At 36.7% G+C, this 72,089-nt stretch overlaps 4 protein-coding genes across 5 annotated transcripts in view; 1 reads left to right on the top strand and 3 right to left on the bottom strand.

The window, feature by feature from the left end:
* Positions 1-31,128: 31,128 nt before the first annotated feature.
* Positions 31,129-39,518, bottom strand: pmela (premelanosome protein a). Its single transcript, XM_026242293.1, has 12 exons — positions 39,389-39,518; positions 37,653-37,748; positions 36,196-36,342; positions 35,923-36,063; positions 35,103-35,264; positions 34,535-34,855; positions 33,878-34,417; positions 33,598-33,774; positions 32,172-32,274; positions 31,818-32,026; positions 31,624-31,711; positions 31,129-31,490 (listed from the first exon to the last, which is right to left on the bottom strand). Exons 1-12 carry the CDS (start codon positions 39,456-39,458, stop codon positions 31,340-31,342), a joined length of 2,205 nt encoding a protein of 734 aa, XP_026098078.1. The 5' UTR covers positions 39,459-39,518; the 3' UTR covers positions 31,129-31,339.
* An 8,983-nt stretch (positions 39,519-48,501) lies between these two features.
* On the bottom strand, positions 48,502-61,761 carry cdk2 (cyclin dependent kinase 2). Of its 2 annotated transcripts, XM_026242291.1 has the most exons (8): positions 61,550-61,761; positions 61,297-61,469; positions 58,874-58,951; positions 58,510-58,630; positions 54,214-54,384; positions 53,024-53,125; positions 52,702-52,905; positions 48,502-48,827 (listed from the first exon to the last, which is right to left on the bottom strand). In XM_026242291.1, exons 2-8 carry the CDS (start codon positions 61,410-61,412, stop codon positions 48,723-48,725), a joined length of 897 nt encoding a protein of 298 aa, XP_026098076.1. In that variant the 5' UTR covers positions 61,413-61,469; positions 61,550-61,761; the 3' UTR covers positions 48,502-48,722. The 2 variants fall into 2 exon arrangements, with proteins under 2 accessions (XP_026098076.1, XP_026098075.1); XM_026242290.1 differs by having other exon boundaries at positions 61,297-61,761.
* Positions 61,762-62,591: 830 nt separating this feature from the next.
* LOC113069260 (SAP domain-containing ribonucleoprotein) lies at positions 62,592-67,881 on the top strand. Its single transcript, XM_026242292.1, has 11 exons — positions 62,592-62,745; positions 63,515-63,614; positions 64,177-64,217; positions 65,176-65,234; positions 65,374-65,425; positions 65,624-65,697; positions 66,012-66,049; positions 66,823-66,842; positions 66,948-67,010; positions 67,099-67,185; positions 67,688-67,881. Exons 1-11 carry the CDS (start codon positions 62,713-62,715, stop codon positions 67,727-67,729), a joined length of 609 nt encoding a protein of 202 aa, XP_026098077.1. The 5' UTR covers positions 62,592-62,712; the 3' UTR covers positions 67,730-67,881.
* A 2,376-nt stretch (positions 67,882-70,257) lies between these two features.
* The window catches only part of prph (peripherin), an 8,039-nt gene continuing 6,207 nt past the window's right edge, over positions 70,258-72,089 (bottom strand). The window contains exons 6-9 of the mRNA XM_026242287.1: positions 71,787-72,007; positions 71,641-71,690; positions 70,842-70,915; positions 70,258-70,657 (exon numbers count right to left, since the gene is read on the bottom strand). Coding sequence (XP_026098072.1) covers positions 70,586-70,657; positions 70,842-70,915; positions 71,641-71,690; positions 71,787-72,007 — 417 coding nt within the window. The 3' untranslated portion in view covers positions 70,258-70,585. The remainder of the gene's footprint in view (positions 70,658-70,841; positions 70,916-71,640; positions 71,691-71,786; positions 72,008-72,089) is intronic.

Genomic DNA, 72,089 nt, shown 5'->3' with positions numbered 1-72,089 from the left:
CTCTGAGCTGAATGCCGCTGTCTGCTCCACATTGAGCGCCTGTTAGTAGCGGTGTTTGCTGCTGGCTGATCAGATCCATATTTAAATACATTTGGGGATTCGTCACCCACATTTATTAATGCTTGATATATTAATGCTGTTCTCCAGATGTATAGGGGGTGGTAGAATACCAGTATTTACAAGCCTTGTCATCCTAGTCGAATCTGGGGTAGAGGAAGCTATGGCAGCAATACGAGAAACTCGTGACAATCTGATGTCTCGTGTTCCTTTGGGTCTTGCTCCCTGTTTGTGCCATCGATTAGTGTGGTGATCAGTTTCGGCTTGTTCCTCTACACTTGGTATAAACTGTTGAGATTCAGAAGATTTGTGGGACTCACCGGCTGTATGCTGAGAGGGTCCATGACGACGGTCTGCTGAGTGTTCCGTCTGTTTTGGAAGTCCAGAAAGTAACTTTGTTTCAAGAATCACAATCCTTTGTAGAAGTTTGCAGCAGTTCATGCAACAAGTAGATCCAACAGCAGGCATTTTCTCTCTCTACTGTTTGGTAGGCAGTTGTTTTCCCGTCTCAGGAATGTAAGCTGTTCGCAGTGGGAGACGAAGTCTTCTTTTTGTAGTATTATTCCAGTCCCAGTGTTTTTAGTTTTACCGTTTGTGCCAAAAATCTGTTGTTTGAGCACTGTGCTGATCTGCTGAATTAAAAATCTTAGAAAAATCTGAGAAAAGTACAGAAATAAGAAGCAAAGCACAGAGCAGTAAGCTAGAACGTCCCAACGGTAGCAAAGCCGGAAGCACTGCGTATTTATAGCCAAAAGAAAACTGCAGTGTCCAACTGTTGAAATAATAGACGGGTCCGGGTCGGTTTGGTGTAGTACATTACGGGTCTCTTTCGGGTTCGAGCACGGATGTTTGGACCCGTGAAGACCTCTAGTTGGGAAATACATGTGAACGAACAATCGCAAAATGACTCGTAGAAAACGCTAAGATCAATCGTTATCGGGAAACCAGGTCCTTTGGCACACCTTTGTGCACTGCAGCGTGGGGAGAATGTATTAGACAAGCGCAGACCACTATTAATTTATGTGAACATAGGTAGTTTTACACAATAAGCTGAGTTTATTTAATTAAATATTGGGTGCTGTCCAGCTAACTCATAGCATAGAAAAAAAAAATTTTCTCTGCCAATTAAACCCACATCACATAACCGCTGTGACTGACTCACAGTAGGTGTGATTGGTGTATTGTTCCTTAAAAATAATCACACTCTTTGAAAGACCCATTATTATAGACAACAATTCAATGGCCAGTTATTATAGACAGCCTTTTGATTTTATTCCTGAATTAATGATTAATTATATAAATAACGATGAATAACTGAATAAAAGGCTCCTTTATTAACACAATAAAATACCGCCGCCTAGTGGTGATATTACTTTCATAATTCAAGTTTCATTTCATTTTGTTCATATTTCTATATTAAAAATGTTGTATAAAACATTCATCTTATTTCATTATACATTTGTAATTGCTATGGAAATGCACGTACAGCCCTCTGATTGTCAGACACAGACGAGGACACAGAGGATTCAGTGATAAGGTAGTTTAATGTGAATCAGAGGTTTCAGACACAGGTGAATCTTGACACGTGGATAGAACGGTGACAACACAACTTCCCTTATGGTGAACGGTGATCCAGATGGTGCTCAGATGAAGACGATGGGGACAGGAAGACTGACGAGGATGAAGAGGGTTCAAGAGTTCAGGTAGGTTTAATAATGGCGTTCAGGCAAGTGAGGAGATCGGTGCAAGACCAGACGATGAGTGATGGTGACTGATGGCTTTATATGTGGTTCTGGTGATGATGCACAGGAGTTCAGAATTCGGGTGATTGGGGACGAGTGGGTTTGGCGTAAGTGTCCGATTCCGGGAGTGTAGAAGGTGTGGCTGTGACAGTACCCCCTCCTCCACAGGCGGCTCCTGACGGCTGGGATCTTGTGCGACGACGGGGTCTACCTCGGCCACGGGGAACGGGGCGGTCTGGATGGTCTTGATGAAAGTCAGTGAGAAGGCTGGGGTCCAGGATGTCGTTACGATTAACCCAGCAACGCTCCTCCGGGCCGTAGTTTTCCCAGTCCACAAGGTACTCCAGTTGAGGACCCCGTCGTCGAGAGTCGAGGATAGCTCTCACCCGGAAGATGTTGTTGTCGTCTTCGATGGCCGGAGGAGGAGGTACGGCATCATCACCAGGTTCTGTGGATGGAGGAGACAAAGGTTCAGTGAAGGGTTTGAGGAGTGAGACATGGAATGAAGGTGAGATACGGTACTGTGCAGGGAGTTGGAGTCTATAGGTCACTTCATTCAGTTGCCGTTCAATAGTGAATGGTCCGATGTATCGGGGACTCAGCTTACGGCAGGGCAGTCGGAGGCGGATGTCCCTCGTCGAGAGCCAGACTTGTTGTCCAGGTTGGTATTGCAGCGTGGGTCCTCGACGAGCGTCCGCTTGCTCCTTATGGAACCAGACCCTCTCGCTCTGTCGGAACCAGTGATCTACCGCTGGGACCTGCGAGGGCTCACCTGACCATGGGAAGAGCGGAGGTTGGTATCCAAGGACACATTGGAAGGGGGTGAGCCCGGTGGTAGATTGCTGGAGGGAGTTCTGAGCGTATTCGGCCCAGGGTAGGTACTGGCTCCAACAGTCCTGGTTACGGTGGCAGTAAATCCTCAGGAACCTCCCCAGCTCCTGAATCTTACGCTCCGTCTGGCCGTTGGTCTGAGGATGGTATCCCGAGGAGAGACTGACGGACACCCCTAGAAGATGGAAGAAAGCTGACCAGACTCTAGAGATGAATTGGGGGCCTCTGTCGGAGATGATATCTTCTGGGATGCCAAAGTGACGGAAGACGTTGTGGAATAGTGCCTCTGCCGCTTCGAACGCAGTGGGGAGTCCTTTGAGAGGGATGAGTTTACATGATTTTGAAAACCTGTCGACCACTACCAGTACACAGGTGTAGCCTTGAGAGAGAGGGAGGTCAGTCATGAAATCAATGCCGATATGGGTCCATGGACGTTCAGGAATGGGCAGAGGCACCAGTTTACCTTCCGGGAGTCTTCTAGGGGTGTCTGCTATGGCGCAGACGGAGCATCCTTTGAGGTAGCGGACCGTATCCAGAGCCATCGATGGCCACCAGTAACGCTGTTGTAGGAGCGAGAGGGTCCGCCTCCTGCCTGGTTGTCCAGAGCCCGGAGAGGTGTGAGCTAAGTCCAGGAGGGTAATCCGATGTTGAGGGGGGACGAAGAGTTTCCCTTCTGGACCTCCCAGCGGAGCAGGGTGTTGAAGGTTTTCCTGTGCAATCAGATGATCAATACTCCACTGGATAGGACTAACTATCATGGCTGGAGGGAGGATTGGTTCTGGAGATTCGGGTTCGGGATCTGCTTGATGAAGACGGGAGAGGGCGTCGGCTCTATTGTTCTGGGAGCCAGGGCGATAGGTGACCTTGAAGTTGAATCTCGTGAAAAACAAGGCCCATCTAGCTTGGCGATTGATTCAGTCTTTTGGCTTCACGGAGGTATTCCAGGTTCCGGTGGTCGGTTACCACCTCGAAAGGGAACTGGGCTCCCTCCAGCCAGTGACGCCATTCTTCCAGAGCCAGCTTAATGGCCAGTAGTTCACGGTTACCGATGTCATAATTCTGCTCCGCCGGGGATAGCTTCTTCGAGAAGAAGGCACATGGATGGAGTCGTGGTGGATTCCCCTGCCGCTGGGAGAGGACTGCTCTGACCCCGGTGGATGAGGCGTCCACTTCCACGATGAACTGGTGGCTGGGATCAGGGTGGATGAGGATTGGAGCGGTCTTGAAGGCTTGTTTGAGCAGGTGGAAAGCTTCAGTGGCCTCGGGGTTCCAGGACAGAGACTTGGGCCGGTTCCGGAGGAGAGAAGTTAGAGGGGAGCTGAGTAAACTGTAGTCCTTGATGAATCTTCGATAAAAGTTGGCAAAGCCCAGGAAGCGTTGAAGTTCTTTTATGGAGCCGGGTTGAGGCCAGTGTGTGATGGCGTCCACCTTCCCCTGGTCCATCTTCACGCCACATGGGTCGATGATGTAACCTAGGAACTGGACTGAGGGCGTATGGAACTCACATTTTTCGGATTTGAGGTAAAGGTGGTGTTCCCGGAGTTTTCGGAGTACGAGGATGACATGATGGATATGTTCTTGCTTGGATGTGGAGTAGATGAGGATGTCGTCGATGTAGACAATTACGAACTTGTTAAGGTAATCTCTGAAGACTTCATTCATGTAGTTTTGGAAGACGGATGGACTGTTGGATAACCCATACGGCATGACCCGGTATTCATAGTGCCCGGAAGGAGTGATGAAAGCGGTCTTCCATTCGTCCCCCTTCCGGATGCGGATTAGGTTGTAGGCGCTCCTCAAGTCCAGTTTCGTGAAGATCCTGGCTCCGCGTAGTTGTTCCAACGCCGCTGGGACCAGGGGAAGAGGATAACTGAATTTGACGGTTTGTGAATTGAGGTGGCGATAATCGATGCACGGCCTCAAGCCTCCGTCCTTCTTGGCCACGAAGAAGAAGCTGGAAGCAGCAGGGGAAGTAGATGGTCGGATGAACTCCTGAGCGAGGGCTTCCTGTATATACTCCTCCATGGCCTTCTGCTCCGGGATGGACAGGGGATAGATTCGTCCTTTAGGAAGGGTTGCTCCAGGCAGGAGGTCAATGGCGCAGTCCCATGGCCTATGAGGTGGTAGCTTCGTTGCCAACCGCTTACTGAACACATCCTGGAACGCCCGATATTCAGGAGGGATGATATGATCCATCTTCGTGTCGGGGCTCTCCACTGATGTGGACTGGACCGGTAGGGAAGACTTCCTTAAGGGAGGACTGACCTTGGGGATTTTAGCTGGAGGAGTGATGCAGGTATGATGGCAGGACATTCCCCATTTCAGGATCTCGCCAGTGGGCCAATGGATGTGAGGTTGGTGGAGGTTAAGCCAGGGGCGTCCCAGGATGATGTCTGCGGTGGATTCCTCCAGCACCATGAACGTGATGTCTTCTTCGTGCAGGAGTCCCACACGGAGGATGATTGTGGGGGAGAAATAGTGGACACGACCCTTGCCCAGCGGCTTTCCCTGTATGGTGGTTACTTTGAGTTCGACAGGGCTTCGGTGATGTTTGGCGTTGAGACGAGTTAAGGTTTGCCGGTTGATGAAGTTCCCCGCCGAACCGGAGTCGATGAGGGCTTGTACTGAAACAGACGAGCAAAGGTGTCTCAGAGTAACCCAGGTCTTAGTTAGATGAGCAGTTTGAGGAGGTATATGGATGGTACTCACCGCTGGGCGTGGAGGTCGAACTGGACAGGATGGTAAGAGGTGTCCATCTCCCCCACAATAGAGACATAGCCCAGCGTTGATCCTCCGCTGACGTTCCGATGCGGACAGATGGTGAGAGTCCACTTGCATGGGTTCAGGTGCTGGAGGAGCGACAGATGGTATAGCGGGCTGAGGAAGTACAGCGGGAGTGAGCGGATGACAGGCAGTGAGTCTCTGGGCAACTCGAATGGATTTCTGAATGAGATTCTCTAGTCCTAGTGAGTCTTCGTACACAACTATCAAACTTTGTATCTTGTCATTCAATCCGTGGCGATATGCTGTAATTAAGGCAGTTTCATTCCAGCCGCTTATGTAAGCGAGAGTACGGAAGCGTATGGCATAATCACTCACAGATTCATCTCTTTGTTGGTGAATGGTAAATAATTGGTCATGGACAGACAATGCAGAAGTTTGATGGCCAAAGACGGATTTTAACTGGGAACAGAAGTTAGTGACGGATCCAAGAGCAGGGGAGTTCGAGTCCCAGAGAGATTCAGCCCATTGGAGGGCCTTACCTGAGAGTAGGTTGATGATGAAGGCTACTCGACTGCGTTCGGAGGTGAACAAATGAGAGTTGGATTCCATATAGAGGGAACACTGTAGCAGGAACCCGCTGCAATCCTCCGCCGTGCCGCTGTATGTCGCTGGTTTGGCCATGGGACTCGCAGGGGCAACTGAAGAAGTGACCGGAGTTGTAGCGGTGTTTGAGTTGTTGACAGCCGGTGAAGAAGGGGGAGTTTGTTGCATCAGTGAGGACCGTACAGCGTGAACCAGTTGCGTGAAGGGATCCGCGGTGCGGTCCTCGCCCGTGTCCGAAGAGCTCTGCATGAGATCTGGTCTTCTGTCAGACACAGACGAGGACACAGAGGATTCAGTGATAAGGTAGTTTAATGTGAATCAGAGGTTTCAGACACAGGTGAATCTTGACACGTGGATAGAACGGTGACAACACAACTTCCCTTATGGTGAACGGTGATCCAGATGGTGCTCAGATGAAGACGATGGGGACAGGAAGACTGACGAGGATGAAGAGGGTTCAAGAGTTCAGGTAGGTTTAATAATGGCGTTCAGGCAAGTGAGGAGATCGGTGCAAGACCAGACAATGAGTGATGGTGACTGATGGCTTTATATGTGGTTCTGGTGATGATGCACAGGAGTTCAGAATTTGGGTGATTGGGGACGAGTGGGTGTGGCGTAAGTGTCCGATTCCGGGAGTGTAGAAGGTGTGGCTGTGACACTGATCAACATTAAACTATAAATACATCTATAAAAGCATCTTCAGACACAGGTTCTATATCTCTGAATACTGATTTAATTGGTACCAGCATATTGTCATATTATTCTAATGTTTTTGATGTAAAAATTTAACATTAAAGATGACATACAAAAGTACGGAGCCCCGCACATGACATGCTAGAAAAAATAAATAAATTGTGCGCACGATTTACTAATCCATTCCCTCAATGTACTAAAACGTGTACATTAATATTGCGTTCCCTCGATTTATCTGTCTAACCAGTTATACAGCAACGCGAGTCAGACAAGTCTAAAGATCTGAGGTGAATTTGGTGAAACATAGTTGGTTCTAGTCGGTGTCAATTACTCTTATAATAAATAATAATAATAATGTTTACATATGTTGGCTTTCTCAAGCCCAACAAAGAAAACTGTAAAAGAGAAACATCATTCAATTTAGTATGTAATAAAACTAATATTACTTATGTATTTAATAGATTTAACTATACTAATTTTCACAATTATCTATTAATGTCACACACACATACCTAGTGCCTTTAGACTTAAAAGACGAAAGTCATAAATGTTACAGACATATTACCATGGAACTGTTCAGTCTATTACTGATTTTTATTTCCACTTCACGTTTATCCAAGGAGGCAGAACTATTTGCACTGTATTTACAGTGGGACAATAATGCCGAAAGAATGAAAAGATGTGCTGAAGGCGGATTTGTTTCGACCAATCAGATGAAAGCAGCGTTTCAGCACCGCCCACAAGTGTGCATGAAATATTGAAGCCATAAACCGATTTTTAAACCGATATAGAGCCAAAATCTAATTTTCCATTTGTTAAACTAAATGGAAAAATGAATAAACGAGCCATTTTTCCATTTCTCGTTATTGAATTCTAAAGAGGAAATGATGGGCTTCGGTTCTACTAGTGATTTGATTGGAGACCAACAGCCAAACACAATTGACCTTTAATTTTGCGATTGGTTAATTTTGTGGCACACTTGTAACGCTGCTGGAAGTTGAGCAAGCGTGTTTCAAGAGTTGAGCGCGTACAGAATTAAGAGAGAGAGAGAGGGACTTGACAGTAGCGCAGAGAATAAGTTTGTGAGAGAGCACCTGAGTAAACTGCGTGAGAGTGTTTATTACTGCATGTTAATATGGATAATGGCAAACAAGCAAATACATTTATTGAGCACAGAATCTTTTTTTTTTTTTGCGATTGTTAATTTCTGTTCAAAATATAATGTAATGTGCTTGCAAAATATAGTTCTCTGTGCTCAAAATGTACAATTACTCCCTCAGGATTGAAGCACAAAAATAACGCCATAGCAGGTTGAACTTCCTCAGCTGGCAAAGGAAATACAACCTCTGCAGGTCTGAATGACTCTACTGCAGCCACAGAGTTGTTCATCATGGTGAGTGGAGGGAGTGCTGGGATGCTTCTCGCAGATGGGAATTTTACTTACTCAAACATGTTCTGAGGGCAGAAAGGAAAATGATTGGTTTTACAGATTCAACCAATGAAACTGAAGCAGAGGCAGAGTCAGGAAATTTTAATGTTTGGAAGGAATACTTCAGACAGATATGTTACTGACGCTTCGTGGGAGGCATTTATTGCAAGTTCATTTAACATGTATTTTCATGAAAAAAATTAACATCTCTAACATTTAATAAAATAATTAACAAACAAAGATGCACAGAAAAAGTAATCATGGACTAAATATTTTATAGCATGCATTTTCACTTGACTGCTTCATCAGTTGATTACACCAAATCTGGTTATGAGCTAACTGGAGTAAAACAAACTTTTCCAATTCTTCCACGCTGTCTTTGAAATGGATATGAGTGAAAAAAGAACTCTCCTTGACATTACATCAGTCAGTTAGCGTTAGCATTAGCATTAGTACTGCTCTTAGGGCAGGAGTACTCAATATTGATATTACTGTTATTTTTAATGAACTGTGTGCTGCTTACAGGGCATGAGTATTCCTTTTTTAAATTTATGCTATTTTTAATAAACTGTGTGCTGCTCTCAGGGCAGATGTTCTCCATATTCATATTACTGTTATTTTACTAAACTATGTGCTACTCTCAGGGAAAAAGTACTCAATATTCATATTAAGTACTCTATATTCATATTACTGTTATTTTACTAAACTGTGTGCTGCCCTCAGGGCAGAAGTACTCAATATACATATTATTGTTATTGTACTAAACTATGTGCTGCTCTCAGGGAAGAAGTACTCAATTTTCATATTACTATTATTTTACTAAACTATGTGCTACTCTCAGGGTAGAATTACTCTGTATTCATATTACTGTTATTTTACTAAACTATGCGCTGCTCTCAGGGTAGGAATACTCAATATTCACATTACTGTTATTTTACTAAACTATGAGCTGCTCTCAGTGTCCTGATCCTGTCATGATCTTGTTTCCTTCTCTATCTCCCTCTGCTGGTAACTCTTCTCCTTTTTCCCTTCACTCTCCGTTTCTTTACTACAGCTGTCTCCACTTCCCATTAGGATAATTTCCCTCCACCTGTTTCTCATCCTGTCTCATTATCTTGGCTACTTCTACCCTCTCTTTTTCCTGTCTCTTTGTCAGATTTTTGTAACCTATGAGTATCGATCATTGGCATCTGCACGTTTGTTTGTCCTGTCCTGTCCTGTCCTGTCGGGGTTTGGTTAGTAGTTCACCACCACTGCAGGAATTACTCTGTGCTCACCATTTGCACCCACAGAACCTTACCTGCTGAAAGTTGCTTCGGCCTCCCCGCTCTGCGAGCACCGACCGCAGGCTCCTTCGTAAGTCTCGAGAGCCTCCACCTCACCAGTCTGCTGGTCACCCCCGCCACAGAGGTCGTCTAAGTTTATTTGAGCTACCCAGTCTACGGGTCATCTTCTGTTAGTCTATTTCTCCTACGCCTTTGTTGGAATACCTGTGGTCAGACTTTGTTTCATTAAAGGACAATTGTCATTACACTTGCATTTGAGTCCTCTATCTCAATTACTTCATCACACTCAGGGCAGGAGTATTCAATATTCACATTACTGTTATTATTGTATTATTTGCTGCTCTCAGGGCAGGAGTACTCCATATTCATATTACTATTATTTTACTAAACTATGTGCTGCTCTCAGAGCAGGAATACTCAATATTCATATTACTATTATTTGAATAATCTATGCCCTGCTCTCAGGGCAGGAGTACTCAATATTTAAATTACTATTATTTTAATAATCTATGCGCTGCTCTCAGGGCAGGAGTACTCAATATTCATATTACTTTTATTTTACTAAACTATTTGCTGCTTTCAGGGCAGGAATACTCAATATTCATATTACTATTATTTTAATTATCTATGCACTGCTCTCAGGGCAGGAGAACTCAATATTCACATTGTTTTTATTTGAATAATCTATGTCCTGCTCTCATGGCAGGAATACTCAATATTTATATTATTATTATTTTAATAATCTATGTGCAGCTCTCAGGGCAGAAGTACTCAATATTCCTTATTACTGTTATTTTTAGTGTATTATATGCTGCTCTCAGGGCTGGATTGTTTACTATTCATATTACTGTTATTTTACTAAACTATGTGCTGCTCTCAGTAGTTACTTAGTCATTTGTTTTTGTTTTTTTGTTTTTTTTACAGCTGTGACTGTTTCATGTAGTTTTTCTTCATGTAGAAATTTCTGGACTTTCTTTTTAAGCTCCTCTAGTTTGATTTTACTAGTAATTATGTTTGCTTACATTGCTAAATTTCAGATGCTGGGCAGTGAGCTGTTCATATATGTAATGTTCCTGGTTTGCAAGTTTGCTCCACAAAAGAAATTGATCCAGGAAATAGATGAAAATGAGGATGTTAATGATTCAATGTCCAAAACTAAAGACTTCAGGTTAAATAATGTTTTTGTTTTAATTTTTATGTTTTAACTTATTTTTTCATAATCATCAGTGTAAAATGAAACCAGACTCTCTATGCATTTCAAATGCAGGAAGATGTTGCAAACACTTCTGGAGACTTTGAGAAACTGGCTTTGGAAGATATCTTGCTATCTTGACATAGGGCCTTGTTTAAAGGGAGCACGTTCAAACTACAGCAGTTTAATGATGCACCTGTGTATTGTACATGCATTTAATTCACAGGATTTGTTTGTAATTGTTTAAAAAAGGAAAAAAGTCATAACACTAACAGTTTGGTTATTTTTAGAATTACAGGGCTTAATTTCTCTGCAACATCCTATGAGAACATTAAGTGGTTGCACATAGATTGACACCCAGAACTTTTGAAATCACATTTCACCAAGTCAACTCAGGACTTCTCTCACAATTCAAATGGCAATTGTTATTCATATGAACATATGTAAAGAATTATTTACATGAGACCTCAGTGATAACTAAAGGATTTGATTATTTATTCACAGAGGAGAAGATAGATATGTGAACCTAGGAACTCACTGCAGACATGGCCAGCTGCATGGTTGTCTGCTCTAAATTAAATGTCGTACTCTTGGAATAATAGATTGAAATGTAATAATTTAATATGTATTATTTAAATGTCTGGTTTAAAAGGAAAATAGACCCAATATAACTGAAATGGTTTTCTTAAATTTTATCTCTCAAAATGATGGTTGTTATAAAAAAATGTGGAGATTAGCATTAATAAGTAAATGCAACCTCTTATTTTCACGAGGCAAACAAAGGTACTTGGTTTGCATTTTTAAGTATGTGATTGTAGACCTATAAATATTTAAAGATTGTGTTGCATACCTGTTACTGCCATAATAGTGACCCATTTCAAATGTTTACGTGCTTTTCTGGTCCTTTTGTTCTTAATAAACATCCAATCACTGTGATGGAGCATTTCCGAAATAGTATTCTTGTAAACATTTTATTATTTCAACATATATATATATATATATATATATATATATATATATATATATATATATATTGTAATATGCATGCAAAGTACAACAGTTAGTATATGGTGTTAAACAGTGGTGAAAATAAAAGATTATTCAATAATGCAGAAATTGTCTATTGATTTACAAATGTAATGATTAAAAAAATCTGATTACTCTTAAAAATATGAATAGCACGTACTCCTGCCCTGAGAGCAGCTCATAGTTCGGTAAAAATAACAGTAACATGAATATTGAGTACTTCTGCCCAAGAGCAGCATGTAATACACTAAAAATAACAGTAGTGTGAATATAGAGTACTCCTGCCCTGAGAGCAGTGCATCGTTTATTAAAATAACAGTAATATGAATACTGAGTATTCCTGCCCTGAGAGCAGCACATAGATCAGTAAAAATAACAGTTATATGAATACTGAGTATTCCTGCTCTTAGAGCAGCACATAGATCATTAAAAATAACAGTAATATGAAAATTGATTACTCCTGCCCTGAGAGCAGCACATAGATCATTAAAAATAACAGTAATATGAATATTGAGTACTCGTGCCCTGAGAGCACCATATGTTTTAGTAAAATAATAGTAATATGAATATTGAGTACTTCTGCACTGAGAGCAGCACATAGTTTAAAAAAAAACAGTAATATGAATACTAAGTTATCCTGCCCTGAAAGCAGCACATAGATCAGTAAAAATGACATTAATGTGAATATCGATTACTCCTACCCTGAGAGCGGCATGTTACACTAAAAATAATAGTAATATGAATACTGAGTAGTTCTGCCCTGAGAGCAGCACATAGACCATTAAAAATAACAGTAATATGAATATTGTTTACTCGTGCCCTGAGAGCAGCACATATTTTAGTAAAATAATAGTAATATGAATATTGAGTACTTCTGCCCTGAGAGCAGCACATAGTTATATGACACACTGTTTTCCTAATAAATGTTGTTCAGTTGCTTTGACGCAATGTATTTTGTTTAAAGCGCTATATAAATAAAGGTGACTTGACTTGACACTAAAAATAACAGTAATATGAATATTGAGTACTCAAGCCCTGAGAGCAGCACATATTTTAGTAAAATAATAGTAATATGAATAATGAGTACTCCTGCCCTGAGAGCAGCAAATAGATCAGTAAAAATAACAGTAATATGAATATTGAGTATTCCTGCCCTTAAAGCAGCACATAGATCATTAAAAATAACAGTAATATGAAAATTGATTACTCCTGCCCTGAGAGCAGCACGTTACACTAAACATAACAGTAATATGAATATTGAGTACTCGTGCCATGAGAGCAGCACATATTTTAGTAAAATAATAGTAATATGAATATTGAGTACTTCTGCCCTGAGAGCAGCACATAGTATAGTAAATAACAGTAATATGAATATTGAGTAAACCTGCCCTGAGAGCAGCACATAGATCAGTCAAAATAAAAGTAATATGAATAGAGTATTCCTGCCCTGAGATCAGCACATACATCAGTAAAAATAAAAGTAATATGAATACTGAGTATTCCTGCCCTGAGAGCAGCACATAGATCAGAAAAAATAACAGTAATATGAATATAGATTACTCCTAACTGAGAGCTGCATGTTACACTAAAAATAACAGTAATGTGAATTTTAAGTACTTGTGCACTGAGAGCAGCACATATTTTAGTAAAATAATAGTAATATGAATAATAAGTACTCCTGCCCTGAGAGCAGCACATAGTATATTAAATAACAGTAATATGAATATTGAGTAAACCTTCCCTGAGAGCAGCACGTTACACTAAACATAACAGTAATATGAATATTGAGTAAACCTGCCATGAGAGCAGCACGTTACACTAAACATAACAGTAATATGAATATTGAGTACACCTGCCCTGAGAGCAGCACATGCATAGTGTAACAGATATGCGGGTCATCGATTCATGTGTTAAATTCAGGCATGAAACCCTTTGTGCACCAAAAGTGCCTGGCCTGGCGCCAGCCTGGCTGGACTTGAATTATTTTACGATACCTATGCGAGCTTCAAAGGAGACCTGAACCCCCCCCAATTCCTCCAACACACTGGAGACAAAGGAAACCTTTCGTAAAGTTCCTTACTTTTGTAAGACCTTATTAATATGTATTTTTAATGTTTGTGTATTGCATAAAAATGGTTAATCCTGGGTAAATGGTTAAAGTGTGTGGAAGATTTTTATTAGTAAGATTTTAATCAATCAAGAATAATCAATGTGAATCTAGCCATTTTTGTTGCTAGTTGTTTTTCAATTATAATCCTATAGGTAATGGAGAGAAAGGAAGATGTTTACGTGCTGGAATGTTCAGAACTGAGGAGAAACATATGGCCAGGAAGGGCCTGTGTTTAGAGTAAATCAAGCAAGGGGGCCTCTCCTCCCTAGGGAGGGATCAAAATTGCAAGCATAAGGAAAAGTTTGACTATTTGGAAACGCCCTGTATAGGGTATATAATGAGATGCAACCTAGCATTTCGGGAGATCTCCTTGCAAGGACCTATCGGCTTTGTTTTGTTTAAAATAAAGTCTTTTCTTCTGAGAGAAAAATCCCTGACTGAGTTCGATTCTTTGGAGAACTGGCAAAATACACCACAAGTGCTGACTTATAAGTGGAAATGTTCTCCTCAGCCTAACTCTTTCTCAAATAGTCATGTGTATGTAACCCCCACCTTTGCAGGTCGTAAAACTTTACGACCACCCTGGACAACAGGAGAGGAGAGAAGCCAAATCACTGGTTTCTTCTCCCCAATGCATTCTATGGAATGTATTCATTACCTTTTTGTTTTTATGTTTTATAAATGTATTACGTATTCCTTTTTGGTACATTAGATGTTTCCCATATAAATTGGGACTATCTGCAGTGTTATCATGTGTTAATCAAATCTTTAAATGTGTGTAATTCTGCATTTGAATGTAACTTCATGTTTTGATCATTTATATATATTATGTTTAGTATTGTTCTAATCGTCATGCTCTGACAGACCCATTTATCTAGAGCAAAGTAAAAAATGTATGTAATCTGGAATTACAAAATTGCTAGAAATATCCCTGAGGAAATCTGACAAGCCCTAGATCACCAGGGGGTTGTTTTCTAAAGAGACAAAGGAACTTTTTCATGCTGCAGATCGCGGACGTTCATTGGATGTTCCCTCGAAAAGGGGCGTGAACCATTTCAAGCTATAAGAATCTACCGAACAAGGTCCGCCCCCTCTTCTTAAGCTGACTCCCTTCCCTCCTGCATCGACCAACGTTGCTCATAGCGCAGCCCCCACCCCACCCCCCACCTCAGCACAGGGGCTGAGAGAAAAATCCATTTTAATGGCTCCTTTGGAAGCTTTCGTTTTTGTTGTTTCTTTTCTTTTCTTTACTAAGTTTATTCGACTGTTCGCCTCTCCACACAAGGAAGACGAATTCTGGAACATTGTTTGTTGAACCTTTCAAATACCGCGCGAGGACAGAACAAAGGACCACGTGCTCCACGTTCACGCCAAGATCCAGCGCAGCGTGCACGCGCGTCACATGGCCTCCAGGACCACGCACGCTGTTTTCAAAAGGAACAGCGCGCAAAGCTCACACGCGCGATGCCGATCTCACACCACGCACACTTGGCCATGCAAGTATCTTTTTTCTATGGAGATTTAAATGCTGCTTTAAATTGTTGCTATGATCTGATTGTTGTTGGCTTCCAAAAGTTACTGACTATGATTTCCATACCTGAGCTCCTTATGTGATCTCATTCTATTTTCTCTCTCTCTCTCTCTCTCTCTCTCTCTCTCTCTCTCTCTCTCTCTCTCTTTTATTTGGATTCCGTTATGTCTTGTATAAAGCTTACGGTTTGTAGTGTCGTACGCATATTTACTCTGTGTGATTTGTAGTTTGATGTATTACTAGTTGATTTATTAAAAACCCATATACTGACGATTGGCTTGGACTCCACCCCACTGACATTACGAGTCACTGAGATGTCTGATCTTTAGCTACAAGCTTTAAATTTAGAAACTAAATTTATCATAAGGAAAGGATAATGTTTTCATGGCCAGAGAATATTTTTCCTTGAATTATAAGGCGTGATAACTTTATTGAAAATTGATAGGTCAACAGTGGTTTGCTGGACAAACCACTGTTAGATTTGCAGTAATTTACAGTAAGAGATATCACAATAATTGATATGAAGAATGGAATATTGACATATTAATGAGTAAGTTACAGTGTCCTGTGATTATTTATTGGTATAGGCAATTCAGCTATTTTTCATAATCAATCAAATTTAATGTAACTGTCATCTGAGATATAAATTAATCATATTCCTGAGTAATTATTCAAATTCCCTATATATCATTTGAGTTAATTATTCTGTAAGACTCATTGTTGCTACAATAGATCAGTAAAAATAACAGTAATATGAATATTGATTACTCCTGCCCTGAGATCAGCACATAGATCAGTAAAAATAAAAGTAATATGAATACTGAGTATTCCTGCCCTGAGAGCAGCACATAGATCAGTAAAAATAACAGTAATATGAATATTGATTACTCCTGCCCTGAGAGCAGCACGTGGATCAGAAAAAATAACAGTAATATGAATATAGATTACTCCTACCCTGAGAGCTGCATGTTACACTAAAAATTACAGTAATGTGAATTTTGAGTACTTGTGCACTCAGAGCAGCACATATTTTAGTAAAATAATAGTAATATGAATAAGTACTCCTGCCCTGAGAGCAGCACATAGATCAGTAAAAATAACAGTAATATGAATATTGAGTAAACCTTCCCTGAGAGCAGCACATTACACTAAACATAACAGTAATATGAATATTGAGTACTCGTGCCATGAGAGCAGCAAATAGTTTAGTAAAATAACAGTAATATGAATATTGAGTACTTCTGCCCTGAGAGCAGCATATATTTTAGTAAAATAATAGTAATATGAATATTGAGTACTTCTGCCCTGAGAGCAGCACATAGTTTAGTGAAATAACAGTAATATGAATATTGAGTACTTCTGCCCTTAGAGCAGCACATAATACACTAAAAATAACAGTAATATGAATATTGAGTACTTGTGTCCTGAGAGCAGCACATATTTTAGTAAAATAACAGTAATATGAATATTGAGTACTTCTGCCCTGAGAACAGCACATATTTTAGTAAAATAATAGTAATATGAATATTGAATACTCCTGCCGTGAGAGCAGCACGTAGTTTAGTAAAATAACAGTAATATGAATATTGAGTACTTCTGCCCTGAGAGCAGCACATAATACACTAAAAATAACAGTAATATGAATACTGAATACTCGTGCCCTGAGAGCAGCACATATTTTAGTAAAATAATAGTAATATGAATATTGACTACTTTGCCCTGAGAGCAGCACATAGTTTAGTAAAATAATAGTAATATGAATACTAAGTAGTTCTGCCCTGAGAGCAGCACATAATACACTAAAAATAACAGTCATATTAATATTGATTACTCGTGCCCTGTGAGCAGCACATATTTTAGTAAAATAATAGTAATATGAATATTGAGTACTTCTGCCCTGAGAGCAGCACATAGTTTAGTAAAATAATAGTAATATCAATATTGAGTACTTCTGCCCTGAAAGCAGCACATAGTTTAGTAAAACAATAGTAATATGAATATTGAGTACTCCTGCCGTGAGAGCAGCGCAAAATACACTAAAAATAACAGTAATTGAATATTGATTACTCCTGCCCTGAGAGCAGCGCATCGTTTATTAAAATAACAGTAATATGAATACTGAGTATTCCTGCCCTGAGAGCAGCACATAGATCCCTATAAATAACAGTAATATGAATATTGAATACTCCTACCCTGAGAGCAGTACATTACACTAAACATAACAGTAATATGAATATTAAGTACTCATGCCCTGAGAGCAGCACATAATAAACTAAAAATAACAGTATTATGAATATTGATTACTCGTGCCCTGAGAGCAGCACATATTTAAGTAAAATAAAAGTAATATGAATATTGGGTACTCCTGCCCTGAGAGCAGCACATAGTTTAGTAAAATAATAGTAATATGAATTTTGAGTACTTCTGCCCTGAGAGCAACACATAATACACTAAAAATAACAGTAATATGAATATTGATTACTCCTGCCCTGAAAGCAGCACACAGTTTAGTAAAATAGTAATATGAATATTGAGTACTCCTGCCCTGAAAACAGCACATAGTTTTGTAAAAAAAATAGTAATATGATTTTTTTTTTTTTAATATGCATTCAAAGTACAGCAGTTAGTATATGGTGTTAAACAGTGTTGAAAATGGTTTTAAATGGTTAATTTTGAAATTATTTAATCTCAGAGAAGTGGATTTGGAAAGCAATTAAATTACCACATGACCTTGGGCTTCGGCCGGAGATTTTCATGGGGATTGTGGGAGAAAAAACAATGACATTCTGGATTCAGGTGGCTCAGGTTACTATTAAAAATATGAATATCACAGACTCCTGCCCTGAGAGCAGCTCATAGTTCAGTAAAAATAACAGTAATATGAATATTGAGTACTTCTGCCCTGAGAGCAGCATATAATACACTAAAAATAACAGTAATATGAATATTGAGTACTTGTGTCCTGAGAGCAGCACATATTTTAGTAAAATAACAGTAATATGAATATTGAGTACTTCTGCCCTGAGAACAGCACATATTTTAGTAAAATAATAGTAATATGAATATTGAATACTCCTGCCGTGAGAGCAGCACGTAGTTTAGTAAAATAACAGTAATATGAATATTGAGTACTTCTGCCCTGAGAGCAGCACATAATACACTAAAAATAACAGTAATATGAATACTGAATACTCGTGCCCTGAGAGCAGCACATATTTTAGTAAAATAATAGTAATATGAATATTGACTACTTTGCCCTGAGAGCAGCACATAGTTTAGTAAAATAATAGTAATATGAATACTAAGTAGTTCTGCCCTGAGAGCAGCACATAATACACTAAAAATAACAGTCATATTAATATTGATTACTCGTGCCCTGTGAGCAGCACATATTTTAGTAAAATAATAGTAATATGAATATTGAGTACTTCTGCCCTGAGAGCAGCACATAGTTTAGTAAAATAATAGTAATATCAATATTGAGTACTTCTGCCCTGAAAGCAGCACATAGTTTAGTAAAACAATAGTAATATGAATATTGAGTACTCCTGCCGTGAGAGCAGCGCATCGTTTATTAAAATAACAGTATTATGAATACTGAATATTCCTGCCCTGAGAGCAGCACATAGATAAGTAAAAATAACAGTAATATGAATATTGAGTACTCGTGCCCTGAGAGCAGCACATAATACACTAAAAATAACAGTAATATGAATATTGAGTACTCGTGCCCTGAGAGCAGCACATAATACACTAAAAATAACAGTAATATGAATATTGATTACTCGTGCCCTGAGAGCAGCACATATTTTAGTAAAATAAAAGTAATATGAATATTGAGTACTTCTGCCCTAAGAGCAGCACATAGTTTAGTAAAATAATAGTAGGGCTGTCACTTTTAAGGCGGGCGTACACGGTGCAAATTCGGATGGACGGAAGATCGTATGTCCACGCACACGGCACGAGTGAGTTTATCTGAAAATCGTACAGATGAGATGATAAACGACACGATTTTACAACCTGCGAATTCCAGATACAATCGCACAAAGTCGATAGACGCGTTCGACTTGAAGCACCGCTGCAGAGCGATAAGAGAGCACATATATCCAATGCATTCGAATCGCTCTCGCGGTACTTTAATGTCATACAGGTGATCATTCTGTGCGTGCAGCGGTGCCTCAAGTGGAACGCGCCTAATATAACTGCTCTCGCTCTCTCATAACTGCATATAAAATACTGATACGAGCCGTGACTGTTTCCTACACATACTGGTTATTTTTCAGCAATAGGAAACTGGGACGTTTGTTTACCCTGTGTGTGTGTGTTACAATGTAAACATGGTTTGTGAGGACAATTCCTGTGCCCTCGTAAACCAAATGGCTTTAAAATTTAAACATGCATTTTCCGTGATGGATAGAGGTAGTGTATGGGGATAAACAGTATAAAATACTGTTACATTTACATTTAGAGTCCCTGTAAACTACAAATGCGTGTGTGAGAGAGAGTGAGAGAGAACTAAAAAGGCATTACGTTGCTAGAAACATACAGCGCTCACTGTTCCTGTCAGACTTCAGCGAGTTTATCCTCCCACATTCGCCGTGGCACTGGCCGTCTTCGTCTTCTGTGGTTTTCCTAGTTCGTGCTTGGTCAACTTCAGATAAATCAACAAATCGGCTCATTCAACTGCACAAATGGCACGAATTCAAACCGATAGCTCACAAACTTTTTAGACATGTTTAAAAATGATCGGGAGGTCGGGAAGTGCTCGTAAGCCACTCTGCTCGGCTCGTAATTCATCGCAAATGGTACGAGCCGCGACCATAGGAGCATACGCCACACGATTGAAAAAAATCGCATGCGAACTCGTACGACAGCAAAAATCGCACCGTGTACGCCCGCCTTTAGTTCGAAAATCGATTGCACAATCGATCGGACCAACCAAAAAAAGTTTTGAAAATGAAAATAGGGAATCGATTTTAACCAAATATGTACACTATTAATTTTAAAATAATTAAACAATTAAAAAATATAGATGTCAAAACTCAAACAAGCAGAAACAAAACTCAAACAAGCAGAAAAAGAAAATAAAGAATTCCGAAAGTCAAGTCAAGTAAAGTCAAGTCACCTTTATTTATATAGCACTTTAAACAAAAAACATTGCGTCAAAGCAACCGAACATTAGGAAAACAGTGTGTCTATAGTGCAAAACGATAGTTAAAGGCAGTTCATCATTGAATTCAGTGAAGTCATCTCTGCTCAGTTAAATAGTGTCTGTGCATTTATTTGCAATCAAGTCGATATCCCTGTAGATGAAGTGACCCCAACTAAGCAAGCCAGAGGCGACAGCGGCAAGGAACCGAAACTCCATCGGTGACAGAATGGAGAAAAAAACCTTGGGAGAAACCAGGCTCAGTTGGGGGGCCAGTTCTCCTCTGATCAGACAAAACCAGTAGTTCAATTCCAGGCTGCAGCAAAGTCAGATTGTGCAGAAGAATCAACCGTTTCCTGTGGTCTTGTCCTGGTGGTCCTCTGAGACAAGGTCTTTACAGGGGATCTGTATCTGGGGCCCTAGTTGTCCTGGTCTCCGTTGTCTTTCAGGGCAGTAGAGGTCCTTTCTAGGTACATACTTGGTCCGGGTGACTGCAGTGACCCTCTGATCTGGATACAGACTGTATCTGGTGGCTATGGAAACCTTGGAATAAGAGAGAAACAGACAAATATTAGCGTAGATGCCATTTTTCTAATGATGTAGCAAGTACATAGGGTGTTATGTGAAGTGTTCCTGGTTCCGGTTTACCTAATTAATGCAGCCTAAAAATCCTTTAACGGATTTGGATATTAAAAGCATATTAGTATGTTATGTGTAAGCCAGGTTAAAGAGATGGGTCTTTAATCTAGATTTAAACTGCAAGAGTGTGTCTACCTCCCGAAAAATCTTAGGCGCCAAACAGGAAAAGGATCTGCCGCCCGCAGTTGATTTTGATTATGAATATTAAGTACTCCTGCCCTAAAAGCAGCACCCTGAGAGCAGTGCTAACGCTAATGCTAACGCTAACTGACTGATGTAATGTCAAGGAGAGATGAATGAGTACTTTTTCACTCGTTTCGGTTTCACAGGCAGTGTGGAAGCATTGGGAAAGCATATTTTCCTCCAGTTACCTCATAACCAGTTTTGCTGCAATCAACTTATGAAGCAGTCAAGTGAAAATGCATGATTATTTGTTCTGTGTATCTTTGTTCGCTAATTATCTTTTAAAATGTTAGAGATTTTCATTTTTTTCATTAGATACATGGTAAATGAACTTACCATGCAATAAATGCTCCCACGAAGCGTCAGTAACGTATCTGTCTGAAGTATTCCTTCCACACGTTAAAATTTCCTGACTCCGCCTCTGCTTCAAATTCATTGGTTGAATCTGTAAACCAGTCACTTTCCTTTCTTCCCTCAGAACATGTCTGAGTAAGTAAAACTCCCATCTGTGTATTGCTCACTATCATCTCCACTGTTTCGTGTGTGTTTAGCTCCAGGTTGTCGTGACTGCACCAGACAGTCATTTATATGCAGACTCATCACCGTCCTAGATTAGGCCAATGAGTTTAGTGTCATCTGCAAAGTTTAGGACAGTTTAGAGCTCGACAGAGGGGTCTGTAGAGGTGCAGTCATTGGTGTAGGAGAAGAGAGGTGGGGAAAGAATGCAACCTTGTGGTGCAGCAGTACTGATTTTACAGGTATTTGGGTAACACTTTAGAATAAGGTTCCATTAGTTAATGTTAGTTATTGTATTAATTAACATGAACAAACAATAAATAATACATTTATTACTGTATTTATTCATCTTTGTTAATGTTAGTTAATGAAAATACAGTTATTCATTGTTAGTTCATGGTAATTCACAGTGCATTAACTAATGTTAACAAGCACAACTTTTGATTTAAATAATGCATTAGTAAATTGGTTGGACTCCCAATCGAAAGGGTTGTGGGTTCTATTCTCGGGCCGGACGGAATTGTGGGTGGGGGTAGTGCATGTACAGTTCTCTCTCCACCTTCAATACCACGACTTAGGTGCCCTTGAGCAAGGCATCGAACCCCCAACTGCTCCCCGGGCGCCGCAGCATAAATGGCTGCCCACTGCTCCGGGTGTGTGCTCACAGTGTGTGTGTGTGTGTTCACTGCTCTGTGTGTGTGCATTTCGGATGGGTTAAATGCAGAGCACAAATTCTGAGTATGGGTCACCATACTTGGCTGACTGTCACTTCACTTTCACATGTTAAGGAAAGTAGTTAACTAATGGAACCTTATTCTAAAGTGTTACCGGTATTTTAAATTAATTTTCCCCAAAAAAGTATATATCTCATTTAAATTTTTTTTTTACATTTATTCCAAAATAGTAAGTATAAGCTCACAGTAACAATTTTGAAATATAATGTATAATATATTAAAAAGTGAAGTGACATGACATTCAGCCAAGTATGGTGACCCATACTCAGAATTCATGCCATGTATTTTACCCGTACAAAATGAACACACACACCTGGAGCAGTGGGCAGCCATTTTATGCTGTGGCAGTAGTCCTATCATACACTTTATCTCAAGTCTTGATGATTTATGACCCTGATTTATGGCCTGATTTATGGCTGTACAGTCAGTGTAGATTGACAGGTAGTCAGAAGTGTGCATGGTCAGTTTGGATTGATTTATGACTATATGGCCTGTCAGTCAAAGCGGTTGCCATGCCACTGGGTCCTGTGACCCTTGATTGACATGGCAGAGGTGTGTAAATCAAAAGATCAAAGAGATCTCAGATTTGACTTGTGTTGTGTTTATTACTGGATATATGATGGTTGTATCTGTTACCAGAGCAGTGGGGGGTTTCTGTGAAGTTCCTTTCTGGCTTGTTGTTCACACCTAAAGACAGTGGGAGGTGTTTGGGTTCTTCCTGGAAAAAAAAAATGGCTGTGCAAAAGTGAGGGTTTTGACGTCTTGACAGGATCAATGTTTGTTTGATCTATATGGTGTTGATACCTAGGCACCGACAGGCCACATGCTCCCCGTCTACAAACACATTTGAAAAGGAGGACGATGTCTGGTGTCTTTCCAGGTGAGAATTTCAAAGAGTGAGAGAGACAATTATCTAAATCATCAACTAACCAAGCCGCTGAAGAGATAAATAATTGAATGTTATCTGGAATTAATAAAATCAAACAGGCATTCCTTAATGTTAAGAAAATACTATCCATAATATGTGATGTGTAAAAGGAGTTGAAATCTCACGCTAATTTTAAAACCGACTTTAAACACATACACACACACACACACACACACACAAATTGGTTTTCCATGTTCTATGGGACATCCCGTAGACGTAATGCTTTTTTAGACTGTACAAATTGTATTTTGCATCACCATACACCAACCTTACACTTAAACCTACCCCTTACAGAAAATTTCGTTAATTTTAAGATTTTCAAAAACACTTCATTCTGTATGATTTATAAACTTGTTTCCTCACAGGGACAAAAACAATCCCCAAGGATTTTGGATATTGCCATCATTGTTCCCCATAACATGGGGTATACCTGAACCACACAAAGACACACACACACACACAGACACACACAGTAAAACTGAGTAAACTAAATTTTATTTATGAGCAAATTCGTATTTGTTGTTTTTACTTTGTGTTATGTAAGAAATGTTTTAATTTAATAATCTAACCTGTAGTATGTGTACTGTAAATGAACAAATAATTTAGAAATTTAAAAATTTTAGCTTAAACTCAGTAAAATAATTACACCTACCATTTTAAACATGTTTAAAAGATTACACATTGTGTGTCAGTAAAGCAAGGGACACTGTCTATTGTCTTAAAAAAATGTTTAAATAACCTGATGACCAGCATTGTTTCTTTAGATCATTTATGCACACAAGTGCTTTTTTCGCACGAGTAGAAAACTCTTTGGATGTGTTTGGCAAAAACATCATTTCTACATCTTAAATGCATGACTGAACTTTTCTTATTCGACAGAAATACTATTTTCTAATTATTTACCCGGCCTATAACACTTGGTGTAAATGTTCTTACCTAGAACAGAAAACATACACTTTGACTATTTGACTATTTTGTAGGCATCATGTAATGTTAAATGGTTTACAAAACAAAATTTTGCACCAGCAGCTGTGATTTTCAAAATGAAAGAAATGTACAAGCTAAGGATGTTTCAACTATTATCATCATTTCCTTTTGACTCTGATAAACTGGTAATGAATTTTCTATGCAAGTGACACGATATACAGTTATCATACTATTTGTGTAGATAGCTGTGCTAAAACATTTATGAATATTTTTGCATGCCAGCAGATTATGTCAAGGGTGTTTCGCATCTAAGAATCACAATGTTTTTTAAATTACACTTTTCTTACACCTCAAGATTTAGCCATATCAAGATTTTGGACGGCCGTTCACAATTTGTTTGTTGGACTGTACGTTTTTAGGTGATCTCTGTGTGGTGTCATCATAATAGGAATAAATGAAAATTAAGAAATTAAGTTACAGTTTTTCTCTTCGAGATATTTCTTTTAGTGCAACTTTGTGTCTGTCCAAAAAGTGTGATCACATGAAGCATCGACACAACAAAAAATTAAGTCTAGCTGTTTTACACTTAAAACTATTACAACCTAAACAAATGAAACGGTTCCACTGAAAGATGCCCACTCGTTTAAGTTTGAGCATGTCAAAGTTTCCACACTCCTGTGTAGAGATAAATTTTATCCATAACCTTTTGTGTATTCAAGTGACCAAATCACTAAGAAAGAGAGTATAGCAAGAAAGCAAATGTTTACAATGCATATAAAATTCAGAATACAATTGTTAAAAAAAAAATATTATATATATAAAAAAGTATTTTTATTAATCCACTAGATTAAGTCATCTTGGTCAGATAGCAGATGAAACCATTCACATTTTGTTTGTTTGTCCGTTTTTTTTTTTTGAAGACTCCTGTAAGTTCATGCTAACTCTCGCGTGGGAAAGAGAGCAGGGTGAGCACATCCTATTCATTTAAGAAAAATTATTAAACATTTGACCAAACTTTTTTATTATTTTGACAAAACACAACAACATTAAAGAATGTTATCCGTTCCTATGGCCATCTTCTTTGACTCAAATGAAGCAACATCTCTGGTGTACGTAAGCATCTACAATGTGTGTATGTGCTAAACATCTGTTTCTCCACTTCTGCCAGATTTGTTAGATGGGCTTTTGTTGTAATACAGACACATTTGAGAACTATGATGTTCTCACTTTTGTAATGGTTATAGAAAAATTCAAACATAACTTTTGCATACGGAGCAAAACTGACTAAAAAAATCACTGAATTAAAAAATGCAAAAGTGTTTACGGCATTTGGCAAAACAGGATTTTAGCTGTAATGAGCACATAAGACAAAAATTGTCAATGTGTGACTTGTAAATATATTCTATTTTATTTTACTTATTTATTTATTTATTTTTACCAGAGATAGTCGACTGATCTGTTTACATGTTGTTTTGCCGTTTTCTGATGAAGAGTTTTCTCTGACTGTGGTCAAACATACAGTGCCTGTTCATAGGAATTTTTACAGCATAGCTACAGCATAAAAATATCGCCCCTACACGCGTTAAGGTTTGGTGAAATATACGTTATAAAATTTAAAAGATGATAAACTATATCAGATGTTCTTAAAAATGTAAACGTCAGACATCACAACTTTGTAAACACGTAATAACTAATATTTTAAGATAGATAAATGTTTAGATATTTTGTGAAAACAAAGATATACTACAACATTTCAGGGGCCCATGCTGTTCGAAGACCATAATTTCACACTGTGTTGTTTTAAAAGTAAAAGTAGATCAATTATAAAGACATGACAACACTCAGTTCCAGTTGTGTGTGTTTCCCGAATCAAACCTGTTAGTCTGATGAATACCTAAAACATCTAAAACATATGTTGGTGCAGACCAGCTAAAATGGACTAAAACATGCCCCTTTCAATGAATTCTTTCTACATGTGATCTCTGGTTTATTTAGTGTGATGTTTAGAGAAACAGAGAAAGGAAATAGTTCCTGTGGCATCCATGACTTTTAATGTCTAACTTTAAGTGTAATAGACGGGTTTGTATTAAGTGTAACAGTCAGAACAGAAAATGGCAGGACTCATTTTCAAGTTGATTGAAAATTTTGTGTCTTTGTGACACTGGTAGACCAGAAAAAGCTCTAAAGTGCATCACAATCTCAGTTTAAACAGTCTCTTGACAATCATTTAATCATCTTGTACTACATTTTGTTCATGTTTTTGCCTGTTTACCAAACTCTGAGAATAGTCTTTATCTAAAAAACAATGAAAAAGATACACGGCTGGTGGGCCGGATCAACATTAAAAGTTTTCACAATAGTTTAGAAGAGAGGATTTCATATTTTCAAATTAGGTATTTGTTATTCTGATACATATTTCTGTTGTGGAAACATTCCCTGTATAAAAGAGTATGTCTATAACCTATTCAAGGGGGTTTAGTGCAATCATATGGATCTTAAACGTAATCACATTACAACAAGGTCACATAGTCCCTCTAGTAAATCCACCAAAAGTGGAGAAAGCAGAAAATTCTTAGCACACAGTAGATGTTAATGCTTCTGACATAAAGGGAGTACACATATGCCTACTCTTTAATGTCCAGTAGAAATGTTGAAACTAACGAGTACGACAAATAAAAATGTGAACATCATCATCAGCTATATGAACAAGAGCTCTAGATGTAGGGGCGATATTTTTATGCTGTAGCTATGCTGTAAAAATTCCTATGAACAGGCACTGTATGTTTGACCACAGTCAGAGAAAACTCTTCATCAGAAAACGGCAAAACAACATGTAAACAGATCAGTCGACTATCTCTGGTAAAAATAAATAAATAAATAAATAAAATAAAATAGAATATATTTACAAGTCACACATTGACAATTTTTGTCTTATGTGCTCATTACAGCTGATTTTTTTTTGTCAGTTTTGCTCCGTATGCAAAAGTTATGTTTGAATTTTTCTATAACCATTACAAAAGTGAGAACATCATAGTTCTCAAATGTGTCTGTATTACAACAAAAGCCCATCTAACAAATCTGGCAGAAGTGGAGAAACAGATGTTTAGCACATACACACATTGTAGATGCTTACGTACACCAGAGATGTTGCTTCATTTGAGTCAAAGAAGATGGCCATAGGAACGGATAACATTCTTTAATGTTGTTGTGTTTTGTCAAAATAATAAAAAAGTTTGGTCAAATGTTTAATAATTTTTCTTAAATGAATAGGATGTGCTCACCCTGCTCTCTTTCCCACGCGAGAGTTAGCATGAACTTACAGAAGTCTTCAAACAAAAACGGCCAAACAAACAAAATGTGAATGGTTTCATCTGCTATCTGACCAAGATGACTTAATCTAGTGGATTGATAAAAATACCATTTACAAATCAACATATTTTTTTTTTAACAATTGTATTCTGAATTTTATATGCATTGTAAACATTTGCTTTCTTGCTATACTCTCTTTCTTAGTGATTTGGTCACTTGAATACACAAAAGGTTATGGATAAAATTTATCTCTACACAGGAGTGTGGAAACTTTGACATGCTCAAACTTAAACGAGTGGGCATCTTTCAGTGGAACCGTTTCATTTGTTTAGGTTGTAATAGTTTTAAGTGTAAAACAGCTAGACTTAATTTTTTGTTGTGTCGATGCTTCATGTGATCACACTTTTTGGACAGACACAAAGTTGCACTAAAAGAAATATCTCGAAGAGAAAAACTGTAACTTAATTTCTTAATTTTCATTTATTCCTATTATGATGACACCACACAGAGATCACCTAAAAACGTACAGTCCAACAAACAAATTGTGAACGGCCGTCCAAAATCTTGATATGGCTAAATCTTGAGGTGTAAGAAAAATGTCATTTAAAAAACATTGTGATTCTTAGATGCGAAACACCCTTGACATAATCTGCTGGCATGCAAAAATAGTCATAAATGTTTTAGCACAGCTATCTACACAAATAGTATGAGAACTGTATATCGTGTCACTTGCATAGAAAATTCATTACCAGTTTATCAGAGTCAAAAGGAAATGATGATAATAGTTGAAACATCCTTAGCTTGTACATTTCTTTCATTTTGAAAATCACAGCTGCTGGTGCAAAATTTTTTTTTGTAAACCATTTAACATTACATGATGCCTACAAAATAGTCAAATAGTCAAAGTGTATGTTTTCTGTTCTAGGTAAGAACATTTACACCAAGTGTTATAGGCCGGGTAAATAATTAGAAAATAGTATTTCTGTCGAATGAGAAAAGTTCAGTCATGCATTTAAGATGTAGAAATGATGTTTTTGCCAAACACATCCAAAGAGTTTTCTACTCGTGCGAAAAAAGCACTTGTGTGCATAAATGATCAAAGAAACAATGCTGGTCATCAGGTTATTTAAACATTTTTTAAGACAATAGACAGTGTGCCTTGCTTTACTGACACACAATGTGTAATCTTTTAAACATGTTTAAAATGGTAGGTGTAATTATTTTACTCAGTTTTACTGTGTGTGTCTGTGTGTGTGTGTGTGTGTGTGTGTGTGTGTGTGTGTGTGTTTGTGTGGTTCAGGTATACCCCATGTTATGGGGAACAATGATGGCAATATCCAAAATCCTTGGGGATTGTTTTTGTCCCTGTGAGGAAACAAGTTTATAAATCATACAGAATGAAGTGTTTTTGAAAATCTTAAAATTAACGAAATTTTCTGTAAGGGGTAGGTTTAAGTGTAAGGTTGGTGTATGGTGATGCAAAATACAATTTGTACAGTCTAAAAAAGCATTACGTCTACGGGATGTCCCATAGAACATGGAAAACCAATTTGTGTGTGTGTGTGTGTGTGTGTGTATGTGTTTAAAGTCGGTTTTAAAATTAGCGTGAGATTTCAACTCCTTTTACACATCACATATTATGGATAGTATTTTCTTAACATTAAGGAATGCCTGTTTGATTTTATTAATTCCAGATAACATTCAATTATTTATCTCTTCAGCGGCTTGGTTAGTTGATGATTTAGATAATTGTCTCTCTCACTCTTTGAAATTCTCACCTGGAAAGACACCAGACATCGTCCTCCTTTTCAAATGTGTTTGTAGACGGGGAGCATGTGGCCTGTTGGTGCCTAGGTATCAACACCATATAGATCAAACAAACATTGATCCTGTCAAGACGTCAAAACCCTCACTTTTGCACAGCCATTTTTTTTTTCCAGGAAGAACCCAAACACCTCCCACTGTCTTTAGGTGTGAACAACAAGCCAGAAAGAAACTTCACAGAAACCCCCCACTGCTCTGGTAACAGATACAACCATCATATATCCAGTAATAAACACAACACAAGTCAAATCTGAGATCTCTTTGATCTTTTGATTTACACACCTCTGCCATGTCAATCAAGGGTCACAGGACCCAGTGGCATGGCAACCGCTTTGACTGACAGGCCATATAGTCATAAATCAATCCAAACTGACCATGCACACTTCTGACTACCTGTCAATCTACACTGACTGTACAGCCATAAATCAGGCCATAAATCAGGGTCAAGACTTGAGATTAAGTGTATGATAGGACTACTTGTGGCACTCGGGGAGCAGTTGGGGGTTCGGTGCCTTGCTCAAGGGCACCTCAGTCGTGATATTGCCGGCCAAAGACTGGAGCCCTCAACCTTAAGGTTAGAAGTCAAACTCTCTACACCATTAGGCCACGACTTCCCCTATTTCGTTAACTGATACTCAGCTTTTCATATTTTCTGCATGAATTAATTGTTTATAATAAACACTATAGTATTCCATATACAAATTTTCATGGGGAAAAACAAAAAGAGGAAAAACTTAAATAAACAGTGAGGAGATGTTTTTATTCAGGTGTAATAAGTCATTAGTATGGCTATTATTATTTATAAATAAAACATCAGACCTTTTGGATCGATATCAAATTAACACATAGTTTTTTAACGTAAATGGTGTTGAGGCTTTAAATCAGTGCTTCTAAAGTTTGTCCTGGAGATCACCCGCCACTGCACAAACAAATAGTTTTTATTTATGCATGTCTCTCATATCAGACAAACCCATTTGAGGTTTTGCTATCTCTACTGAGATGATGAGTTGAATGATGTGTGTTAGATGAGGAAGACATCCAAAATGCGCAATGGTGGGATGTTCAGACAGGTTTGAGAAACACTGCTCTAAATAATAATATTAGATTATAATTAAGGATAGTTCTACAAAGGTAACTGGGCAAAACACATACATATTTTAATTATTGATTAAACACTAATATAAACTTGCATCACAGTTTAATGTAAATATAAATTTACTTCATAAAGCTTCTTGGACAGGTGCAAGGCTTTTCTTGAAACATTTGCTTTTAGTTGAATAGATGATTTGAAGAGCTGCTGACAATGTCTTTGTGGTCTGAAATAACCTGACTATAAACTGATGATTTTAAATAATGGGTTAATTATTTTAAACAACTGGGTTGCATATAGAATTATTACATTTACATAACTGAAGATGCTCCACATAACAGATCTACATAATTGTTAGGTAAAGGGAGTGCCACCCACTGTACTTTGATTATTATATTATTAATAACGTGCACTGCAAGGTATATACAGTATATATGTGCAGCATATATATATATATATATATATATATATATATATATATTTTTTTTTTTTTTTTTTAATAATTTTTTTTTTCCTGATTGACGCCTAGGGACATAACAAATAACCAAAGGCGGGAAAGTCAGATTATTGCAACCCAATAAAAGCTAACCACTGACAAGAATATCTGCAACTTTTTATGATGACACCTACAATATACTCTGTAAATATTCAGCAACTGCCACGTACAATAAAACATAATTTACATAATAAAAGGTATATTACGTATGACATTTTGTTATTACAGTACAATGAGGCTTTCATTGTTCATATTAAATTCTCTTATTGAGAGATTGTAAAGACTATGCAATATGTCTTAAAGCAGAAGTGGACAGCTTTTCACACCACTCGCCCAAGCAGGAGGGGCCGGCTTTCTGCAGTGGATCTCCGGCTCAGAAGGTTCCACAGCATTAAAGGCACTGAGCTTCTTCCAGAGCTGAAACTGCTATTTTCATTATAATCGCTCAGTGGATGGTATTCCTTAAATCGCCTGGATAGCAAAATATACATTGAGAGTTACTTTAATGTACATAAACTTCATTTACATTTAACTAGGCAGCACACAATAACATATTATTAATTTTAATAATGTAATAAAACCCATATGTGATTTGGTGTCTTACTTGTATGAAAATGCAATGGCCCCCACAGCACAAATAAAAACCAGGACTCCCAGTGTTGTTCCAGCCATGTTCCTTGAAGAATTTGTGTCTGCAGTTTTAACAAGATAAGTTGTGGGGCAGTGAGGTTTAGGTGTGTGCTCAGGAAAATACATTTGATTATTTATATATGCTTTGATGCTTTATATGACACTTGCCTATAGCCACACTGAGCTTTGCACTGGTTACTGCCAAGCTGACATCATTGGTTAGAGAGACGTTGATACAGAAGGTGCCAGAGTTGTTGAAAAATTGTCGCAGCACCATCTGGCACTCAGAGGTTGGAGTCACATCATTACACTGTAGGGCCTGAACAGGGCTTGTGCAGTCTGCATCAGAGACCACAGTGCAGACTTGATTTGGCAGGCTGGCAAGCAAATAAAAAAGATTAATAACTTTGCATAACACATTTTACAGTATGTTCTACAAGAGCCATCATTATTACCAATTTAAGACAGCTAAAAAGCAGCTGAAAACAGTAAAGGCTATATACAGATATACAGAATATTTACCTTCCCTGGCATGTGACTGTAAGATCTACAGCATTCTGTTCCAGCTCTGTGGCCAAAATGACCACATTATTCACCTCCACAATCTCAACACTCTCTATTCCCTCTGAATTGGAAAAACATTTATGTAGAGAATATTAAACATGTATGTATACAGGCTGTTTTTGTGCTCATCAATACACTACTAAGTGTTTATATAAAAAAATATAGAGGTAGAAGTGATTTGTTTACAGGTATCATTAAGACAACATAATAAATGTGAAAGTAAATTCTGACCATAAGTTTAGGTGGGGCAGATTCTGATGAATCTAACATTACTAAACAAACTGTATGATTAACTAGTAACCTACGTTTTACAATTAATTAATAAAAATGCAGAATACTTTTGACAGAGGTCTAATCTTTGTATAATTCAGCCTGACGGTGGCACTCTAAACCTTGATGGGCGGTCTCTACATACATAAAATATTATATAAGAATACACACTTAAATGGAGTACTTTATGAATTAGAATGTTATGAATTGTGGAAAACAAAAGTCATGTTGATGCCCAGAACAATTAACAATTAACAAACTACATATGGAGAACTTACCACAAATTAACTATTTGCAGGCAATTTTTTTACACACACGTTCGTTTCTATGAATTGTGGGGACTTTCCATAGACTTCTATTACGTTTATACTGACCAAATTATATTTTCTATCCACTAAACCTACCCCTCACAGAAAATCTGTTTGCATTGTTACACTTTCAGATAAACATGGTTTACTGTTTTTAATATATGTATTTTCCTCATCAAAAATTTCAGGTTTTACTATCCTTGTGGGGACATTGTGGGGACATCTTTGTGGGTCCCCACAATGTACAGGAGCATAAACATGTACACACGTGCACACACACACACACACACACACACACATGGTAGCGTGAGGGTATAATGCCCCCCACTGTTTTTTTTCCCCCCAAAAAATGAGTAGATAAAGTCTAGATAAATTTTTAAAGTCAGAGACTTCAGATTTGGTATGGTAAATGTTCAAGGCCGGGTTTCCCGATAATGATTGATCTTAGCGCTTAAGAACATTTTCTATGAGTAATTTTACGTTCGTTTGCTATTGTTTCACGTGCGTTTTCCAAAAATGCACTTAAAGCAATCACTCTTAGCTGTGCTTTAAGTGCTACTTAGAAGTCGCTATCCGTTGTTCAAGTGCTGAAATGTCACGTTATAGAATGGCTCTTAATTGTAGCACACAATCGTTTATTGACGTTAACCCAATGCTGCGTTCCAGACAGACAACTTGGATATCATAACTATTATCCAATACAATATTGGATTAAATTAAATTAAATTAAATTAAATTAAATTAAATTAAATTAAATTAAATTAAATTAAATTAATAATTGTAAATAAATAAATAAAAATACTCACGGACTACTGTAAGAGTTGTAGAGAAGGAGCCATAACGATAAATCATACAGTTTGTTTCTGCTGGCATTTCTGGTGCTTGCCGCTTTGCAATTACAAGAGCGGCCTGGGTTGTTTCAGTTCCTGCCACCAGTTCAACGTCTAATTCACTCACTGTTGCCTCAGGTATGCTAGTTAAGCCTGCAATTAAAGCACCAATATACAAATATATTAAAAATGCATTAATACATTAAATATGACCAAATCTATTTTTATAGTTTTTATTTTATTTTTATTTTTTTACCAGTGATGGCTTCGGTTGCCTCGTTGACACCAGCAACAGTCCCATTAACTGCTTCTATGTCTTCTACTGTAGGTAAAACAGATGCTACAATATCTGTGACCACTGCCTCAGGGGTGATGATGATTATTGCATCTCCAGTTGGTGCCACTGTTTCTATAACTGTCTGAACAGAGGCAGTGTCAACTACAGCAGCAGGGGTTGCTGGGAGTACTGTGGCTGCCAGATTGATTATAATCTCTTCTCCTTCTGGGGCTATGTCAGTTACAGGAACTTCTGTCACAGGTTCAGCCTCAACAGCCGCAGGTGTGGCTAACATAACTGCAGCAGTATTGTCAGCTTCAGCCACAGCTGTGTCTCCAGCAACAGTTGGCACCTCCTGGACAGTATTATCTAATTCTGCTTCTGTGTCAATTGCTGACACTGCCAAGTCATTGGCAACGACAGTGACATCAGCTGCAACTCCTTCCTCTGCTGTGGGAATGACATCAGCCGACTGAGGAGAAACAGTCAGCACAATGTTTTCCACTGCCATAGCTTCATCTGGCAAAAAGGAAAACTTATAAACCTTTTGGAAATCTCCTCAAAACACTTTCTGGACTGAGAATTGTCCTTCAAAAGCCATGAAATATGACATTTGAATATAGTTAGAGATTCTACCTGAGACAGGAACCGGAGGTACAACAGTGGCTGGTGGAGTGGGACTGAGCTGACAACCAGTTGAGATTGCTGCCATCAAAACCACCTGTGGCCTGAAGGAACCAGTGGTAAGATATGTGTGGGTAACCGTAGTTTCACGGGAAATGAGAGCTCCACTATTGTCACCAAAATCCCAATTGAAGGTGATGTCTGACCCACTGAGATAATGGCTAGGGTCATGCAGATTAATGCCAAAGGACACAGCTCTGTTCTGGATAAAGCTTTGGTCACCCTGATTGATGTCACCAACCTGAGATAATGTCACTGTAAAAGGAATCAGGTCTAGAGAAGAAGAAGAAATTTTGTTAGGGTCTTGTGGGAATATGTTCAGTAAATGATAGCATTGGTTTACTCACAGGTTACACTGAATCCTCTACAGTTCAGTGCAAGGCAGTGGTTAAATGGCATGAATTCTTACTCCAGTGTAAGGTAAACAAACTAGGCTTAATATTATTGTTATATTTTTTTTTCTAAAGGATAGAAATGATAGAGAATATCTACATAAATGTGCAGTTATCAAACTACTCACCAATGATGGAGAACTGGGTAGATGCATAACCAAGGGGAACAAACTTGTCTTTGCCACGGCAGTGATAAATTACTATATCCATTGTGTAAGAACCAAGAGGCATACTGTCTGTATCAATGGTCAGTAGAGAGGAGGGACCATCAGCCACCTGCCAATATTTTCCTGAAAGAGAGAAACAATAAAAAGAGTAACTATTTTGACAAAGTTTTTAGTGAAGCTTTTTTAGTGAAGCTGGGAAATTGTTCCTCTTCCCATGCTCCTCTGACCTGTGGCCTTCCTCCATCTAGATACTCCATCTAGAAGCCTACGATCCTGTGACCAGGCATTGTTGGTGGTCCCTCGTGTTAGACTAAAGCGTAGAGGGGAGCGTGTGTTTGTGGTGGCTGGGCCACGACTCTGGAATAGCCTGCCTTTAGAGATTAGACTGACCCCTTCCTTGTCTATTTTTAAGTCCTTGCTAAAAATCTTTTTATTTCCTTTAGCGTATTAACTACTGTGATATGTTACAATTTAAATAGATGTTTTAAAATTTGTGTCTGGTATATTTTCCATTTATGTGTTGTGTAATACTTTTTCTCTTCTGTAAAGTACTTTGTTTAGCCTGGGGGCTGTTGTAAATGCGCTATACAAAAAAATTTAAATTAAAATTTAAATAACTAAAAATTCATCACTAATAGCTCCAAACACTGTCCCTAACACCAAGCTACCTATAAAATCAGAGAGAAATTATTTAAAAATAAATGGTTCATAAGAATGTTGTACAAGCATCCAAGTCTAACTTTAATTTCTTCATAGATTAAAAATACAGGTTTAAACTTACCCCATGTTTTCCATACATAGATGAAGCGGGGCTTTTTGTTAGAGACCTTAGTGAAGGGTGTGCTGTCAGGAAAGACACCTGTCCATACTTGAGGGATGTTAGACTCAGGGTATACAGTCTGGCCCATTGTATAGGATGTTCCTGAAAGACAAATTGTGTGTGTGTGTGTGTGTGTGTGTGTGTGTGTGCACATATATATTATATATACATTATCATTTTTATATTTATAATGCAAATGTATTGTATTATATTATGGAAGCTTGTATAACTAACCATTAATTGTACAGTTTCTTGCCCACACCACCTGTCCATCAGGAAGTACTGTCTGGTTCTGAGGGAAGCGAACGTCAATGTTGAAAGTAGCTTTGGCTCCTGTCAGTGTAGGAGAATCACTTCTGACTTCAAATGCTACCTCTCCACCTATGGCAAAAAAAAAAAAAAAAAAAACATTTCTAGACATACTGTTGTTTGAAAGAAATGTAGCAGGTGAAGCATGTGTTCTTCCAAAAAATTTCAATAATTAAGCTCAATAATACATTTTGACTTGTAGCATATCCTAATAAATTCATATGCAAATCAAAAAGTTTCTATTTGTAAGAAGGAATTCTTGTTCATTACTATCCATAGAAGATTGAAAATACAACTCAAATTAGAAGAGAAGTTGGTACGTTTTGTAAAAATGCAATAAGATCTGTGATGTTCATTCTCTTTTACTTTTTTTTTAATTGAGAAAAGTATAAATAAAAAAAATTCCAAAGTTTTCACTAACCAACTTAAATGAATTTTGTAAATATGAAAAAATCCAAAAAAGACTGGACAGAGGCATGTTTAACACCGTCACGTCAACTTTCCTTTTAATTACAATGCTTCATTGTTTGGGAATTAAGAATACAATTTTTTTTTTTTAATTCAAGTTTTGTAAGCAACTTAACAATTTTTGTCCAGTCTCTCTTGAAACAAGGCTTCAGATGATCAGCAGTCTGTGATTGTTGTTGTCTGATTCTCCTTTTCATGACTGGTCAGACATTTTCAATAGAAGTCAGATCTGGACTAGTCTAACACATTCACTCTGAGTTTAAGAAACCATACTGCTGTAGCAGAATGAGAGCTGGCATTGTCTTGATCCATAAACCATGAAAGATATCATCTTGACAGCAATATATTTCTCTGTACGACTCCAGTATATGAATCAATGTCAGTGGTACCTTCACACATATTCTATGCAAGTCGCCCATGCCATTTGCACTGATGCACTCATATACAATGACAGATGTTTGTTTTTCCATCTGTCACTGATGAGAATCTAGATGGTCCCTTTGGTCTTTGGGACTGAGAACTCGCAATTTTTCCCAGAAACAAGTTTACCCTGACCCATTAACAATTCACCTGCTTACTGTTAACTGTTTCAAAACAGATTAAAGTGGATATTATATAATCTTTTCACTTTTATTTTGCCTCTGTCCCAACTTTTTTGGAATGTGTTGCAGTCATCAAAATAAAACAAATTTCATATTTGCAAGATACATTTATGTTGGTCAGTGAAAACTTTGTAAATGTTTTCTTTGTACTTTTGTCAATGAAATTAAAAGTTAAAGAGAATGAACAAATCAAAGATTCTTGATTTCATTGCATTTTTACAAAATGTCCAAACATCTCTGAAATTGAGTTTGTACTTTTGAACATTTTTGGAATGTGTTGATTAAATGTGTATGCTTGATGTGCTCAAATACCTTTCCAACAGTCTCTGTATCTGGGATCTCCATCCCTCCAAACTGGATACATCTGTGAATTCCATGAACGATAATGGGCAAAACGTGTTCTTGATTCTAGAATGATGAAAAGAAATAATAAAGTGTTAATTTGTGAAAGAGCATTAAAATGAATGAATCTCCTACCAGACTCAGTTATTAGAAATCATTAGATGTGCAAAGTGCACATTTATCAATTTAATACTCTTATTTTAACTTTATAAGCAACCCTACAAACAATAAAATGACGCATATTAGATAAGCACATGACTAGCCTACATGAGATAGCAAATTAGATATGGTATAATATATATATGGCATAATATATATATATATATATATATATATATATATATATATATATATATTATTTTTTATTTTTCTTTAGATAATTTAAATAAAGTACAACATAACACATAGTATTAAAATGAGTAGTTAAAGTAAATAAAAAGTTCAGTTTTTAAAGGTTGGCTTTAAAGTTCATAAGCAAGTCAAGAGACAAGGTCTAAAAAAAATCAAAGAAAAAAAATCTAGAGAATGTGAGGATTGGCAAATAGAGTCACATGACCTCTACAATCCCATTCAATCCTTTTCATGTGACTTTCAGCTGAGGTTACCACTCTAATCCCCACTGCTGTAATGAGGTAAGATCCCACAGAGCTCTGACACCAGTCAACCTTTCATTTGTCACATTGTATGTATGCGTGCATCTGAATGTTTGTGTATCTGATTATGTAAGCAATATGTTATTTATAATATGTGACCATGGACCAAAAAACCAGTCTTAAGTGAAATTAATTTATACACCATCTGAAATCTGAATAGGGTTTCCATTGATGTATGGTTTATTAGGATTGGACAATATTTGACAGAGATAGAACTATTTGGAAATTTGGAATTTGAGGGTCTAATTCCAAATTAGAAATACGGAAATACTCCGAAATCTAAATACGGAGATAATTGCCTTTAAATTTGTCCAAATTAATTCTTAGCAATGCATATTACTAATCAAAAAATAAGTTTTGATATATTTATTTACAATATTTACAAAATATCTTCATAAAACATATGAATAATATCCTAATGATTTTTAACATAATTTTTTATATATATATAATTTTGAGACCAGGTATGTTGTAAGACTTGTTACTTAAATTAAAGTTTTATTTATTTGGCATATGATTTTATCCAGAGCAATACATTTCCAGAATATTAAAGCCATAACCTGGTGTTGCCAGTATAATTCTTTAACATCTGGCATCATGCAGCAACACTATACTTAATAAAATCATAGAATGGCCAATTATCACTTTAAAAGTTAGCCTTGCAACAAGCCTCTTTAAAGAATTTATCATGCAATGAATTTAGATAAAATTGTAAGAAACTGAATTATTTAAAGTGCTGGTATTTAAAATAATGCTAAACTATTTATCAGCAGTGGATTTAACCAAAAGATTATAAAAGAAAGACATATGAAAAAAAGTTTACATTTTTATTTACTATTTGGTATTCAATGTATCTGCTTTATACTTTCAAGTTCTGTACAATCTGCGATTCTTATCAATGTTTTTCCAATATGTAAATTATATAATAATAACAGAATAACAGAAATTATAATATAATATAATATAATATAATATAATATAATATAATATAATATAATATAATATAATATAATATAATATAATATAATATAATATAATAACAGAAATACTCACGTGAAAGTGCTCCTGGTGAGAATGTAAGAATCAGAACGATGAGAGTCCCCCACATCATCATGGTATGCATTGATGGCTACAACACCTGTCACTGATCCAGTTTACTCTTGAGACTCAAGTGTCTTGCACATTCTTCAATATCAGCACCCAAAACCAAACCCCAATGTATGACATCACAGATTTGTGCATATTAGGTTCCTCCCACACCCTCAAGTAATCCTGTAGAGGGTTGTAGTTTAGGCATATTTAGGAAACTTCATACAATGCATTACTGTTACACATTAATGAGGATTATTGAAATAATTATCCTTTTTATAATATTATTGATTTCATTTATGCTACTATGACCGTAACAAGATTTTCTTTTAGCCATTTTACCAGTTTTACACAAGTTTACCAAGTTTACACAATTAATTATCATTATCTGTACTTATGTGATTTACAACAGGTTATACACAAACTCATAATATGTATAATCCTTTATAGAATACAGGAAATCTAAAATGACCTAGTAGTATGTGTGCACACCCTTTTATTTTGGGAGATGGAAATATTTACTAATCACATTCAAACTCTTACTGAAAAGTAAGTTTACGTAATGCTACTTAACCCTGAACTCCCAAAATATTACAGGTACCACTGAATATCATGTAGGCCTTCATCAAAAAAGGGAGACAATGTGACATCACAATGACATCCAAAAAGATGTCATTAAAAAATAAACAGGACATCTGTCAAAAACTGATGGAAAACTACAATAATGAAAACTTGTCTCTAGCCACAATAGTAGAAATTTATGAATAGTCCCAAAACCAAACCTTTTTTGGCACAAGACCGCCATGAAAAGCAATTAAGTATTAGTTGAGGGGTCATTTAAAATCTTTTATTTTTCTATTCTTTTCCTTGGATTCTTTTGTATTGAGATTCTCTTCAGTTAACATCACTGACCAGTTTTAAACTGAATTCACAACTGTCCAAAAATATAATTTCAAAATGTTAGATTTGTAAATGTGAATCCCGCATCTGCTTCAGCTCCTGATCTTGTGATCATACGTGGATCCTGTGAGAATAAATGTCTATTCATTATGTACAAATGAATACAAGAAAGAAGGCAATATTCTTGGAGTATGGCTGTCTGAAAACCGTGCTTGTTGGGTCATATCTGTTAGTATGACCCAGAGCTGCAGTGATGGAGAGTCACAAGATGAGAGTATACGCACATCCCAATCAATGATGTTCTTTCATTATTGTTCTCTTTCTCCACATGTCTTCACCTTCATGTATTTTTCTTGTTCATTCTTAACATTCTTGGGTTTGTATTAGTGTTACGGTAACAATCTATTCATTGTTATTCTAGGATGTTTTTTGTTTTTTTAAAATGAATTAGAATTTAGGAGTTAGGAGTAAGACTTTCTAAATGCAGTTCAATGTAAAAATTTTGGATAACAAATGTAAAAGATACCAAGAAGTGATCATGTCTGGTTTGTTATCAGAGGGTGGGATTTTATATTTTCTTCACCAACAGTACTGTATAGTCATGTTATAAGTCAAGTTTTAGATATATAATTAGATGTATAGCTAATTGCTGAGAACTGCATATCAAGACATTGCTATTTCTCTGTTTTATTTGGTGAAAATATAACATACTGTAACTATATATAGTATATATAGATAGAATATATAGGTATGTTTGATTAGGGTTGGAGTTAAAATCTCAGTGTGTAGCCCTCCACGAAAATAAAAAAAATAAAAATAAACCTTATCAAACACATCTGAACAAACTAATGAATGTCTTCAATATTAGTAGAAAACTATAGGCAGGTATGTTCAATGGAGATGAACACTGCAGGAAGTGGATCTCGAGGGCCAGAATTGCTCAGCCCTGACATAGATTGATGTGGATTATTGTGGATTAACCTTTTTGTAACCTTTAAACCAGGGGGTTCCAGCCCTGTTCCTGGGGATCTCTGTTGAGAGACAAAAATGGTTAGGTATGGCTAGGTATGCTTTGAAGCATGACAACTGGTTTAAGCTGGTCATGTGCTTGTCCTAAGCAACTAGCTCCTGCTCATGACCAGCTAAGAACCATCATAAACCACCTCAAATCAGCAGTCATGCTTCAAAACAGTTAAAGCTAATGATATAATTAAGTGACTAATTAAATAATGATTGTGAATTAGTGATGAACACCTGCTGTTATTGAGAATTACAGAGGATCAGATGTTGATGTTTTATTGGTCAAAATTATTTCACCATCATGGAGATCAGTGTTTGCTTTAGTTGGGCTCTTGACCCTGTGACTACCTGCATTGGATTTATTTGCTGCACTATGTGTGGTGGTTTAAAGCAGATCAGTCATTGATTTATAGTGAAGAGGCATTGGCTGTTTTTATATGATGTGATAGTCATCATGAGCTGGCCTGGTTATGTTTAAAATATTTTTTCCTAGCCATTTTTCATTAGTAGGTTTAGATTTTGCCTTCCCAATCCTGAGAAACTACATCTTGGGATTTGACTTGAGACTTGCTTGTGACTTGAAAGGAATGACTTGGTTGCACCTCTGGTGAAGTCAGCTGGCTGAGTTTATGGGTGGAATAAACATATGGCAGGACTTTTACTTTCTGACCCCTGGACTTTCACCTCTGAACATACTGTTGTGCTTTGTTTAAAAAACAGAACATCATTATAACATGCTATTAAATGGTTTAGTTTCAGTGAATTTAACTGACTACAATAGCATCGTTCGGTTGTAAAGAGCATTTTTTAGACAGCATTTTTCAATATTGTGTGTCAAATCTTTGGTGTCCATGTAAAACCGGTCTTGTTTAACCAGTGCTAAAAATTCAACATTACTGAGAGAAGCTTACATTGAAAAAGAGTCACAGTGTTTGATTTCATGCAGCAACTAAATTGTATTTAGCCAAGTCCTGTATATAACCATGTATACCATATATTCCTTATTCATTAAATAAAACAATTGAAGGAATTACCATATATAAAATTTTTCAAAATATATTAACGTGTTATCATCATCTTTGATCATAATCATTATCAAATTAGTGGCTCACAATCAATAGTTCTAAAATTTGAGTCATTCCAAATTTCAATTATGTCAATCCAGTTGTTCTGTCATTGTTTTCAATTGTTCTTTGATAGTTTTAGTTTTGTTTGATTCTTTGCAAGCTATTATTATTATCATTATTTATTAATTTATTTATTTATGTTTTTTTTTTTTTTTTTTTTTTTTTTTTTTTGCAGTAAAGCCTATTATAGTTTTTATTTTAGCTTTAACATGAAACAAAATAAGGAGCTTGGGGGAAACTGTCATTTCTGTAATGTGGCTTATACTCCCTTAGTTTGATCATCATTCTTCCTTTAAATAACAACACACCAGAATTTCCTTAGTCACAAAAGTAAAGAATGCTTCTTTTTATTTAACTTTTACCATAAATCCCTCTTTAATCCAAAGGAAAAAAAAAAAGATTTTTTTTTTATATTGTATATTGTTATCTTTCATATGATATTAGTATAATAAATAATTAGCAACAGCAAAAGATAATTTTGTCTCTAAAATTCAGGCATTTTTTGTCTGAAATTCTTCTATTCTGTTACTGATGAACGATAATGAGTTGTAATCATTCAATAAAGTTTTTAATTTGGGGGTGTATTGTAACTATCCTCTCCTCCATTATCAATATTTTGAATATACATTAATCAATATATTACTGTTGTCAAAAAAAAAAAAAACACTCGGAGGCACGTGACAAAATCACAAAGCAAACTCACCAAGACAAAAATCAACCAACAACTAAGGAAAACTGAAACATAAAGTGAATATAGTCAATCATCTCCTAAATATGTCACATGACTGGGTAATTCATATGGTAAAAGAACAAACAATTCATCATGTGTGAGAAATGGGTAGGAATAAAGAGCTGAGGCCAGATGATGTGGGGGACTCTCATCGTTCTGTTGTGGCCAGACTGAAACAGCAAGGCTTGTGGGGTACTCCTGGTCAGTATTTCTAACAGCTAGTGTTGGATGATCTGACCAAAGTCTTATTTCACGGTATGAGAACTTTATTTCATGATAACCATACAGCTTTTTAAAATTTTATTCTATATAAATATATATAATTTCAGCTACAGTAGGTTGACCACAGTAAGAATAAGCCTTCTACAGAAATTGAATTCCGTGTATAACTAAAACACTGCACAGTCTTTGTACTATAAATCAAATATTAACTGATTCATATTAAAGAACCAAAAGTGATTCTGTCAAGAGCAGTGAGTGATTTTCTGTCCTTTGTTGTTTCGGTAACTATATGACTGACAGCAGCAGGTTTATTATACTTATGTACATGTTCTGATTGCACACTTTGGGTGTATTGCTTATTGTGCGTAATAACTTCATTAAACATCACACACATCACGAAATTTGTGATTGCATGCTGAGAGGTGGCTTTCTTTGCACAAGCTTTGGCTATGTTTCATCAAGAGCATTGAGTTCTTACTAGGTACTAGGCATCTAGTAACTCTGACTAACATAAACCATTTCCCACTCTTTATTTTTCCACTCATGCATGTTTATTTATTTATTTATTTTTTGTATCTTTATATCAGGTGTATATAAATTGTATTTAGTTCTGTGATACATTTATATATTTGCATACATCAAAATATACAATATAGAAAAAATCTATACCGGGGTCACAATATAATATCGCCCAGCCCAGTGGGAACCTACCAACAGAGGATGGGCAAACCACAAATTTGTGACATTGCATCCAAGGCTCATCGATGGTAGAAAGTCTATGTGGTGACAATGTTATGATGGGCCTGTGTAGGTGCAGAATGGTCATAGCTCCCATGATGACACCTGTTCTCAGCCCAAAGCCCATAGAATGAGCACATGAGTAATGAAACTGGACCTTGGAGTAGTGAAAGAAGATTGTCTGGTCTGATGATTCCTGTTTTCTTTTCCCTTATGGAACTAAATATATGGGAATATACTTCAAAATATATTTAATTACAATAAATTTTCATACATTGGAAACTACTGCTTACAATACCCAATATACAAGTTACATTTAAAAATTTTGCATTACAATATTGTGTTACTTACTTAAAAAGGTAACTAATTCCATTGCTTTTTATTGAAAGTAATGCGTTGCTTTACTTTTTAAATCTGGGCTGGTCTTGTTTGTTTTTAATATAAAAATGTTATATTTTTGGCAAATGTAAAAGACCTTTAACACAATTATTATTATTATTATTATTTTTTTTTTTTTTTTTTTTTGGTGAGTTAGTGAGATTAATTAATGCATGTTCACATTTATTATAGAACTGAAGTAACATTTTACTCCCGATTTCTCTCAACATGGGGACAGGAGAGCTTTGAATCAATAAATTAATAAATAAATAAAAAAAACCTTACTTATTTAAAAAAGTAACTCAAAGTAACTCAATTAATCTCTGTTAAATTAAAAAGTAATGCATTACTTACTAGTTAACTGAAAAAAGTAATCCAATTATGTAACTTGCGTTATTTGCAATGCATTATCCCCAACACTTACAAAAATATATGCATTGGCTATATACTGATACATACAAATATATTTAAGACAAGGTTTAAGTATAACATTCATAAAATTTTATCCTTTATTGAGTATATTTTGCACACATATGTTTCCATATAAATGTGAATGTATATACACACATACAAAAAGTTAAAGCAGTGAAAAACACTTAAAAATTAAGTGTTATTCCATGTGTTTTTGCTCAGTTTGCTCGTGTTTTGCACAGTTTCAATATACTGTAGGTGGAGACCTGTTAGTGTTTAATGTTGTATTATTTTGAAATTTAAACAGGTTTTTTTGTATGTTTGTGCAGAAGAGTAGAGCCTTTGGTCAGGCTGACAGTTGGCCAAACACCAAAGCACTTTTCAGCAGAGTGATAGTCTGTTAACAGGTGTGCTTATGCTATTGTAAACTAGCTATATTTTAAAATATGAAATGTATACCATAAGTGATTGTTAAATTGTTTATTCCTTTTCAATTATATATTTTCTTTTTATATATTAATACTACTACTAATAATAATGATAATAATAAACTTGCTACAGGTACTACACTAAGCTAACTGAGACTTGTTATAGCACCTGTCTATGTAATTTTATATATATATACACTTAATTGTATATAGCTATACATGCGATAAGATATGGTTACTCCATTTGTAAAAATATATTGAACATTTACTCATGCATATACATACATGGAAATGTATATTTCTGATATTTTACATTTAGCAGATGCTTTTATCCAAAGCGACTTACAAATGAGTACAACTGAAGCAATCAAAATCACCAAAGATTTGATTCCTTACATTGTTTTCATTTGTAAGAGACTTTGAATAAAAGCATCTGCCAAATGACTAAATGTAAATGTTAAATATACATTTCCATATAGTATGTGTGTATATACTGCATGAGTAAATGTTTAATATATTTTTACACATGAGGTAACCATATATTATCTCGTGTACATTTATGTTATAAAGTGTATTTCTGAATAAAAAGTACATATATTGTGATATACATATACATAAATATATTGTCACATATTTTTAAATTTATGATATTATGATATTTATGACATTATTTAAAATAATGATTATTACTTATAAAGCCCTGAATGGTTAGCACCTCAGTATTTGAATGAGCTCCTTTTACATTATAATCCTCCACATCCACTGCGTTCTCAAAACTCAGGCAATTTGATAATACCTAGAATATCAAAATCAAGAGCAGATCAGCAGATCATTTTCCTATTTGGCGCCTAAACTCTGGAATAACCTACCTAACATTGTTCGGGAGGCAGACACACTATTGCAGTTATAGATTAAATACCCATCTCTTTAACCTGGTTTACACATAACATACTAATATGCTTTTAATATCCAAATCCGTTACAGGATTTTTAGGCTGCATTAATTAGGTAAAACGGAACACTTCACATAACACCCGATGTACTTGCTACATCATTAGAAGAATGGCATCTACGCTAATATTAGTCTGTTTCTCTCTTATTCCGAGGTCACCATGGCCACCACATCCAGTACGAATCCAGACCAGATGGTGGATCAGCACCTAGAAAGGACCTCTACATCCCTGATAGACAGCGGAGACCAGGACAACTAGAGCCCCAGATACAGATCCCCTGTAAAGACCTTGTCTCAGAGGAGCACCAGGACAAGACCACAGGAAACAGATGATTCTTCTACACAATCTGACTTTGCTGCAGCCTGGAATTGAACTACTGGTTTCGTCTGGGTCAGAGGAGAACTGGCCCCCAACATACCAAGGTTTTTTTTTTTCTCCATTCTGTCACCGATGGAGTTTCGGTTCCTTGCCGCTGTCGCCTCTGGCTTGCTTAGTTGGTCACTTCATCTACAGTGATATCGTTGACTTGATTGCACATAAATGCACAGACATTATTTAAACTGTACATGAGATGACATCACTGAATTCAATGAACTGCCTTTAACTGTCATTTTGCATTATTGACACACTGTTTTCCAAATGAATGTTGTTCAGTTGCTTTGACGCAATGTATTTTGTTTAAAGCGATATATAAATAAAGGTGACTTTATTTGTTGTTTTCAAAATTCATGCTTTTTATTACTTTATAATGCTTTTATTGTGTTATGTTTTAGGGATCTGTTTTTTTTTTTTCTTTACGTTTTTTTTTTTTACCTTGTGGAAATAACCAAAATGCAGTTTGATTGAAATTGGAATTCACAATGAAAAAACATGATTTTTGAGAATTGTTAAAAACAGAGGTTTTTTTTTTCAAATAAACTCTTCAAAATTTTTGTTTGTGTAAGAGTTGTATCGCATTTACTTAGGAATATAATGGCACCAGGATACACTGTTGGAAGATGACAGGCTGGCCAATGGACTGTGATGCTCTGTGCAATATCTGCTGGAAATACCAAGTTTCAGTCTGACACATACCTCTTTGTGTGTATAAAAACATACTTTGCAACTAAGCACTTTCTTATTCTAAACTAGATACAGGTCAACCTATCCAATCCAGCTTTGTTGGTACCATGATGCTGATAAACAACTTTCTTTGTCAACTCAGGCTCTGATCCTGAGTTTGTGGAGCACGTGCACATGAATGTATGTCATCACTAGCAAACAGCCAATCACGAGCCTTTCAACAAAAAGCAAGTTTGATTTACATATAACTAGACCCAGTGAGATACCTAATTTTTGAATCTTGCTGTTAACGTTTGTTAAGTTAGTTTATACATTTGAAAATATAGTGATAGAGACTCGAACATGAAAGGTCAGATTTGTATTTATATATATATATATATATATATATATATATATATATATATATATATATAAATATATATCTACTGTGTTAGATATGTGTCACTTCTCTCACATCTGATTGGTCCAACTTCAGTTTGAGATCTCTAATCCCAAACGTAACCTGCCTCGGAGCAGGTTAGCCTGGAGTGTAAGTTACTATGGCAATGAATGCCACTATAAACCAAGCCACTTACTTTACATGGTACCTAAAGCCCAGGATTGGTGCAAACTAACCTGAAACTTGCCTGGCCAGCCAACTAATCCAGCTTCGTGGTACAGGCCCCAAGTGTCTTGAGGTATAGTAGGATTTTGTTAAGGATTGATAATGCCTGCTCTACACTGCCACTGCAGCACTGTTAAACCAATGCTACTTACAGTACATGCAATACATTTTAAGCCTAAACTGGTTTTAAACATAAAACATAGCTACACATGAAGAAGAAATATATAGCCAACCATACTCCTTGTATTTTAGACAGTACTGCAAAGGAAGAGCTTTAACAAAAAGTACAAAAAGGAAACTTTTTTTTTTTACACAGAATGAATGAATTGACTTGTACTAAACTTTGCTAACTAGCATCAACACTATACCTTCAGGAGATCCCCACTGCCCATTTTAATGCTTTAAATGGGATTTACTGTCATTTCATTCTGTTATATGTTTGTTGCTGTTTAATTGGTGCTTTGATAATGTTGTATAAAAAAAAACTATGTGAAAACAAATGATACACAATGTAAACAATGTAACAAGTTTATTAAGTTGCAGAGACCACTATTTTATGAATCCATCAGAAATTTGGTTTAAAATCATTAATTAGAACCATATTATCTTTGAATAATGGAGAAAAAAAGTCATAGTATAAAACTGATCAATTTCCAAAGAAATGGGGAATAACTCTCAGAAAGTGGATCCAAACTCGAGTGCTGTGAAGGATCATCACGGATGACTTCAGAGGCGCAAGGGGGGCACTGGCATGGTGACATCACGGAAGAACCGATGAACAAGGGCGTTCTTTGCTGAGATCCTCTTATTAGGATCATAGATCAACATTTGCTGTGAAAAGAAAAAAAAAAAAAGTTAAAAACTAGAAATGTTCAAATTAAAATCAATATTGTTTCCAGGTAAAAACTGTAGAGTAGAGATGCAAAATTAAATCGTATTCACCCGAAAACATGGACAGGGGACGTGGGTGGAGTAGATCTCCTTTGAATCAAGTTTATCAGTCACCTCCAATCCCAAAATGTTAAATTAATTTTGATACTTTCTGTATAGTGGTCTAATTTTGAATTCAGTTAAAAAAAAAAAAAAATTAATAGGTAATATTACACTTGATTGATCATTGGTGACAATGGAGTCTTCTGGTAATTGTGTACTTCTCTAATTGAAAACATTCGCTTTTGAATTTTTATGATTAGAATAAAGATATTTCATTAAAGCCTGCGATATGGCCACTGAGAATCTGCCTTTTAAAGTGAAAAATGCATCCTCTGAGTACACACATGCTTTGAGTAAAGACGTGCTTTGGCAAAGGAAACATCTATAGGGGGCATTTACTGATATCCTTCAAGAAAAAAATGATCATATAAAAAGGGATCATGAAAAAAGTGCAGTGCATTGCTGAAACACTTTCATGTCGCACCATCATCAGTGTCTACATATAGATTTATACTACTTCAATACAATAACTAGTAATATCATTTAAATGGGACCTACTATGCAAAAATCACTTTTATAAGGCTGCATTCTCTGAAAACAGCCAGCCTATGATAGTAAAAATCTTTAAGGCAAAGAATGTTTTAAGGCAAGTTTTGAAGGCTTTTAGAAATGTAAGCCCTGGAAAACAGCCATATTTTTGAGAAGATATTTAATGTACTTGAATTTTTACATTTAACGATGCAGAGCATCTGACATAAATACTGAGCCGATTTGCCTGGTTTTAAGCAGCGCATGAGATCTTGCGATATTAAACCTTGAGGTAAAAAAAATGGTCTCGTGATATTAGTAAATTGTAAAGTGAGGTGACATTCAGCCAAGTATGGTGACCCATACTCAGAATTTGTGCTCTGCATTTAACCCATCCATAGTGCACACACACATCAGTGAACACACACATCGTGAACACACACCCGGAGCAGTGGGCAGCCATTTATGCCCCAGCACCCAGGGAGCAGTTGTGGGTTCAGTGCCTTGCTCAAGGGCACCCAAGTCATGCTATTGCCAGCCCGAGACTCGAACCCACAACCCTAGGGTTAGGAGTCAAACTCTCTAACCACTAGCCCACGACTTCTCCCTAATATTGGTAAGTTAGTAAAGTTGTGTTTGTGTTGTGCTGTTAGTTTGGGCTTAATTTGCCAACGCATATAAAGTCTGATGCGTTTTGTGTTGCACTTGTTATCATTTACAAGCGTGGATCTCCATCTCAGTCCACAAACTCTTTCTCTGCATATGCTGTGAGTTTGTGTTGCTTAACATTCTTCTGGGAAAACAGTGCATGTTATCTCACTAGATTTGTTATGTACATCATGTATAAACGTATGCCAACACAGGAGAATGCCTCAACATATTCCTAAGTATAAGATTTGTTATACATCACGATTTCAAAATAAAAGTTCAAACCCTCACAGTTTGCAGGTGGCCAAATATAAAAAATTACATGGAATTAAGGGCCTTGAATCATGCTTTAAAATGAAACATCGCCAGGTCATTGGCGCCATCTGCAGGTGTTTGTTATAAAATATAATAAACTTAAGTTGGTTACGTTCATATTTTTTGTAGACATATTACATTATGTAGGTCTATTTTATCAGGGTTGTTGAATAAAACAGTGTTATTACTTGGATTTGATACTTTATTTGAACCAATTATTGTTGCCTCATTGTTAAGATTAAAAATATTCATACAAAAGCCTGTTTTACACTTAGATCTATTTCTAAAAAATATGATTACTCAGTTGTCAAAATAATCAGTAGATTACTTGATGACCAAAATAATCATAAGTTAAAGCAATCATTTTGCCAAAACATCCTTTCAAATGTTCGTTACCTCAGTCATTGCATGCTCTTGTGCTGCACTTTATTTGTGCACCTTTTTTATTTGTGCGAGGGAGTGACAGAACATGGTTTAAACCTGTGAACTTTTGTTTTATTAGTTTATTAGAATTTGAAAGATAATAACAATATTGTTTGATAATAGGATCTTAGTCCTTGAAAATCCACGTTCATTTTCAGCGTTTGTTTGCGCATCTTCTCAGTTAATAATGTCTCTGTCTAGTAACAGCTGCTCTATGTGAAATCACACACCTGAGGGAATTTACCGCTGATTAGAGAACCGCCTTTACTGACGAGATGCGCATTAACGATCGGCCGATCGTGATCGGCACAGCCCTAGTATATACAGAACTTCTTAAGTTGAATTTAATACCTTTTACTACCTTTTTTAATACCTTCAAAATATTTTTTAATACAAGCGCGACTTCAAGCTGCAAAGGTTTTGGCATATATTAAATATCTTTCCAAGTGGAATAACATAATGCAATAATGCATAACACAATGTAATGATGTCATTATAACTTAACATCAACACTGGACTCAGAAACTGCCCAGAGATGAGAATAAAAATAAAGACAGAAGGTGAAGGAGACATCTTCATAGATCATTAGTCAGTATGTCTGATGTGTGAGCAATCTAAAAAAGAGGTGGCTGTGAAGTAAGCACAGGTGTTATTAAAATAAATTAAGCTTATACATTTAAGTAAAGCAGAGGGATTAATCAAGATGTCACAATGGGTCTTTGTCCATAGTTTTGGACAAAGCTTCACAGAAAACACGGCTTTGCAGGGCTTATTGCTTTATCAGACAACCTTAGCCTATAATTATAGCATTATTAACCTAAAGTAAAACATGAGCCAAGTGTTGGGCTACATTTGACAGTGATACATATGTCAGAACTGTTTTGTCAAAGTTAGATCATTGGTTCTCCAGCTGTGACTCACTATTGGTGGTACTCGGGATATGATTAAACATACAATAAAATAATTTGAACAAAATCCCTAAAATTTATGTTTGGCTTTTCTGTGCATCTCTTTTTGTCACTCCATAATTCAGAAAATACTTCGAACAGCCGGAAAACAATATATTTTCACAATTATGGGGGTATTAAAAATTTTGTATTTAATCAAGAAAATAATATATGAACACATTAAAAATAACTTTCAAATTCAGTAATACTTAAATCATTTAAGTGTTGGGAAAAGTTGTGTGAAGCATTTAAAATCACTCGAATTCTTTTTTTATAAAATCAAAATAAAATCAGGTTTGGGTTTATTGAACAATGTTTTTCCTGGTTTCCACATTAGTGGAGTTTGTTCTGATATCAGGATGAATTTGAATGCTTCTCACAAGATTTCACAGAGATGTTACTGATCCTGTGGTGAATTTGAATGCGCATTGCGATGACATCACGGGACGCTTCTAAGCCCAAATTCTGCGGGAATGTTGTAGCAATTATTACGAAACTTTGTGAAGATTTTATACCTTGTCAGATGACATTTATTACTTTTTAATGCCCTTAATTTTGGTTAATTTCATTAGCTACCTTTTATTACCTTTTACAACCCCGCGGACACCCTGGTCCCAACTAGGGATTACAATTTTCAATAATTTACATGATCAATCGTCATTCAAATGAATAATCAATTAATCGACAGTGCCACATACATAGTCACCAGCATGTGGATGTGCAAATGCCACTCAAGATGCCAGAATCCTCACCATAAAGAAAGGGGTTTCATTTGAAATAAAAGGCAATAAAAATACTTTTATAATGCATATTTTATACTGCAATGCTAAGTGAGGTTAGAGTCAATGTCACCCCTTCATAAAATTGTTCATCCATCGAATAATACTACATAAACTTTGTTGTCCTCTTACCCCAAGAAGGTCTCTGCCATCTTCATCCAGGGGTGGCACCACTTTAGACAGGTCCTGTCGTGCCCACTTGGGAAAGGAGGGTTTGTAGTCTGGCATTGAGGTGACTCCAGGCCATATAGATTCATCCGGAGTGCCAAGTGTCCGAAATATCCGAAAGAGCTGGTCTATTTCAGAGTCTCCAGGAAACAAAGCCTTCCGAGTGATCTGGTATAAAAAGCCATAAAGTTGTGTCAAAAATAAAATAACACAAGCAATAATTGCAATAAAATAAAAAAAATAAAAAGCAAAATGGTGTGTACATTAAAAGAAAATGAATAAATACCATTTCTGCAAAGATACAGCCCAAACTCCAGATGTCAACCGCTGTAGAATAATATTTACATCCCAGGAGAATCTCTGGAGCTCTGTACCACAAAGTTACAACCTATGGGGAAAAAAAGACAAAATTGCAGCCATTTGTCACGAACGAACGAGACTCCCGTAATACTTCCAGCTCGCCACCAGAGGCAACTCTTGCCTGAGTACTGATATTTATCCAGACTAATCACATACACACACCCACACACCTGGTCCTGATTACTCTTACACCTGACACCCATTAGGTGACTATATAAGCATCTCCCATATCCTTCCTCATTGTGAAGTCTTGTATTGCCCCGGTGTACGTTTCTGAGCATTTTCCTTCCCTGCCTGGTCTCTCTGTGAATTACCTTGGGCTGTCTCTCGTTTATCGATTGTTTTCTATCTGCCCTGACCCTTGCATTCTCTTAACTATGATTTGGATTGCCTTCTCTGTTGTGTTTGCTGGTGTTTGACCTTGCCTGTTTACTTTGTATTGGAATAAAGCTGCAGATGGATTCTCACTCTGTTAATGCTTCATTTACACTGTTAAAGATCAATTCTGCATATCATCTGCAGGATCTTTGTTATTAGCTTGCTTGCATGGTCATCCACACAAAAAACTGGTTAGCAATTGGCAAAGTACTCTGTTAATTCAAGCAAGCAAACTTTTTTTTGCACCTTTTTTATTTTGGGGGGGGTTATAAACCCTTTAAAAATATATATTTAACCAGAATGTTAAATATATCCTTGTAGTATTTGCGTTTTTGGGTGATAAATATATCCTTGTAGTATTTGCAAATATGTCCTGAATATTTATGCTGTTAGAAGATACAGATATTTGAAAGCATACTGCTTGGACACTAGATGGGGCTACAGGGTAAATTTAGTTGTGCCTATACACATTATGAAAAGTCAAACTATGGAGATCAAATTTTTTTTAACTAATAATGAGAAATCAATTTGGTTCTGTGTGTGGTACAATAGAAGATGGCTGTATAATTTCTACGAATGTGTACATGTTCTGGCCACTGAATCTTTCAATCAGAATGACAAAAAAAAAAAAGTGTACATGTAAATGTGGCTACTGTTACGTTTTAGATTATTTCACCTTATTTAAGGTGGAAACACAGTGAACATATCTTTTAGAAAAACAATGTTTCTGCTTCTCACCTCGTGTGTGTAAGTCCGCACAGGTACACCAAACGCTCTGGCCAGACCAAAGTCAGCCAGTTTGATCTCACCCTGAGCGTTGATCAGGAGATTCTGGGGTTTAAGATCCCTATGAAGAACACGATGAGAGTGACAGAAGGCCAGTCCCTGGAGCAACTGGAACAGGTAACTCTGAAAAACAATTAAGAGTACTATTTAGCCTTGCGGGCTAAATTTTTTAATGTGCCATATTTAACCATATTATTATAGTGTAATTTATTATAAACAACAAGTGTGTGGGACATTCGCTATACAAATCAACTTGATGTGCCTAACCTTGCCTAACATAGCACTGTTGAATGCAAAAATGCACAGCTATAAAAAGAATATAAAAGAAAAAGGAATATAAAAGTAGAGAACGCTAGTGTTATAGGGTCAATATTTTTTTTTAGATAAAAATAAAAGCCAACAATAGAACACAAGAGATTGAAGTGATAGAGGATCATGTTTTATTTTGTTTTGAATAAAACGAAAACAAGTAGTTAGAATAAAAATTTGGGCTGTGCAATTAATCGAAATACAGTTATCACAAATAAAGTGATCATGGCCCCCCCTTTCCAGCTAGGCTTTGCTTTTGCTCCTCCATAAAAGCCCAATTTCAAATCAGTAAAATGTGATGTGACTTTTGCAAAATGGCACGTGATTTTGAAAGCTTGATTTTCTTTATTTACTACTAACTTGATTAGATTTACTCATGTTTTTAAAAGCACTAAAGAGAACTTGCACTGTTTGAACCTAAAAAGTTGAGAATAAAAATACTGTACATGCTTAACAATGAGATCAGTGCGACTCTTAAAGCAACAGTGGACTAATCATGCTTCTGACTTTGTGCTAAATATTAATTGTGGCAGGAGGAGCAAATGACAGGCACAGTGGGTGTGGTGTCAGGCCTCGGAGAGGATTTTATTAACAGAAAAATAACAAAAACAGTAAATAAAGTGTCCAAAGGGAAAGGGTGTTCATAGTAAACGGGATCTGGTGTCCTCGTTGTGCTGCGGGGTTCATGAAGGTGGGACAGTGTCTGGGAAGGAAGGGTCCAGGTAAGGGGAGGGGAGTCTAGCATAATGTCCTCCTTGGCCCACAGCTCTTCCCGGGGATAAACGGCCCTGCATCCTGGCCCATCAGCCGTATAATGGTTGCGGTTCTCGACTGGACTGCAGGTCCGGCAGCTCACTGCTCTGGCGGCACGGAAATCCCTCTACACACCCTTCCTGGACCCACAAGGCATGCACGGGGAAGAGACCGGTCTCTCGAAGAGAGGCACGCTCTGCATTTAAAAAGCGTGGTGATAAGGCTCCATTTGGTTCAGGTGTGTCTCGTCACACGCCGCCAGCCCTAGCTATTACAGCGCCTCTCCTCTCTCTACACCCAGTCCTGCTGGGAGCCTGGCAAAGGGCAGCGGTTAAGGGACGGGGTGATGCTGATAAATAGGGGGATCAGTAAAGACTATGAGGTTTTATTTTACATTTGATTATTCATTTCTGTATTAGGCTGTTAACTGTATACTTAAAGGGTTAGTTCACCCAATAATCAAAATTATGTCATTAATAACTCACCCTTATGTTGTTCCAAACCCGTAAGACCTCTGTTTATCTTCGGGAACATAGTTTAAGATATTTTAGATTTAGTCCGAGAGCTCTCAGTCCCTCCACTGAAACTGTGTGTACAGTCTACTGTCCATTTCCAGAAAGGTAAGAAAAACATCATCAAAGTAGTCCATGTGACATCAGAGGGTCAGAATTTGTTGAAGCATTGAAAAACATTTTGGTCCAAAAATTGCAAAAACTATGACTTTATTCAGCATTGTCTTCTCTTCCGGGTCTGTTGTGAGAGAGAGTTCAAACAAAGCAGTTTGTGATATCCAGTTCGCGAACGAATCATTCGATGTAACCGGATCTTTTTGAACCAGTTCACCAAATCGAACTGAATCGTTTTAAACGGTTCACGTCTCCAATAAGCATTAATCCTCAAAGGACTTAAGCTGTTAACTTTTTTAATGTGCCTGACACTCTCTCTAAGTTCAAACAAACCAATATCCCGGAGTAATTAATTTACTCAAACAGCACACTGACTGAACTGCTGTGAAGAGAGAACTGAAGATTAACACCGAGCTGAGCCAGATAATGACAAAATATTGACTCGTTCACAAGTTAAAAACTGATTGCATCGGTTTTCAGATCACCAGTAGTTATTTTGGACAGTTTGATTCAATAAACCGGTTGAAGTAAAACTAAAGTGCTGCCGAAAACATATATTCTGTGATAAAGTAATCCATATGAAAACATCGCGATGTCTGTTTTTCATGTCTCTTTTCATTATATCTAATGTGATCATGCCCCCGCGCTGAACGCGCTATTCAGATTCAAACTGAAGCGCGCGGCTTGAATACACCCACACAGAAGAAAAAGCTGCGAGACTGTTAGTTTTTTATTTTACTGTTTGCTTCGCGGTGAGAGGAATAAGACATAATTCACCCCAAACAGATGCTAACGCATTGTTTACCGTGAAGTTGTGTGCGGAACAACCAATCAAAACTATGTCAGTTGACCAATCAGAACACAGTATGCTACCGAAAGGTGGGGTTTAAGGAAACTGAATCTTTTGAACAGCTTCGAGTGAACCGTTTGGGGATCTCTGAGAATTCAGGTAATTTTAAAATGATATTTTGACAAAATGACAATGTTTTTTAACCTTGAATGGATTTAAACCTAATGTACAGGACTTAAAAACAGTGATAGGAAGCTTAGAATTTTCATCTTACTGGCTCTTTAATTTAAAAGTCAGTGAAAGTGATTTCGTGCCTTTTTGGGATGCCACTATAAAGCACCATTCACTTTCAGAACAGAGGCTTCTGGAAGGCACATAAGTCTGAAGTCATGAATTTAGGTAAAGGGTTGTAGATCCAGTGGTGGTTTTGTAGGCAAACATTAATGCCTTGAATTTTAATGCTAGCAGCTATTGGTAGCCAGTGCAAATTGATGAACAGAGGTGTGACATGCATTCTTTTTGGCTCGTTAAAGACTAATCTTGCAGCCCTATTGTTGAATAATGGTAAAGGTTTGACAGAACTGGCTGGAAGACCTGCCAAGAGAGCATTGCAATAGTCCAGCCTGGACAGAACAAGAGCTTGAACAAGGAGTTGTGCAGCACGTTCAGAAAGAAAGGGCTTGATCTTCTTGATGTTGAATAAAGCAAATCTGCAGGATCGGAAAGTTTTAGCAATGTGGTCTGAGAAAGTCAGCTGATCATCAATCATTACGGCTGTTTTTGAAGGAGTTATGGTTGATGTGCCTAACTTGATGGTGAAATAGTGATGTAACGATGGGTTTGCTGGAACCACAAGCAGTTCCGTCTTGGTAAGGTTCAAGGTGATGGTCCTTCATCAAGGAAGAACTGTCTGTTAGATAATCTGAGATACGAGCAGCTATCGTCAGATCATCATCTTTTTTAGGGTGAGGGTGGATCGTTGGGGACTTTAATGAGGGCAATAAACTCTCATAAGACTTCTCAAACTTTTTGTGGCCAGGAACCCCTTACAGGTTAGAACATTTTCCAAGTAAAAACCATTTGCACTCTTATATTAAATAGAAACATCAATAATCTCTACTGTAAAAGTCTGACATTTGCCTGCTTATAAAATTATAGTTAGTAGAAGTCTAGGGAAAATCCTACTTTCTTTTTTAACTCTGCACTCAGATTTGCTAGGAATCATACCCAGTTTGAAAGAACCCTTAGGCTTCAATGAATAATTATAATTATAATTATAATAAGTTGCTGTAATGAAGCACAATTATAATGAAGCAAGAATGTTTAATCCTGGAGAGCCACAGCAAATCAGACATTTTGTATTGGTTTTTGTACACTTGATTTGATCCATATGAGAGTGACACTGAAAACCACTGGTTAACAGCATTATTTCCTTAAGAATAAAATGACACATGCCTGAAATATTTACAAATGAACTGATACTGAAACAAAATCAAACAACAATCTTGTAATATGAATTGTTTTTTTGTTTTGTTTTTGAGAATAATGTGTTCATTTAAATTCATACATTTTGTGTAACTCTTATTTGCCAAAATTGTACAGTCAGGATATATATATATATATATATATATATATATATATATATATATATATATATATATATATATATATATATATATATATATATATATATATAGCTAAAATCAATATTTACAGTAGCTTCACATTCACATAATCAATAAAATCAGTGTTATAACTCTAAAATCTCACCTTCACGAGTGGCAAGGATATGCCAGTGACAGTGGACGAGTCCATAAACCTCTTCAGGTCTTGGTGAAGAAATTCAAAGACCAAGTAAAGCTTATTTTCTGTGTGTATCACATCATGCAACCTGTAGGTGAGAAAACAGCCCTGTAAGGCTCCAGAAGCATTCTGTACACTGACTGAGTTTGACTCTACATTGCGATGTGAAGTTATGCACTTGAGGAAAAATTCAATCATGCAGGGCTCAGTTTCCCAAAAGCATTCTGGACGTAGGTCAAGTGGTGACAACTGTTTCTGCGATCAATTTAAGCTTAAGATGCTTTTGGAAAATCCAATCCAGGACTGATGTTTAGACACTGTATATACATACTTGACTATGTTTGGGTGATTGAGCTCTTTTAGCAGAGAGATCTCACGTATGGCAGTGCTGGGAACACCTTCAGTCTCTCTGAAATCAAACAAACAATCATATGTCAATCAAAGGCGTGCATTTAAGACAAACATCTGTTAACATGAGTAATGAACATCATGTAAAATAGCCCCTAGATCTCAGACTTCTCCGTTTATTTGGGTAATACGTCATTTAAGGTTAAATACTTTAAGTTAATGACACCGTATGCATTAACTAACGTTAAGGGAAACTTCATCTTCATCCAGAGATGGGACCAAGTCACACATGTGCAAGTCTCAAGTAAGTCTCAAGTCTTAACCTTCAAGTCTCAAGTAAGTCCCAAGTATTTTTTTCTTGGGCAAGTCAAGTCAAGTCAAGTCATAAGCTATGTCAAGTCAAGTCCAAGTCAAGTCACCTTAATATTGTTATTTTACCTGCAGAATCTGATCTTGATAAAGTTAAAAGACAAGATATAAGTAACTGTCAGTAAATTAAAATAATTTGGATTTGCATTGTAAATACTCATGTTCAGTAAAATACATCATGGAATCAAACAAAATTGTAACTTCCTAAAATTATTTATTTTTCACTTCTGCCAACAGTGTTTGAAATGTTTTACATTTTCAACATTGAGTCCATAAAACAAATAACAGCTAAACATCCAACAGACTCCTCTCTGTACACCTCTCTCTCTCTCTCTCTCTCTCTCTCAAACACAGTTTACATACAACATTAAACTGTTACATTTCTCCTCTCTCTCTCTCTCTCTCTCTCTCTCTCACACACACACACACACTCTCTCTCTCTCTCTCTCTCTCTCTCTCTCTCTCTCTCTCTCAGAGTATAGAATATAAATATGACGTATTTTCAGTTGTTTCATACTTTTTTGTTATGTACAGTACAGACCAAAAGTTTGGACACACCTTCTCATTCAAAGACTTTTCTTTATTTTCATGACTATGAAAATTGTAGATTCACACTGAAGGCAACAAAACTATGAATTAACACATGTGGAATTATATACTATGGAATTATATACATAACAAAAAAGTGTGAAACAACCAAAAATATGTAATATTCTTGGTTCTTAAAATATATATATGCACTTCTCATGATTGGGTAATCGCGGCAGCTACATTAGTTTTTCTGATTAATTGTTTTGCTCTATGAGAAAGTCAAGGTAACAAAATATTCGGGGCTTATGCCCCCTTAGCCCAGCCCTAGCACCGCCCCTGGAATGCGTTTTTTTGACGGCCTGCTAGCGGATCATTAGGGGCCGTTCACAGCACGTCTTTTGCGCGCGCAAGTTCGTTATTTCCAATGTAGGCGCGCGGTATGCGCGCTCATAATGGAAGCAGCGCGCGCGTCGCACCGCATCGAGTTAAAAACATCTAAACTTTTCAGAATGCCGCAAGCGCACCGCAGGTCATGTGACAATAACTAACCAATCAGCTTCATCCTTTCCGTATCAACGTTGAAAGCTCAGCTAAGATGAAGGGACAGCTGTTCATAGCTGTATATGGATTGCCATTTTGAAACGAATTTAGTAGCAGAGCTACTGCGAGCGATTGTTAGTGCTGCAAATCCATTTATACTTTGCTGAAATTTCCGCGTCTTCATTGAGAGAAAGCGTGTCATGGATGCTTAGCAACGACAGACGCCCCAGGAGCACTTCTGCCCGAGCGCTTTGGAAAGAAGGAGAAAGCGGCGCACCCAGCGTTTTCCACACGTTTTTAGGCGCGAACTATTGAAGACAAAAGCGATGACCCTCGGTACCTCTCAGGCTGACATGTTGATGTGATGTGATATCTGATTTAAGTGGGCGTGGTGTGTGTAAGGTAGAGAGGGCATGACTGATGATAGTGTCCTGATCCAGTCACTACGCTATTCTCAGCCTGCGCTCCAGCTGAGTAATCAACTTTATTTAAAAAAATAATTTATATATTTTATATTCAAACTGAAAACATGATGTGATTAACACTCAAGTCATTCAAGTCATCGTGTCTCAAGTCAAGTCAAGTCCCGAGTCTTTAACTTCCAAGTCCAAGTCAAGTCTCAAGTCCTAAAAATAGCGACTCGAGTCGACTCGAGTCCAAGTCACCAAGTCACAAGTCCCCATGTCTGTCTTCATCATTAAAAGGTGTAAATCTGGATAATCTACATCAGCAGTGCAACAGCTTTGTCGAACGCTTATCAACAGGCGAAGCTTAACACGTAAATTACGTAACAGATCAGTTTTATGAATCATAACATACATGTAACGTTACGTTAGAGTCAGGCACTAAGTTACAATTTAGAGTTTGACTGTATGCAATATATTTCAATCTAAAACACGAATGACACAAAAATCTGACACTCAAATTTAATAACACAGGAATAAGAAACTAGTGACAAACACTTACGTGTCTAATCGAATTTTCTTTAGTGCAACTGTCTCTCCGGTGACTTTATTCTTGGCTTTATAAACAACCCCGTATGTTCCTTCTCCAATCTTCTCGACTTTCTGAAAGGACTCCATGTCAAACTGCCCCTTTTCCGGGGAAAACTGCCACTCTAAAGCTACTTAAAACAGCGGCTGTATAGAGAGAGTAATTTTAGTATCCAAACGGAAATCAAAACAGTTAAAATAGATTATTTGATCTTAAAAATACTGACGACTGAAAATAATGTCACAACTTATAATCAGAACCGCCAGTTCCCGCGTTTCATACAGCACGCCTTACTACGACGCACAAAACAAAGCCCGCCCTCTGGCGATGGAAGTTCAGCCTTCTAAACCAATTAACTGAGGGAAACAACAAAGCCCTCCCATTTGACTAAAAAGCGACCACACAAAAAACTTCGTTTCCGTGTGTCTAAACCAATGAACTGAGGGGGGGGGATAACGTCCGCCCTCTTATAGTTTACAAAAGATGCTGGAGTCAGTGTTGCCAAGTCCGCGGTTTTCCCGCCGAATTGTGCTACTTGCCGCGGGTTGCTTTTCATGCCTGCGGGTTTATGTGATATTAAGCCCATGGAAAGCCATTTTTACTTGAGGTTCTCATGAGAAAAACGTGCGTTTTACCCTTCGGAATGCGATTTTTACCGCGGAACCCCCCTTAAAACATGACTGGGCTAGTTTTTTTGTAGAAATTGGGAAGTTTTGTTTGTGGAAACCTGGCAACCCTGAGGAGTTCAAACGAACACAAGAACACCCAGTTGAAACGATAATAATAGCACATTGGCAAAACTGGCTTGGCCGAATCTGTTCATAAAAACGAAATACTGCGATAGACTGCTACTTTCAGACGCTGACGTGCCTTTCAGTGCGTCGCGCGCGCTCTAGAGAAACTTACGTAAACCTATGTACTTAAAATATAACAGTTTCAAAGCAGCTCCACAATAATTAACTGTGAAATAATAGAATTGATATTGCAAAATTCATAACAGTGAATTTCAGCTGTAAAGTTGACATTATTCAGCTCAATTTAGTTGAATGTTCATTCAACAGGGCCAATGTTGCAAAGTTCATTAGTTGTGAAATTAACGTTAAATATAATACACCTGAAACTGTAACGTTAAATGTAAATATTAGACACATTGTACTTTTGGATTTTTAGGTGTGTAACTTAGTCTATTATAAATAAAAAAAACCTGGCAAACGGTTTTAAATGTCTTTTAACCATTTAGTGAAATCCATATGGATGTAATGAGGAACAATCTCAACGTCACGTTATTCCCAGTCTCCTGACAGAGCGGTGGCGCTGCAGCGCAAAATTGTCCGTTAAGACTTAAAACCGGAATGAAGCAGATTTCAAAATACAAACCTCTTCAAGAAAATGGCGGAAGTCGTGGAACTGCATAAACTCAAGGTAGGAAACAATATGTAAAGAACCTTTTGTGTAGTGTTTGGGTCTGGCTGTAACAGCAATCTGTTCTTATCTGTGAGACGAATAAATCGAGATATATTTAAGGTTTCAAGCTTCATCCAGCTCTCATATTGCTCAAACGTCTAGCCAGCTTCCTGTAGACCGACAGCGTTTAACGTTAGACTCAAGCCTCAAACATAGTGAGCTGTGTGTGTACCTTTCGTTCCTCGATGTGAAACATTTTACTTAAAATAATTTTATCTCAGTCTTTAAGAGACTTCTAAAATACGACTTTTACTTTGTTCTCTCACCACTCAGACACTACGTTAAACTAAAGTGGTTTATCAAACAGTTCACTCTAAAAAATAAAACCCAACCAGCACGTGTTCTTTCCCCTACAAGTGCCTAAAAAGTGGGCTATAAAAAGACATCATAGTTTAAAACAAGTTAGTTGTTTACTTTTTTTGGCCATTATCCATCAACACCTAGTTGCCTTCCTAAACCGCATTTTTTGGGCTTGACAAAAATCTAGAGAGCGGCTTACGTAAACAACTCACCTGGTTAGACCATACATTGACGTAGACAGTTTTTCACTCTTTGTCTTTTTTTTTTTTTTCCTGTTATACATGTATGTCATCATGGTACATAACAATCTATTTAGAACTCATTTATCCAACTTTGTGGACTGGCAAAACCGGTTTCGCACTGCAGATATGTGATTTGTTTGTGTTAAATGTAACCCCAGTCATTATAACTAATATAATCTTCACAGTTGGCAGAGCTGAAGCAGGAATGTACTGCTCGTGGGCTGGATGCCAAAGGAAATAAAGCCGATCTGATCGCCCGGCTGCAGGCTTACCTGGACGAGCATGGTATGCGTTTGCTAATACAAGATATTTCAGCCTTATTATATATTACACTTATTTTCTTTCTTAACCAGTTCTGATTACAATTGCGTTCTTAGATATCTATAATCATTTTATATTTTACCTATTTAATTACTTTCTACTCCTATATTTCTTAAATCGTTAGTTAACCCTAAAATTCTGATGTAATTTATCCACCCTCACGTTGTTTCAAGTCTGTATGTATTTTCTTCTGCTGAACACAAAAGATGATATTTTGAAGAACATTGGTGATAAAACAGTTTTCGGTCATCAGTGACTTTTATGGTATTTTTTTTTTTATACTATGGAAATATGGAAAATACTAGAAACGCTTTGGTTATTCGTGTTCTGTGTTAAGAAAGAAACTCTTACAGGTTTGGACCAACATAAGGATGAGTAAATGAAGACTGAATTTTCACTTTTGGTTGAACTACAGTATTCCTTTAATAAATGTGAATAAAAATAATTTGGGGCACCCTGTTAGGACTCCTCTTAAATTCAGAAATCATTACAATGCCTATTTAACATTTTTAAAATGTGGTTTTAGAAGAAGTAAATGAAGAGGAAGTTCTGGAAGAATATGGTGAGGTAAGTTTTCTCATAAGTAATGTTTCCTTTTGAATTTTCAGAGCAAAATCTAATAGATGCACAATGAAGGAGCTACAGTGTTATTTCATAGAAATGAAATGCATTGTGTGTGTTTGACTAGTTTATGCCAGGATCTGATCACAAGTAGCCATGATACAATTTCGATGGGAAGGTTCTCTGGTTTCATAAATGCATGAATCGCTCGCTATGTCAATGTATAATGCATGTTAATAAAAAAAACAGTTTTCCTGTAGGGTTTCAGCACCTCATTAGGTGTTTACAACCACTAATATCCGTAATCTGTTTGGAATTGATCCGAGTTCAGAAATTGTTTGTGAACCCTAAACGTTACTCTCAGTTCATGTACATGTTACATGATGTATTCTGCACAAAACTACACTGCCTGCTTGGTGCCCAGTGGTTGTGTTAAGGACATATGTTTTTGAATATGGTTAAGAAAAAGATTTTTGCAGCTATTTAGTTCCTTTTCACTGTTGCATTTAGCTCTTTGTAACATCGAGCACATCCTGTGGGTTTTCTTATTGCTCTAACATGAATAAATAGTTAAAAACACTTTATATCATTGTCAAGATATGTGTTGTCATGCAGCCCTAGTTTCTCTTTGACAAACTTCACCTATCTAGTTTTATTTTAAAGTGTAACAAAGACCATTGAATGATTGACCGGTAAATAGGTGGTCCTTTACTGTCCAGGATACAGCAAACTAATTAATATTTACCTTTCAAAGCTTGGTGACGTGCCTCTCTGATGAGCTCTCTTTGGGGTTAAGTTAATCAGATCACCTGTGACTATTATTATTTTATTTTGTTTTACTGTGAATGAATGGATTTTAATAGATATAAACCGACAAATGTGTTTGTGTCGGGACTCAGGTTCCAGATGGGACAACAATCACAGTGTTTGATTTGCTCAATGTAACATACTGCACTTGTTTTAGGAGACCTTTGCCAAAGAAGAGACCGATGTCCAGAAACAAGAGCTTACTCCTCCTGAAGAGTATGTCATTCCCCTTTCACTTGTACATCATACATTGCACATGGCGTATATAAGAAATGTGCCACACTTTAGTACTAGCCTTGCCTGAGGATTAGTGTTTGGAAATGGGTCTGTTTATTTACTGTGCTCTTGATTTCAGGGTGACTGAGAAAAAACTGGTCAAGATAAACCCTCCTGCTGCAGTTGGTGAGGTACTGATCTTTACTGAAACCACATTGGTCATACTTAAAGATTCTTACCATGTCAGTGGTTGTTTATTTGATTTGCTACTATTAAAGCTTTGTGAAATCACAGCCAAGAGGCACAACGGGGTGTTTTGCTCCAGTAGGGCATTATTTATGCATCTAAAAAATTAGTAGTAGTTCAATTTTACATTATTTTCTTTGCAGAGGCTTCAGAAAAGAGCAGAACGCTTCAATCTTCCACCGAATGCAGACACCAAGAAGGCGGCACGAGCAGCAAGGTTTGTTTTTTTGTTTGTTTCAGGGAGAGATTCCATTAAATGTCATTAAAACTAAAAGAGGCTCACAGACTAAAGAACTCTTGAGTAAAACGCAGTGTTTGGTCTGTGCAGTGGTCTTATGTAAGAAAACCAATTACATCTTTTCTGAGTCAATAAGACAAATTATATAACGGCTTGTCAAACGTTCAAATCACTTTTAATTGGAAATAAGTTGACAGGAATAGTAAATTGCACACAAACCTGTAACTAAAATGTAAATGTATTGTGGTTTGAGACCTCTATATATCTTTAATTCCCATTCTTGTTTTTAATAGATTTGGTTTGGAAGTACCTGAAACTGTGTCGTCCAAAGGTGAGATGACCTCTAATATGTGTGCAGTGCATCTCAACTGTTTTTGATAAAATACAGCTGCTATTGGTTATTTTCAATTAAGTTTATTATGTGTTGTGCTGCTATGATGCTGTTGTCATAGGTAAGACCATGATAATAGTTTTTTTATTATATTAATTTCTTCTGCCACACATTGGTTGTGTCCAGTTTTATTCACATTCTCCTATGCACCTTATTTTTTAATGCGGACGTAAGAAACCCCAGTTTGCAATATCAAGTGGCAAAGCATGCTGTTTTGTACAACTAAATATAGCTGGAAGCGGAGAACACCAGAAGGCAGACACAAAAGATTTACAAATGGCTGTGCTTGCTTTTACGAGAAAATAAGGTGGATTAAAATAGCTTCATACAAGTACTTAAACATAAGTTGCAAATGAAAGACATGACATAACATTAGAACAACCAGTCAGTCACTAAGTACAGCGTTTTGACCAGATTTTCTTTGTGATTACTTTTGGTCATGATGAACTGCAATGAATGATTCATTGAATCAGGTGATTTTCATTTTTAGTCTGATAATCTCTTTGAATTTGTAAATTTTAATCTTTTAATAAAATATTTATTTACTTTAATCTGGCACATACTGTAAGTCAGTCATTTGAATTGGGACACCAGTGCTTGCTCTGTGTTTGTTGTGTGCAGTATATTGTGGAATACATTTTTTAAGTTTCAAGCCACAGTGTCTAATTAATGAGTTCCATATTTATTAATGTTGTTTTTTATTTTTTTTATAGGAACTTCAGCCAAACCAAATGTAAGTAATTTGGTTGCACATTTTCATGGGGGGTTGGAAATTGAAATGTGAAACAACAACAACTTTTTTGCAAAACCACTAATAAACATGCCACTCATCTTTCAGGTTGAGGTATTAAAGAAGAGAGCAGAACGTTTTGGGATGAATGTCTCTTCAGTTTCTAAAAAGGTAAATTTTTCATATTTCACTCACAACTTACATTTGTCTTGCACAGTAGCTGTTTGAATGTGGTGTTGGCTGTTTTGTATGTTCACAGATTGAGGATGATGAAAAGCTTAAGAAGAGGAAGGAGAGATTTGGCATTGTCACAAGTGCAGCGTCTGCTGGAGCCACTGATGCAGAGGTATGGGTTCTGCTGGTAAACTGGTTTTGAAAGGTTCATTAAATCTGTGTGTGATCGATTTTTTTTATTTTATATATACGTGAATAAATGCCGGTTGAAATTTGTTCATCATATAAAGTGATAGATTATTAAGGTTATCTTTGTTGGAAGAAATGAGGGTTCTACAAATTTGATAATATTGTGTGGGGTGACTAACATTGCCTACCATACAAGAGACATTTCCACAATCCTCTCCATATGATCAGGTTAAATGTAGTGTATAATTTAGACAAAGGACAGAAGGGATATAAAAAAAAAAGTGTGTGTGTATGTATATATATATATATATATATTTGTCAGACAACATCACTTGGAGCACATTCACTTCAGAGGAATAAAACTCAAATCATATCTTAACCGCTGTAGATTGTGACACCTTCTCACGCGAGGCTCCTATTAATATCAATATTGACCATGGTTCAGTCTTGTGTTTATCCTCACCCCACCCTTTCTTTTTTTTCAGGCAAAGAAGCGAAAACGTGCCGAGCGGTTTGGAAATGTATAAAAAAAATGGATCTTACCCTTTTTGGACTTTTTTTTATTAACTTTTTTTTTTAAGTGTTCTTTGCAGTTAGTTTTGTGATAAGCTCGTAATCCCTGTAGTGCCATGGTTGTTTATCTGCTATCTACATTAAAAGTACCCCAGTTTCTTTTAAATTTCTCTTTCTCTTTTATTCTTGATGTGATGGATGATTTGCATTTGGCATCTGTGTGTGTGTGGGGGGGGGGGTGTTCTTAAGGTATTGATATGCATTCTTCATAAGTAGATCAGGAAAAGTGTATCTACTAGTTGCTAGAGAGGTAATGATACATTGATATGGATTGATACATGGAATTAAATGGTTAGTTAACTATGCAAAGCATACAAATTATTGTGTTTAAGATCACAAAGCATGCATGGGTTTAGCTACAAAATGTCACCAATATTTTGGATAGACTGAGGCAATGAGTAAGCACATTTTTCTGTTTTTGAAAGAACTATTCCATTAAAGCTGCTAGCTCTCACTAGTCCACCAGTGGGCTCATTATTACATATTTGGGACCATTAGATGTTATTCTAGAACATAAATTAATCTGTATACAAACCCTTTGTCATTTTAAAGTAATTTTCATATTTGACCACCATTTTTGAGATATATGATGACTGATCCCGTTTACAGGATCCTTCTATTTCTGAGCTTTCTGCAGGACATGCTGTCACAAACTAAAACCAATCAGGTTTTCCAGCAGTGCCTACAGTTTTTTTTAAGTAGGGATTTTACCACAAGATAAAAAAAAAAACTATTATCTGCATTGCATGTGATGTACCACTTCACTTCTTCCCAAATGATGACCGTTTCACTGATTGGGCAGCCTGTTAATACATACTTTTTCACACACACTGGCTTCACTGAGGTAGTACTCCAGTATGTTTACATGCCATCATACAAATGTATTAGTTTGAGTTTATAGTAACAAGTCAGCTTTGAGGTGGTACACCTTTTACCAAAAACAAAACCCCCTTCAGATTCAGGTTCATTTTCTGAAGTAAAATGAAGTAAATTTCAGTTATGTACAAATGTATGTGATAATTATGCCAATATGAATGCACTAGTAGTATATTTGTATTGTACTGTTTCAGTATTTTACATAAAGTATATTTGGAAAGTCTACTTTAGAAAATGAACTTGAAAATGAAGTGTACTTAAAGCTCAAATGCAAAAACAATTTTGCAAATATTTTTTATATTGATTATATACAATTACTTGTAAATATAGAAAATTATATATATGTATACAGTACAGACCAAACGTTTGGACACACCTTCTCATTCAAAGAGTTTTCTTTATTTTCATGACTATGAAGATTGTAGATTCACACTGAAGGCATCAATGGCTATTTGACCAAGAAGGAGAGTGATGGGGTGCTGCTCCAGATGACCTGGCCTCCACAGTCACCGGACCTGAACCCAATCCAGATGGTTTAGGGGTGAGCTGGACCGCAGACAGAAGGCAAAAGGGCCAACAAGTGCTAAGCATCTCTCGGGAAACTCCTTCAAGACTGTTGAAGACCATTTCAGGTGACCACCTCTTGAAGCTCATCGAGAGAAAGCCAAGAGTGTGCAAAGCAGTAATCAAAGCAAAAGGTGGCTACTTTGAAGAACCTACAATATGACATATTTTCAGTTGTTTCACACTTTTTTGTTATGTATATAATTCCACATGTGTTAATTCATAGTTTTGATGCCTTCAGTGTGAATCTACAATTTTCATAGTCATGAGAATAAAGAAAACTCTGAATGAGAAGGTGTGTCCAAACTTTTGGTCTGTACTGTATATATATATATATATATAATTTACAAGTAATTGTGCCTTCACTGTGACTTAGTACTATAACTTCATAAATATGTTACGAAATTTGTGGAATTTCCACTGCTGAATAGCACAAGAAATCTGGGTATAAAGTCTTTTGAAAATATATTTAATATATATTTTTTGGCTCCTTATCAGTGTCCTTACATGTCTATTCTTCTTACTAAGTTTACAATTGTCTTTCTTAAAACTACACGTTTGCATGTTGCGCATGTACAGAATATTTAATTCTAAATAAAATGTAAGTAGAATTACCAGTCTAGAAATAATGAGGAAGGATTTGATCCGAAACATTTGTGTCGTGCCCCATCAGTGATCAATGTAAAATAATACCTAAAAAAAAAGGCTATTCTTGTGAGTGTGGATCACAATTTCCTATAACTTGAATTTAACGACCCATTAGTATGCTATATGCTTAAAAAAGTAAAAGACTCTTTAGGTATCAGTGTTTCCGTTTTTTTTCTGGGACCTAAAGCAATGCACATTTTGTTGGTCTTTCTTATCTGACACACTCAGTTGAGTTAATGGAGCTCTTTTTAACAAGCTAATGATCTAATGAGTTCATGATCCAGATCACAACATGTGCGGTTCTGTTGGTCCCATAGGAGCAGATTAAAAGTCCTCTGATTTGTGGCAAGACTCGCAGGCAAACACTTAATTATGGACAAAAAGACAAACTCATTCAGTTTCCATTCACTTTTATTTGAAGATTATATTGACGTGAACTTCTGAAATATTATTTTTGTTGTCTGTAAGTGATTATTTGTTGGGCATGTTGTTAGTGACTTTATTAGGTCTGCAAACATGATTTATTAGTTAAGGCAGTGTCATGTTATGCTCATATTTAGTAATAGCACCATATCATACACAATACTGAGTCACATTTTAGCTGATTATTCACTACTCTACAAGCATCATCGTAAACATTGTTACGGTCCCTTTAAAACTGCAACACATATTAATAACTCATCAAGCATTCATTTATCTGCACGCTCTAATCTTTGTCAGATTTAATCTTTGCCTTGACCATGTGAATCTTTTTTCTCATCTCTGCCCTTTTCTTTTGTCGATTCTTTCACCACCTGAGCAATGAACAAAAGATTCAATCAGATACAGTATATGCAACATATGTTACAAATATATATATTTAAAAAAAAATCTAACAAGATATAATTTTAAACATGAGAATACTCTGTATACAGTGTTTTTTCACTGGCCAATTGTTAAAGGAACTGTTTCAATAAGTCTGGAAACAAAAAGCCTCACCTCTCCATCACGAGTCTCAACGGTCTTGATTACGACTTTCTGTCCAGCTCTAGTATCAGAAAACTGACCATAATCTGTTCAAAGACATCACACAGCAGATGATATGATGCGAGGGTGGAATAAAAGAACTCAAGACTTGAGAGAATTAAAACATGTTACAGATTGACACAAGATGAATCATTGCATTATTTTATGTCATCATTATCATAAGCAACTACAGTAGCAATCAAAGTTAACTCAGTTTCTTGGAAAAGATTCGGTTTCAGCAGAAGGAAATTTGACCGTTAACACAAAGGAATAGTTCACCTGACATACAACTCTTCCAAAGTAATCTAAATGGTTTTAGATGAGAACTATTTGATTACATTTTAAATAGCATTTGAATTAGTTCTCGTTGGCTTGATCACACACATTGAAATATGATCATCTTTGACTATTCTGACATGAAAAAAAAAAAAAAAAAGGAAGAAAAAGTTTCATTCTTATTCAATTGCTGCTATAAGGTCATTTGTGCTGTACAATTGCCTACATAATAAGGCAAGGTAGCTCTTTTTTAATTTCTTTTTTATTTTGTCTGTGTGGAAAGAGCAGTACATGGATCTTTTACTTTAAATACTTCAAAGCACTACTAAAGTTTGCTTGGCTGGTCTGTGTGTGCGATTCTACAACCCTCTTTTAATTTTGAGTGAACTATTCCTTGAAAACCTTCAACCATCCATCCTGATAAAAATCTAAATTGCTCTTTTTTTTAAATAATAATAAACATTTTCGTTCATGTAGTATGTTATGATAGACTCACCACCACTGTATCCACTCATTGAAGGCATTTTCATGATAGGAACCACAATTCTGAAAGGTGCCGTTTGAAGGTCATCAGTTACCAGAGTAAAAAAAAAAAAAAAAGTACATGGTATCACACAATATATACAATGTTATCACTCTTACCGGTTTTCCTCTCCCTCCAGGAGTTTCCTGTAGGTGGCAATCTCAATATCTAGGGCCATCTTAACGTTGAGCAGATCCTGGTATTCCCGCAGGTGGCGTGACATCTCCTCCTTCAGGTTTCGTATCTCGTCTTCCAGACGGGACACAGTATCTTGATAGTTTCTGGCCTCTGCAGCAAACTGCTCTTCCATTTCTCTCATCTGCCTCAGCAGAGCCTCATTCTACCATCACAAACACACACACATCTAAATAAGGGATGAAACACCCTATAATCACTACAGAAATACACACATTTGATAAAAC

The sequence above is a fragment of the Carassius auratus genome, unplaced genomic scaffold (assembly GCF_003368295.1).
Source record: "Carassius auratus strain Wakin unplaced genomic scaffold, ASM336829v1 scaf_tig00001155, whole genome shotgun sequence".
Lineage (NCBI taxonomy): Eukaryota > Metazoa > Chordata > Actinopteri > Cypriniformes > Cyprinidae > Carassius > Carassius auratus.
The sequence above is the reverse complement of the archived record's forward strand: the minus strand, read 5'-3'. Positions and strand labels throughout refer to the sequence as shown.

What these genes read in the sequence shown, in the direction of transcription:
- pmela (XM_026242293.1), bottom strand. Translation starts at nt 39,458, where the DNA reads ATGCATACCATGATGATGTGGGGGACTCTCATCGTTCTGATTCTTACA. An exon ending in CTATGTATGGAAAACATGGG is followed by an intron (nt 35,265 to 35,922) that starts GTAAGTTTAAAC and finishes TCTCTCTTTCAG; the next exon opens with GAAAATATTGGCAGGTGGCT. An exon ending in TACAACTCTTACAGTAGTCC is followed by an intron (nt 32,275 to 33,597) that starts GTGAGTATTTTT and finishes TTTCCAATTCAG; the next exon opens with AGGGAATAGAGAGTGTTGAG.
- cdk2 (XM_026242290.1), bottom strand. Translation starts at nt 61,412, where the DNA reads ATGGAGTCCTTTCAGAAAGTCGAGAAGATTGGAGAAGGAACATACGGG. An exon ending in TGCGGACTTACACACACGAG is followed by an intron (nt 53,126 to 54,213) that starts GTGAGAAGCAGA and finishes TTTTCCCCATAG; the next exon opens with GTTGTAACTTTGTGGTACAG. An exon ending in GCTGTATCTTTGCAGAAATG is followed by an intron (nt 52,906 to 53,023) that starts GTATTTATTCAT and finishes TTTTTATACCAG; the next exon opens with ATCACTCGGAAGGCTTTGTT.
- LOC113069260 (XM_026242292.1), top strand. Translation starts at nt 62,713, where the DNA reads ATGGCGGAAGTCGTGGAACTGCATAAACTCAAG. An exon ending in GAGCTTACTCCTCCTGAAGA is followed by an intron (nt 65,235 to 65,373) that starts GTATGTCATTCC and finishes TCTTGATTTCAG; the next exon opens with GGTGACTGAGAAAAAACTGG. An exon ending in CTCCTGCTGCAGTTGGTGAG is followed by an intron (nt 65,426 to 65,623) that starts GTACTGATCTTT and finishes TTTTCTTTGCAG; the next exon opens with AGGCTTCAGAAAAGAGCAGA.